Source organism: Ovis canadensis, chromosome 5 (assembly GCF_042477335.2).
Source record: "Ovis canadensis isolate MfBH-ARS-UI-01 breed Bighorn chromosome 5, ARS-UI_OviCan_v2, whole genome shotgun sequence".
Lineage (NCBI taxonomy): Eukaryota > Metazoa > Chordata > Mammalia > Artiodactyla > Bovidae > Ovis > Ovis canadensis.
The window spans coordinates 103,930,502-104,002,590 of NC_091249.1; the positions used below are offsets into that span (position 1 = coordinate 103,930,502).

Genomic DNA, 72,089 nt, shown 5'->3' on the forward strand with positions numbered 1-72,089 from the left:
GGAGTGAGTTGCCATTTCCTTCTCCAGGGGATCTTCCTGACCAGGGATTGAACCTGTGTCTCTTGTATCTCCTACATTGACAGGCATATTCTTTACCCCTAGCATCACCTGGGAATATTAGCCCTTTATCAGTTGTATCATTTGCAAATAGTTTCTTCCATTTAGTAGGTTCTCTTTTCATTTTGGTTGTGGTTTCCTTGGATTAGATTAGTTTGATTAGATTTCATTTATTGATTTTTCCTTTTTTTTTCAAAAGAAGTAAGTACCTTGGGGAACTGACCCAAGAAAATATCATTACAATTTATGTAAAAGAATGTTCTGCTTATGTTGTCTTCTAGCTGGTTTAAGCTTTCATGCCTTTCACTTAGGCCTCTAAACCATTTGGAGTTTATTTTTGTATGCAGTGTGAAGAAATGTTCTAATTTCATTGTTTTACGTGTGGTTGACCACTTTTCCAAGCATCACTTGTTGAAGACACTGTCTTTTCTCCATTGTATATTCTTGACTTCTTTGTCATAGAATGACCATAGGTACATGGATTTATTTCTGTGTTCTCTCATCTGTTCCACTGATCTCTGTGTCTGTTTTTGTGCCAGTGTCACACTGTTTTGATTACTGTAGCTTTTTAGTATGGTCTGATGTCAGGGAGAGTTATAATTTCAGCTTTGTTCTTTTTTCTCAGAATTTCTTTCACATTCCAGGTTCTTTTGTGGTTCCATGTAAATTTTAGGATTATTCTAATACTCTAATTTATTATTGAAATACTCTGTCCTAAGTATTTTGATAGGAATTTGCATTAAATCTGTAGATTGATCTGAGTATATGGATATTTTAATTATACTAATTCTTCAAATTAAAGAGGATAGAATATCTTTCTATTTATTTGAATCATCTTTAATTTTCTTTATTTTGTTTTGAAGTTTTTAGAATATCTTTCACCTTGGTTAAATTCATATCTAGGTATTTTTATTCTTTTTGATGTGATTTAAATGGGATTTTTTTCTACTTCCCTTTCTGATTGTTCATTAGTATATAAAAATGCTACAGATTTCTGTATATTAACCTTGTATCTTGGAATCTTGCTGAGTTCATTTATTATTTCTAATAGTTTTTGGACAGAGACTTTAGTGTTCTCTATATAGAGTGTATTATGTCATATGTAAATAGTAGTGGTTTTACCTCTTGGTTTCCTATTCAGATGTATTTTACTTCTTTTACTTGTATGATCACTGAGACTATGCCTTCTAAAACTATGTTAACTAGAAGCTGTGAGAATGGACCTCCTTTCCTTGTTCCTGAATTTAGCAGAAAGGATTATAGCTATTCACCATAGAATATCATGTTGACTGTGGATTTGTAGTAAATGGCCTTTATTATGTTGAAAGATGTTTCTCTAAAGTATACCTCAATCATCACTTCCTTAGACTTTGCATTATTGTCATTTATTTGTTTCTATCTAGCAATACATTTGGAGAAGGCAATGGTACCCCACTCCAGTACTCTTTCCTGGAAAATCCCATGGACAGTGGAGCCTGGTGGGCTGCAGTCCATGGGGTTGCTAAGAGTTGGACACGACTGAGCAACTTTACTTTCACTTTTCACTTTCATGCATTGGAGAAGGAAATGGCAACCCACTCCAGTGTTCTTGCCTGGAGAATCCCAGGGATGGCGAAGCCTGGTGGGCTGCCATCTATGGGGTCGCACAGAGCCGGACACACCTGAAGTGACTTAGCAGTGGCATCAGCAGCAGCAGCAATACATTATAAATCAGATAATCCATTGTTATTGTTTTTGTTTTAAGCTGTTAATTATCTTCTAAAGTGATTTTTCAGAATAAGAAATCACTCTTTAAGCATGCATGGAATATTTTCCAGGATAGACCATATACTAGGTCACAAAACAAGTCACAACAAATTTAGGAAGTTAGAAATAATATCAGGCTTCCCTGGTGGCTCAGCTGGTAAAGAATCTGCCTGCCATGCAGGAGATCTGGGCTTGATCCCTGGGTTGGGAAGATCCCCTGGAGAAGGGGACGGCTACCCACTCCAGTATTCTGGCCTGGAGAATCCCATGAACTGTATGTAGTCCATGGAGTCACAAAGAGTCAGATAATTGAGCGACTTTCACTTTCCTGTTTCTCTATGTCCACTTTGATGATAGTTTTTTTTTTTTAATCATAAATGGATGTTGAATTTTGTCAAATTTGTTTCCTATTTCTGTCAAGATCATCATGTTATTTTTGTCTTTCTTTTTATTGTTATGGTATAGCACATTGATTGAGTTGAGTGTGTTAAGCCATCCTTGTGACTGTAGAATAAATCCAGTTTCATCATGGTGTATGATCATTTTTATGTATAGTTGGATTTGGTTTGCTAATATTTTGTTGAGGCTTTTTGCATCTATATTCATCAGTGACATTGGCCTGTGATTTTCTTCTTTTTTTTGTAGTGTCTTTTTCTGGTTTTGGTATAAGGATAGTGTTAGCCTTAGAGAATGACTTTGGGAGCGTTCAATCTATTGCAATTTTTTGGAATAGTTTGAGAAGGATGCTATGCTGTGCTGTCCTTAGTTATTCAGTTGTTTCTGACTCTGCAACCCCATGGAATGTAACCTGCCAGGCACTCTGTCCATGGGGATTTTCCAGGCAAGAATAGTAGAGTGGGTTGCCATGCTCTCCTCCAGGGGATCTTCCCAACCCAGGGATCAAACCCAGGTATCCTGCATTGCAGCAGGATTCTTTACCATCTGGGCCACCAGGGAAACCTGATATTGTTTCTATCTTCCTAAATTTATTGTGGCTTGTTTTGTGACCTAGTATGTGGTCTATCGTGGAAAATATTCCTTGCATGCTTAAAGAGTGATTTCTTATTCTGAAAAATCACTTTAGAAGATAATTAACAGCTTAAAGCAAAACCAGTAACAATAAATTATTTATAATGTATTTATAATGATTTATAATGTGTTGCTAGATAGAAACAAATATATGACGATAGTGCAAAAGTTAAGAAGGTGATGACTGAGGTATAGTTTTTTAAGTTTTTTATGCTCTACTTCAGGGTAGATTTGATAATTAAAGATGTATTTCAACAATGGTAATGAAAATCCCAAATTAGAGATATAGCTAATAAGCCAACAAAATTGAATCATAAATATAAATATCAGTTCAGTTTTCAGTTTAGTCGCTCAATCGTGTCTGACTCTTTGCAACCCCATGAATTACAGCACTCCAGGCCTCCCTGTTCATCACCATCTCCCAGAGTTCACTCAGACTCATGTCCATCGAGTCAGCGATGCCATCCAGCCATCTCATCCTCAGTCGTCCCCTTCTCCTCCTGCCCCCAATCCCTCCCAGCATGAGTCTTTTCCAGTGAATCAACTCTTCACGTGAGGTGGCCAAAGTACTGGAGTTTCAGCTTTAGCATCATTCCTTCCAAAGAAATCCCAGGGTTGATCTCCTTCAGAATGGACTGGTTGGATCTCCTTGCAGTCCAAGAGACTCTCAAGAGTCTTCTCCAACACCACAGTTCAAACGCATCAATTCTTCAGCGCTCAGCCTTCTTCACAGTCCAACTCTCACATTCATACATGATCACAGGAAAAACCATAGCCTTGACTAGACGGACCTTAGTTGGCAAAGTAATGTCTCTGCTTTTGAATATGCTATCTAGGTTGATCATAACTTTCCTTCCAAGGAGTAAGCGTCTTTTAACTTCATGGCTGCAGTCACCATCTGCAGTGATTTTGGAGCCCCCCAAAATAAAGTCTGACACTGCATCTACTGTTTCCCCATCTATTTCCCATGAAGTGATGGGACCAGATGCCATGATCTTAGTTTTCTGAATGTTGAGCTTTAAGCCAACTTTTTCACTCTCCTCTTTCACTTTTATCAAGAGGCTTTTTAGCTCCTCTTCACTTTCTGCCATAAGTGTGGTGTCATCTGCATATCTGAGGTTATAGTTAATCTCAAAGGAGGCAGGGCATGAGGGAAAAAGAATGTAAGGAAAAGATGCTATCATGGAATATAATTAGCTATTTGGTAGATTTAAACTAAAAATTATCAATAATACCTTAAATACAACTGGTATAAGCCTCTCAGTCAAAAAAAAAAAAAAAAGAATGTGTGGAAAAAAAGCAAGATCCAAATGTATGCTGCCTAAAAACATGCCAAAACACAAGGTTAAATATAAAAGTATAAAAAGTGATCTCATACTAACTTATTAAAGGCAAACTGGAGTGAATTGAAAATGGATATGTAAATAGATACTTGAATGTGAATGTTCATAGGAGCACTCTTTATACTTTTCACCAGAATTTTAGTAATTAAACATTTACCGACATATTCCTATTCTTAATAGATGTAAAGAGAGCATTTCACCAAATTCAATATTGATCCATGGTTAAAACTCTTAGCAAACTAGGAGTAGAAGTATACTTATCCTAATAAGGGACATCTACACAAAAACTTACAAATAACACTGTGCTGCGTGCATGCTAAGTTATTCCAGTTATGTCTGAGTCTTTCTGATGCTATGAACTGTAGCCTGCCAGAGTCTGCTGTCTAAGGGACTCTCTAAGCAAGAATATTAGAGTAGGTTGCCATGCCTGCCTCCAGGGGATCTTCCTGACCTGGAATCGAACCCATGTCTCTTATGTCTCCTGCACTGGCAGATGGGTTCTTTATCTTTAGAGCCACCTGGGACAACATTGTGCTTAACTGCAAAAGACTTAATCTTTCCACTTAAAATTGACACCAAAGAGGTGAGGTTGCTCTCATCATTCCTGTTCAACATAGTATAGTACATTCTCAGCAGTGCCGTAGGGTTGTTATTGTTCAGATACCCAGTTGTGTCCGATTCTTTGTGATCCCATGGGCTGCAGCACATAAGGCCACCCTGTCCCTCATCAGTGCAATAGGGTTAAATTATGTTAAAAGCCTACAGGTTAGAAAGAAGTATAAAATTGTCTTTATCTACAAACATTGTGTTGTCTACATAGAAAACTTTAAAAAGAACTATTTAACCCTATTGCACTGATGAGGGATAGGGAGGCCTTATATGCTGCAGCCCATGGGATCACAAAGTCAGACTCAACAGGGCATCTGAACAATAACAACCAAACGGCACTGCTGAGAATGTACTATACTATGTTGAATAGGAATGATGAGAGCACCCTCACTGCTTTGGGGTCAATTATAGGGGACTGGAATGCAAAAGTAGGAAGTCAAGAAACACTTGGAGTAACAGGAAAATTTGGCCTTGGAACGCGGAATGAAGCAAGGCAAAGACTAATAGAGTTTTGCCAAGAAAATGCACTGGTCATAGCAAACACCCTCTTCCAACAACACAAGAGAAGACTCTACACATGGACATCCCAGATGGTCAACACCGAAATCAGACTGATTATATTCTTTGCAGCCAAAGATGGAGAAGCTCTATACAGTCAACAAAAACAAGACTGGGAGCTGACTGTGGCTCAGATCATGAACTTCTTATTGCCAAATCCAGACTGAAATTGAAGAAAGTAGGGAAAACCGCTAGACCATTCAGGTATGAGCTAAATCAAATCCCTTATGATTATACAGTGGAAGTGAGAAATAGATTTAAGGGCCTAGATTTGATAGATAGAGTGCCTGATGAACTATGGAATGAGGTTTGTGACATTGTACAGGAGACAGGGATCAAGACCATCCCCATGGAAAAGAAATGCACAAAAGCAAAGTGGCTGTCTGGGGAAGCCTTACAAATAGCTGTGAAAAGAAGACAGGCGAAAAGCAAAGGAGAAAAGGAAAGATATAAGCATCTGAATGCAGAGTTCCAAAGAATAGCAAGAAGAGATAGGAAAGCCTTCTTCAGAGATAAATGCAAAGAAATAGGGGAAAAGAACAGAATGGGAAAGACTAGAGATCTCTTCAAGAAAATTAGAGATACCAAGGGAACATTTCATGCAAAGATGGGCTCAAGAAAGGACAGAAATGGTCTGGACCTAACAGAAGCAGAGGATATTAAGAAGAGATGGCAAGAATACACAGAAGAACTGTACAAAAAAGATCTTCATGGCCCGGATAATCATGATGGTGTGATCACTAATCTAGAGCCAGACATCTTGGAAAGTGAAGTCAAGTGGGCCTTAGAAAGCATCACTACAAACAAAGCTAGTGGAGGTGATGGAATTCCAGTTGAGCTGTTTCACATCCTGAAAGATGATGCTCTGAAAGTGCTGCACTCAATATGCCAGCACATTTGGAAAACTCAGCAGTGGCCACAGGACTGGAAAAGGTCAGTTTTCATTCCAATCCCAAAGAAAGGCAATGCAAAAGAATGCTCAAACTATCGCACAATTGCACTCATCTCACATGCTAGTAAAGTCATGCTCAAAATTCTCCAAGCCAGGCTTCAGCAATACGTGAACCGTGAACTCCCTGATGTTCAAGCTGGTTTTAGAAAAGGCAGAGAAACCAGAGATCAAATTGCCAACATCCGCTGGATCATGGAAGAAGCAAGAGAGTTCAAAAAAACCCACCTATTTCTGCTTTATTGACTATGCCAAAGCCTTTGACTGTGTGGATCACAATAAACTGTGGAAAATTCTGAAAGAGATGGGAATACCAGACCACCTGACCTGCCTCTTGAGAAATCTGTATGCAGGTCAGGAAGCAACAGTTAGAACTGGACATGGAACATCAGACTGGTTCCAAATAGGAAAAGGAGTATGTCAAGGCTGTATATTGTCACCCTGCTTATTTAACTTCTATGCAGAGTACATCATGAGAAACACTGGGCTGGAAGAAACACAAGCTGCAATCAAGATTGTCGGGAGAAATATCAATCACCTCAGATATGCAGATGACACCACCCTTATGGCAGAAATTGCAGAGGAAGCCTCTTGATGAAAATGAAAGAGGAGAGTGAAAAAGTTGGCTTAAAGCTCAACATTTAGAAAACGAAGATTATGGCATTCGGTCCCATCTCTTCATGGGAAATAGATGGGGAAACAGTAGATGCAGTGTCAGACTTTATTTTTGGGGGCTCCAAAATCATTGCAGATGATGACTGCAGCCATGAAATTAAAAGACGCTTACTGCTTGGAAGGAAAGTTATGACCAACCTAGATAGTATATTCAAAAGCAGAGACATTACTTTGCTGACTAAGGTCCATCTAGTCAAGGCTGTGGTTTTTCCTGTGATCATGTATGGATGTGAGAGTTGGACTGTGAAGAAGGCTGAGCACCGAAGAATTGATGCTTTTGAACTGTGATGTTGGTGAATACTCTTGAGAGTCCCTTGGACTGTAAGGAGCTCCAACCAGTCCATTCTCAAGGAGATCAACCCTGGATTTCTTTGGAAGGAATGATGCTAAAGCTGAAACTCTAGTACTTTGGCCACCTCGTGTGAAGAGTTGACTCATTGGAAAAGACTCTGATGCTGGGAGGGATTTGGGGCAGGAAGAGAAGGGGACGACCAAGGATGAGATGGCTGGATGGCATCACGGACTCAATGGACATGAGTCTGAGTGAACTCTGGGAGATGGTGATGAACAGGGAGGCCTGGTGTGCTGCGATTCATGGGGCTGCAGAGAGTGGAACACAACTGAGCAACTGAATTGAACTGAACTGAACTGATAAAAAGTTATTAAAACTAATAAGTGAACTTAACAAGGATTCAAGATAAAAAAGTCAGTTCTGTTTTCATATGCACGTTATATGCAACTTGAAATTTAAATTAAAATCCACTACTTATATTTGCACCAAGAAAAATGTGCTTATATGTAAACATAGTATAATATGTGTAAGATGTTTATACTGAGAACTACAAAACACAGATGAAGGAAATCAATGAATACACAAATAAAAGAAGAAAGTTTAGTTTAAGGATTAGAAGACTCAGTATTGTTTAGATGTCACCTCTCTCCAAAATAACATAAATTCAAAGCAATTTCCCAAAAAATCCAAGTAGGATTTTGCAGACATTGCCAAATTGATTCTAAAATTTGTTCATAAAGACAAAAGAATAGGAAAGCAAAAACAAAATTGAGCTATAGAACTTTCTGTTTCTAATAAGATTTATGATGAAGCTATTGGGTTCACACTCCAGGATGTCCATCTCTAGATGAGTAACCACACCGTTGTGGTTATCTGGGTCATCATGACCTTTTTTATATAGTTCTTCTATATATTCTTGCCACCTCTTCTTAATCTCTTCTGCTTCTCTTAGGTCATTGCTGTTTCTGTCTTTTATTGTGCTCATTCTTGCATGAAATGCTCCCTTGATATCTTTAGTTTTCTTGAAGAGATCTCTAGTCTTTCCCATTCTATTGTTTTCCTTTATTTCTTTGCATTGTTCACTTAAGAAGTCTTTCTTATCTCTCCTTGCTAAACTCTGAATCTCTGTACTTAATTGGGTATATCTTTACTTTTCTTCTTTACCTTTCACTTGCATATATTAAAATGACTACTCAAAAATTCACCAATTTTTATGGTTTTTTAAAGGTATGCTTACATGACAGCTGTTACAATAAAATGTAACAAAATTTTTTCTAATGATGTTAAATACAACTAGGTCCTCCTAGAGCCATCTTACAGGGAAAAAAAGGAGTAAGTTATTTGGCCAACCTCATATAATAATCTTGTCAGGCAGTAGTAATGAAATAATAGACGTGTAGATCAATGGAACAGAATATGGAATCCAGAGATAAGTCTACACATCTAAATCAATTGATTTTTGACAGATATAAAGCCAATTCAATGGAGAAAGGATTGTAGTTTCACCAAATGGTGTTAGAGCAATTAGATCTCTGCAGACCCAAAACCTGAAAGGAAACTTGATACATACCAAAAATTAGCTCAGAATGGTTCATGTACTAAATATATTATACACAACTAGAAGAATTCAAGAAGAAAACAGTAGAATCTTTGTAATCTTGCCTAAAGATTTCTTAAAGAAAATGATTGATTAGAAATTGCTAAGTTAAACTTCATCGAAATTAAATATATAAGTTTTTGAAAGACACCTGTTGAAACAATAAAAAGATGAGTCACATACTATGTGAAAATACTTATTGAAATAAATGTTTGCAAATATTTTTATCTGGTATTGATTTATATCCAGAATAAATCAATATAAAGAACTCTCAACACTCAATAAGAAACAATCATCTCAGTTAAAATATATATAATCAATTTGAATGGACACATTACCAAAAAAATATGTAAAATAAGCACATGAAAAATTCTCAATGTCATTAATCTGCAAAATGCAAATTAAATTCATACCTCATAAAATGGAAAAATAAATAAAAATTAAAAAGTGGTGATACCAAGCACAGGATATGGAGCAAATGGTAATTGCATCCATTGGTGGTAAGATTTAAAATGATAAAACCATTTTACGGATTCATGTTGATGTGAGGCAAAACCAATACAATATTGTAAATTAAAAAAAAAACAACACTTTACAAAAGTGTATTTTAGAAAGTTACCATTCCTTTACACAACCTACCAATCATGTGAAAATTTATGTTTACACATATATCTATTTGTAAATCTTTGTAATATTATATTTCTTATCCATATAAGCATACACACACCTAATCCAACATTATTCTTAACAGTTAAATATAAAAGAATGGATTTCTGTTTTCATCTATGATGGAGTAATAAGTATTGGCCTTAACCTTTCACTGTAAACAACTCAAAACTAGAACAATATGTGAAGCAATTATTTTTCTGACATTGGAAAATGATGGTAAACAGCTGTTATCCCTGAGAAAAGGAAAACAAAGATGGTGAGCCTTAATATCACCCAGGATTTCTGCCTGATGACAGTTTTCAGACTCTTCGCATGGTCAGAAAACCCAGACAGTGTCTGGTGGCCTTGCTGAGTTAAGAAGCTGGAAACTGTAGTTCAGGGAGGCTGAGACAGTTAGAAATGTCATCAAATAGTTCGAAGAGGGAGTTATACAGAAAAAGCTGCATCTGTGTCCTTTAGTATTTGATGGCGATCAGGCTGCACATGAATAAAGCAAAAGTCCACAAGGCTGCACAAAAAATGACTGATAGTCATTTTTAAATGAGCAATGTCACTCTTCAGTATCCATCCACTTCTAGATGTACTCCTTGTCTTACTCTTGGAGTTTAGGACTACATGCACACTGTGTACATACTAAAAAGTATTGTCCTCTCTAGCTGTTTCCTGAATCCCAACCAAATCAAACTTTCTTCTCTCTAAGGGCTCCAATAACACCAACTACTCACACAAAAATGCTGCTAAACAAACTCATTTGAATAAAAAAGAATTGCTCAGTAGGAATTATAGACAGTAATGTAGATGGTGTAATATTGGTGAAGAGACACATAGAAATCAATGGAAAAACGCATAGACGTACATGAATATGGCCATTTGATTATTGTCGAAGGTATAAAGAAATTAAGCAGGTAAAGATTGGTCTTGTTAATAAATACTGTTGGTCATGCTTTTGTAAACATGTCAACTTATTTCTTTACTCAAATATTAATACAAAATATAGATTTAAATGTAAGACATGAATCTTCCAGTTCAGTTCAGTTCAGTAACTCAGTTGGGTCCAACTCTTTGTGACCCCATGGACTGCAGCACACCAGATTTCCCTGTCCATTACCAATTCTCAGAGCTTACTCAAACTCATGTCCATTGAGTTGGTGGTGTCATCCAACCATCTCATCCTCTGTCACCCCCCTTCTCCTCCCACCTTCAATCTTTCCCAGCATCAGGATCTTTTCCAATGAGTCACTTCTTTGCATCAGGTGGCCAAAGTATTGGAGTTTCAGCTTCAACATCAGTCCTTCCAATGAATATTCAGGACTGATTTCCTTTAGAATTAACTGGTTGGATCTCCTTGCAGTCCAAGTGACTCTCCAGAGTCTTCTCCAGCACAACATTTCAAAAGCATCAATTCTTCTGCGCTCAGCTTTCTTTATAGTCCAACTCTCACATCCATACATGACTACTGGAGAAACCATAGCTTTGATTAGACAGACCTTTGTTGACAAAGTAATGTCTCTGCTTTTTAATTGCTGTCTAGGTTGGTCATAGCTTTTCTTCCAAGGAGCAAGCATCTTTTAATTTTATGGCTGCAATCACCATCTGCAGTGATTTTGGAGCCCCCAAAAATAAAGTCTGTCACTGTTTCCCCATCTATTTCCCATTAAATGATGGGACTGGATGCCATTATCTTAGTTTAACTTTAACAAAGAGAAATAGAAGACATTGCCTATTACTTGGGGTTAGGCCAAGAATTTTAGAAATGGCTCTAAAAGCACGACCCATAAAAGAAAAACAACTGAAAAATTGAACTTTATCTAAATTTAAAACTTTTCTTTGCCAAACTGTCAAGAGAATGAAAACTTACAGAGTGGGAAAGAATATTTTTAAGTCGTGTATCTGATGAATAATTTGTATCTGGAAAATATAAAGAATTCCTAGATTTCAATACTAAGAAAACCAAAGCCCAATTGAAAATTAGGCAAAGGCTTGAACCAACACATCACCAAAGAGGATATAAATACAGAAAATAAGCACATAAAATACCTTCTACATTATTATCCAATAAGAAAATTCAAATTAAAACCATAATGGGATTTCTGTGTGTTGATTTTATATCCTGCAACTTTACTATATTCATTGATTAGCTCTAGTAATTTTCTGGTGGAGTCTTTAGGGTTTTCCATGTAGAGGATCATGTCATCTGCAAACAGTGAGAGTTTTACTTCTTCTTTTCCAGTTTGGATTCCTTTTATTTCTTTTTCTGCTCTGATTGCTGTGGCCAAAACTTCCAGAACTATGTTGAATAGTAGCGGTGAAAGTGGACACCCTTGTCTTGTTCCTGACTTTAGGAGAAATGCTTTCAATTTTTCACCATTGAGGATAATGTTTGCTGTGGGTTTGTCATAGATAGCTTTTATTATGTTGAGGTATGTTCCTTCTATTCCTGCTTTCTGGAGAGTTTTTATCATAAATGGATGTTGAATTTTGTCAAAGGCCTTCTCTGCATCTATTGAGATAATCATATGGTTTTTATTTTTCAATTTGTTAATGTGGTGAATTACATTGATTGATTTGCGGATATTGAAGAATCCTTGCATCCCAATCCCTTGCATTCCTATACACGAATAATGAGAAAGTAGAAAAAGAAATTAAGGAAACAATTCCATTCACCATTGCAACGAAAAGAATAAAATACTTAGGAATATATCTACCTAAAGAAACTAAAGACCTATATATAGAAAACTATAAAACACTGATGAAAGAAATCAAAGAGGACACTAATAGATGGAGAAATATACCATGTTCATGGATCAGAAGAATCAATATAGTAAAAATGAGTATACTACCCAAAGCAATTTACAAATTCAATGTAATCCCTATCAAGCTATCAGCCACATTTTTCACAGAACTAGAACAAATAATTTCAAGATTTGTATGGAAATACAAAAAACCTCAAATAGCCAAAGCAATCTTGAGAAAGAAGAATGGAACTGGAGGAATCAACCTGCCTGACTTCAGGCTCTACTACAAAGCCACAGTCATCAAGACAGTATGGTACTGGCACAAAGACAGACATATAGATCAATGGAACAAAATAGAAAGCCCAGAGATAAATCCACACACATATGGACACCTTATCTTTGACAAAGGAGGCAAGAATATACAATGGAGTAAAGACAATCTCTTTAACAAGTGGTGCTGGGAAAACTGGTCAACCACTTGTAAAAGAATGAAACTAGATCACTTCCTAACACCGCACACAAAAATAAACTCAAAATGGATTAAAGATCTAAATGTAAGATCAGAAACTATAAAACTCCTAGAGGAGAACATAGGCAAAACACTCTCAGACATAAATCACAGCAGGATCCTCTATGATCCACCTCCCAGAATTCTGGAAATAAAAGCAAAAATAAACAAATGGGATCTAATTAAAATTAAAAGCTTCTGCACAACAAAGGAAAATATAAGCAAGGTGAAAAGACAGCCTTCTGAATGGGAGAAAATAATAGCAAATGAAGCAACTGACAAACAACTAATCTCAAAAATATACAAGCAACTTCTGCAGCTCAATTCCAGAAAAATAAATGACCCAATCAAAAAATGGGCCAAAGAACTAAATAGACATTTCTCCAAAGAAGACATACGGATGGCTAACAAACACATGAAAAGATGCTCAACATCACTCATGATTAGAGAAATGCAAATCAAAACCACAATGAGGTACCACTTCACACCAGTCAGAATGGCTGCGATCCAAAAATCTGCAAGCAATAAATGCTGGAGAGGGTGTGGAGAAAAGGGAACCCTCCTACACTGTTGGTGGGAATGCAAACTAGTACAGCCACTATGGAGAACAGTGTGGAGATTCCTTAAAAAATTGCAAATAGAACTACTTTATGACCCAGCAATCCCACTTCTGGGCATACACACCGAGGAAACCAGAATTGAAAGAGACACATGTACCCCAATGTTCATCGCAGCACTGTTTATAATAGCCAGGACATGGAAACAACCTAGATGTCCATCAGCAGATGAATGGATAAGCAAGCTGTGGTACATATACACAATGGAGTATTACTCAGCCGTTAAAAAGAATTCATTTGAATCAGTTCTGATGAGATGGATGAAACTGGAGCCGATTATACAGAGTGAAGTAAGCCAGAAAGAAAAACACCAATACAGTATACTAACACATATATATGGAATTTAGGAAGATGGCAATGACGACCCTGTATGCAAGACAGGGAAAGAGACACAGATGTGTATAACGGACTTTTGGACTCAGAGGGAGAGGGAGAGGGTGGGATGATTTGGGAGAATGACATTCTAACATGTATACTATCATGTAAGAATTGAATCACCAGTCTATGTCTGACGCAGGATGCAGCATGCTTGGGGCTGGTGCATGGGGATGACCCAGAGAGATGTTATGGGGAGGGAGGTGGGAGGGGGGTTCATGTTTGGGAACGCATGTAAGAATTAAAGATTTTAAAATTTAAAAAAAAAAAAAACCATAATGGGATCCCACTACTTACCTATTAAGTGGCTAAAATTTAAAAAAGTAATGACAGTATCAAGTGTGGTGATGACAAAGAGAAAATACAACTCTCATACATTGCTGGTGAGAATGCAAAATCATACATCTGCTCTGGAAAACAGATTGGCAGTTTCTAATGACGTTAAACATATACCTACCATATGAGTCAGCAATGCCATGTTTGGATATTTTCCATAGAGGAGTGAAAACTGATATTCACACAAGAAACCTGTATACAAATATTGAGAATAACTTTGTTAGAGTCGGAGACAGCTGAGTGATACAGGACAGAGCATGGCCAAGACTTGCCCCAGAGAGGAGGGGACATCACAGGGAGGTAGTGAGCCAAAGCGTCTCACCCCGATGTGCAAGTTCCATTACACCATTGAACTTCTCTTTCAAAAGACAAATTCAAAGATAAAATCAAGCATTTTTTTTTAAAAAAGAGTTTAATATTACCACTGCAGAACCCAAACATGTGACTCCCTTATGAGTGTGAGGCCTGTGTGTCTACACTGGCCACACACCAATGAAGAGCCAGTCCTTACTCCAAGTCATGTTCCTAGATAGGAATAGACACATAGCCTTCTAAATCCCTTTGTCCTTTTTACTGATGAGGAGATGAGGGAAGCTTGAGCAACCAGTTTAATGGTGAAACAGGGATGCCACAGGTTGAAGATGGTAGAGCTTTCCTATTGCTAGAGGATATATTGTCTATGAATGTTATATGAAAGATAAATAAACTTCTGCATTGTTTCAGTCTCTGTATTCTTGAATATTTTGTGATAGCAACTTCTTCACTAATGCATTTTTTTCTTGGCTTATCTTCATAAGACCCAATCCCATTGACAATATGCAAGGTGTCCTAGAAGGTTTGATGAGAGAAAATAAGGGAGATGTCTCTCATGCTGAAAATACTCCTAAAGACTTGGGGAGAGGAAAAAAAAATGTTACATAAACTATAAAATTGGCAAATTTTTGTGGCAACTCTCTGAAGACAGCACAGTAGGTGCTGAGAAAAGCATTAAGCAGCAGAGATGGCAAAACTGAAGGGATGACAAGGATGATAGAATTAACTGAGCTGACGTTCCCACATTTCAGTGGTATGGGGAAATCTAAGTTATTGACTGAAAAGAATTAATGAAAATGACTTTTGTTTACACACCTGAACTTGTTGCCTTTGTCTTATACCCACTAAAGATATGAAATCTTCCTGTTTTTTATTCTTGAAGATATTACTCACACAAGTCTTGGAGAAATGCATATGACATCTCTGTATGTTTCAGAAAGTTTTGTTATATTTAGTCTTAATGGCACCCCACTGCAGTACCCTTGCCTGGAGAATCCCATGGACAGAGGAGCCTGGTAGGCTGCAGTCCATGGGATCACTGAGGGTCGGACATGACTGAGTGACTTCACTTTCACTTTTCACTTTCATGCACTGGACAAGGAAATGGCAACCCACTCCAGTGTTCTTGCTTGGAGAATCCCAGGGACGGGGGAGCCTGGTGGGCTGCTGTCTCTGGGGTTGCACAGAGTCACAAACGACTGAAGCGACTTAGCAGCAGCAGTCTTATTACCTGGCTCTTTATCTGTTTTATTGTAAGGGCTTACTTGGCTCTGCTCACAACATAATTGAGGAATTATATGGAGAATATAGGGCTTCCCCTGTTGCTCTATGGTAAAGAATCTGCCTGCAAGGCAGGAGATGCAGGAGATGGGTATTCAATTCCTGGGTTGGAAAGATTCCCTGGAGAAGGAGATGGCAATCCACTTAGAGTATTCTTGCCAGGAATATTTTATGGACAGAGGAGCCTTGGTGAGGTCGCAAAGAGCTGGACACAACTCACAAGTGAGCACTCACTCACTCACCCATGCAAAATATACTTTTAATATAAATGATGATACTGTAACATATTGGCATACTATTTTACATGCCTTTTGCTTCTCTGGTGCATTGACTGTTGTATAAAATTGTATGCATATGCATTTAAATGCAACAAACATTTAAAGATTATTAAATATGCACCTACTAGAACTCTAGTTCTTGTCTCTTTAGGAAAAAAACAAAAAACAGAAAGTTGCTTGTTATTGTGCCTGAAGACACATTTATGATTATTTGATAAAATTCCACCATGGATTTTGGGGTGCCCATTAAGTTACCAGGAACTACCTGTTTATCTTCAGTGATATGTGAGAATTTCTGGGAAAAAATGGATGCCTACTCTCAAAGTTAGGTAGATTTATCCCTCACCTTTGACACAGTAGACAGTGATATATTGTTAGATCTTCCAGAAACGTGAGTTGGAATTCTGAGACAGCATTAAATTGGTTTGAAATGTAATTATCTTTGTCAGCAGACACAGTATACTATACTTGGTAGCAGCTCATCGGAAAGTTATCGTAAAATGTGTGGTCCCTCAGGGCTCTGTTCTTGTCCTTTTATTTTTATATTTATATGTGTTTCATGGCAGTGTCATTAATAAATCTTGATTTGATTATTGTATCTTTGCCAGTATTATTCAGATTCACTAACTGGTTCTTGTAGAATCAAGTCCTGTGATTTTCCAACTCATTTTTTGCTTTATTAAGACATGGGATTGAATGATAAGGATAGTTCCTTCAGAAGAATGTTCATAAAGACATATCTAAGTTATTTTATAGATTTTTTTCATACTTTGCACTTTTCTTCAGCTAGATTACATGCCTTCAATTGAAAAATTACAATAAGGATACTAGGCTGCCCCTATTGGCAGTTTATTTATTTATTTTTATTTTGATGTGGCATAGGAATTTCACAAAAAGATTTTTCATTGTATTATTAACAGAAGATTAACATTGACTTTTTTACTCTGAAATTCTATAATTTTTGAACCAAATGCAGAGTTATGTAAATCCAGTGGGACCATCCAATTCTATCACATTATAATAGAATCACTAATAGAAATGTCCCTACAGCAAATTTTATCATTCTCAGGGTTTGACATGATTACAAATGTGTGATGAGGAATTTAATGTGTTTTTAGAAATAATCTCACAGTAAAATCCTGTGGTGGTTCTATCTGGACTATACGGTCAAACTTCAACTCTTGAGAATATTCTTAAGATCCTGAAGCCCCCTTTTCAGCTTTGTTTCTTAATTTTTTTGTTTGTTTTTTTGTTTGTTTGTATAGATGTGTGAGTCTTTTGCATCCATCAAGCGGTTACTATCTCCAAATATACGAGACTGAGGTTCCCTAATTCTGAATTATACATTAACCTTGCTTTTCTTCCCCATAATTTATGTTAAGTGAGTGCTTCTCTTTTAGTTTTATTTGAAGCCTCAAAGGCTGTACCTACAAGAGAGTCAGGTATTCCTTCCTTCTTGAATACGGTGTTTCCTTATCTCTGCAGCACTTGCTAAGAGTCCATAAAATCAGTTCTAGATAATGTGATTCAGGCTAAAAAAAGAGATTCAGGAGCCAAAAGAATTTTTGTCATTGCTAAAGCAGAGGGAGTAAAAAGAATGAAAATACTAGCAAGACAGGCATGGAGTTACTGATGGAGAGCCCTCTAATCCTTGCATCTATTCATATCTCTTTTGGAAACAAGATAACCAACTTTTAGCTGGGTAGGAGGGTGTGGCAACCCACTCCAGTATTCTTGCCTGGAGAATCCCATGGACAGAGGGCTTGGTGGGCTACAGTCCATGGGGTCACAAAAAGCCAGACACGACTGGGTGACTAAGCACAGAACAAACACTTAAAATAAATATTATATTTTCCAGTTTATTTGTAGCTAGGTATGACTTTTTATTAAGTTTAGGGCATTGTGGTGTGAGAAAATGAGTTGTATCACTTATAGAATCTGTCCTCCAAGGTAGAGACTGTTCTTCCATTTCTCTCTTCTCCATTCTGCTTTTTGGAATGTGCTTGGGGTAGTGAACCATCTTGGATTATGAAAGTCAATGTTAAAACCTAACAAAGAGCAAAGCAGCAATGTAGAAAATTGGATCCCTTCATGATAATGGAAGTAGCACTGCCATGAAACTCTAAACTGCCTTCCCCAGGATTGTGCTAGTAAGAAATTAGTTCCTAGATTAAATCACTCTTTTGTTGGATTCTATTACTCACAGTTTAGCCATATCCTCAGTAAAGTAACATATTAAAGATTTTTCACTGTATCTTATGGGCAAGAATTTAATAGTTTTATGAAGTTATGAAGATGAAAGACAAAGACTAAGACTGGAAAATGGATTGGGGAAGAGGCAGAGGAAGGTGAAAGAGGAGAGCTTTTCAGAGGAATGAATCACTTGTGTGGTACAATGAACAATACAGTTTTACAAAAGGAATAAGCAGCGTAGATGCTACTGTAGAAGCTTTCAAGAAGTAGAACTTGAGCAGGAATATAGAAGAAAAGAAGACACTTCTAGAGAAAGGCTCTATTGTTTGTGGTAGAGAAGCAAGACAAAGAAGGAGGGCTTCAGTGTTGAGGAGTAATGGGAACTGAGGGAGGAGGGTAAAATAAAGGCAGATAATGTTAAAACTCTGAATGTCAGAATGAAATGGGTTTGTACAGGAAGTCCATGAGGAATCATCATGTAAATACTTGAGAGGACTGATGTATCTTTAGTAGTTTTATAAATATTGGTTTGATAGGATTATACAGTTATTGACTCCATTGCATGTGTGTGTGGGTCGGGGGGAGCATGCATTGACTACAGAGGAGTACCCAATACAATATGTTGGAATACTAGAGCAAGATATAACTCTTATACCATGTACTTTGTAAAAAAACTCAAACATTTCCTATTTAATGTAAGCAATCTTAGACAAAATATCAGAAGAGTCACAAATTGCATACCGTATATGGAGCATTATCAGGGCAGGGAGAAGGACCGCATCATCTTATAGTCCACACACACTATTGTTCATTTGCTTTCCATGTGTTACTACATGTTGCAGTTGATGGGTATTTCATTTATGATGATCCATGTATGTTTTGGGCTTCCCTTGTGGTTCAGATGGTAAAGAATCTACCTGCAACGTGGGAGACCTGGTTTTGATCCCTGGGTTGGGAAGATCCCCTGTAGGAGGGCACCTTGCTTATTTAACTTATATGCAGAGTACATCATGTGAAGTATTGGACTGGATGAAGCACAAGCTGGAATCAAGATTGCAGGGAGAAATATCAATAACCTCAGATACGCAGATGATACCACCCCAGAGAGTGAAGAGGAACTAAAGAGCCTCTTGATGAAGGTGAAAGAGGAGAATGAAACAGTTGTCCTAGAACTCAACATTCATAAAACTAAGATCATGGCATCCAGTGCCATCATTTCATGGCAAATAGATGGGGAAACAATGGACACAGTGACAGACTATTTTCTTGGGCTCCAAAATTACTGGAGATGGTGACTGCCACCATGAAATTAAAAGACGCCTGCTCCTTGGAAGAAAAGCTACAACCAACCCCGACAGCTTATTAAAAAGCAGAGACATTACTTTGCCAACAAAGGTCCATCTAGTTCAAGCTATGGTTTTTCCAGTAGTCATGTGTAGATATAAAAGTTGGGCCATTAATAAAGCTGAGTGCCAAAGAATTGATGGTTTTTTAACTGTGATTTTGGAGAAGACTCTTGAGAGTCCCTTGGATACCAAGGAGATCCAACCAGTCAATCCTAAAGGAAATCAGTCCTGAATATTCATTGGAAGGACTGATGCTAAAGCTGAAACTCCAATACTTTGGCCACCCGATGTGAAGAACTGGCTCGTTTAAAAAGACCCTAATTCTAGGAAAGGTGGAAGGCAGGAGAAGGGGATGACAGAGGGTGAAGATGATTGGATGGCATCACTGACTTGACAGACGTGAGTCTGAGCAAGCTCTGGCAGTTGGTGATGGATAGGGAAGCCTGGCCGGGGGTTGCAAAGAGTCAGACATGACTTAGAGACTGACCTGAACTGATACATTTTCTGGTTTTATCTAATTTAAATCTCCAAAGATTGCCAGTGAATTTTAAAAAATCCTGTATAGCAAGTTCATATTGAGGGCAGTACTAACCGTACAAGAAGAAGTAAACTATAAGAAAACTGCTGAGTTGGCAGTTCTTTTACACTTAGTTCAGGTTTTTCTCTGCTGTGTTATCAGATGAAAATAATGATTGTCTTGGTATGTTTGGTATGAATCTATCAGTAAATGTTAAATTAAGACATGAAAAATGAGGGTTTTAATCATAAGTCTCACATATTGGTGGTCAATCATGAACACAATGTCTTTGAGGAAGGACACGTGAAAGATGCCTGAGGACTCTTGAGTGGCTATTTTTGTAGCTTCTAGGTTTATTTTTTCTCTAAAATCAAGTTAATTTGTATAAATGGTGATGCAGGAACCTAGATTAAATTGAAGACAGCAAGGATTCTAGGAAAAACTCATAGATCTTAGATGTATTTTGAGTTTTATTCCTTCATGTTTATGTTCAAAACATTTCATCTACCATAACCAGCTGTTTCCTAGACTGTAAACAATATTGTTTTAAACTTTTACCATCCAGTTACTCAATCTCTATTTGAAGCTCTTCTGTGCTTTTAGTCTTGAGCTGTGGACTTTCTCTGGGTCCTTTCTAGGTCTTTTGGTTTGAGCATTTTGACAGAATCTTAAATAAAAAATACAGGAGAGTTTTAGCCCTTACTCTCCATAATAACATCCACGCCCGTGTTTTTGAAGTTTTATGATTTTCCAATTTCACATCTCCTACTTTGTAGATTGATTTTTTTTGTAATTACTTTTTTCAGTTGGTCAAGATATAGTAAGAATTATGTATGTTCAAATACCCTAGTGAAAAGAGGCGGATATGTAGGATGGAGTTTTCTTTACAAAGGTAGGTGTTTTCCAGAGATATACATGATTACATGGTTTAAGTTCTTGGTACTGTCTTAATCTGTTTGAATTGATATAACAAAATACCATCGACTGAATGGTTTATAAACAACAGAAAATTTATTTCTCATGGTACTGGAGGCTGAGAAGTCCAAGATTAAGGCACTGGCAAATTAAGTGTCTGGTGATAACTGCTTTTTGGTTCACAGATGGCTATCTTATTGCAGAAGGGGCAAAAGAACTCTCTAGGGTCATTTTTATTAGGACACTAAAAGGCTCCACCCTCATAACCTATTAATACCTCCCAAAGGCTCACCTTCCAATACCATCACATTGGATGTTAGGCTTTCAATATATTAACTGGGGAAGGGAGGTCTACATTTAATTTATAGCAACTACACTTGGTTTGCTCACTATATTTTTTATGCAAAGAATTAAACTACATTCTATATCCCTTTATAGCCATGATATCTTTTAATTATCTACCTTTTCCTGCCTCATTAGATGATGAAATTATAAGCAGAAAAATGGTTAAATTATGAATCTTTTCATGTGTTTACATTTTGTTGATAATTCTCTGTGAAATCTATTACACAATATTTTGGAGAAATTTGCAATACTAACCTTTATGTCAGTAGTCAAATCAAATGAAAAAATTGGATTCTATGTTTATTTTAAATTAAGTAAAATGTCTAGTGGCTTTTACTTTATAATGTGCAAAAGGTCATGATTTTGAAGTGTATGAACTCTTCTAGGATAGGAGACTGGAGTACCATTCCAAGGTGAAAGTCTATGTTCAACTTCAAATCTGGGAAATTCATTTGCTTCTCATAAATCAGCTTATCTACAACAACAACAAAAAAACTGCATTGCAGGGAACTAAAGGTAGCCTGTACTTGATTTTTAGTGTATTATTAAAGAACATGTTGCGACATCAAATTAAAACAAACTAAATCCCACTGAAAGAGACCACTGGAGAGGCAAATAGCATCTGACCTATGTGATTTAAAAAAGTAGTCACGAAACAAAACAAAAAACAACAAAAAAATAAAAGTAGTCATTATGCTTTCTTTTCTCAGTCTTGATCTCTGACTTAAATTTTTACTTGTCAGTCATTGTTTTGTTTTTACAACTGTATTATGAAGGCCTTTCTTGAAAAGATTACATACACACGTGTGTGTGTGTGTGTGTGTGTGTGACCAAAATAAGCATTTTCCTTCCCTCTGCCTGGGAAGATCATACTCAATCATTAGTATTTACATAGCATTTGCTTCCATCGAATTCTAAGAGCAGAGGGATTCTCTTTTAAAGTCATTGGTAAGACAGTTTGTTTTTTCCATGAACATACTGAAATTATGCACTGGGCAAATTAGTGAATTTTACCAAATATGTCTCAAGGATAAATATAGCAATTTTCACAGTGAATGTTTTCCATCTCTCAGGAAATCTGTTTGTCATAAAATGACAAGATTTTTTGGAGGGTTGGGGGAATGGGGCGATTGCCTTTGCAAACTGATTTTGAATTTCATTAAATAACAAGGCAAACCTGAAAAATATTTTATATTTAATGGAAGTACTTAAGCATGATCTTTTGGTGGAAAGCAAATGGAAAGAATTTTTAGCACATCTACTAAAGAAACAGATTTTCCTTTACTGCTCCAGGGTGATCATTATAAACCATAACTTTGAAATTTTAAATTATGAAAAATATCTCATCTTGGGAATTCATGTGAATTTATACCAATAAACTAGTCTTGTAATGTTGTAAGTGAGAATTAGTGTGCTTTTATAAGATAATAATTTTGCTATTTTTCTGTGCAGTAATGCCAAAGTAATCAGGTTTAAAATATGATGGCTTACAGTGAAAATTGACATAAAATATTTCATATTTGTATCTCTACTGCCATATTTTTGGAAGAATGAAGTGAATGAAATACTAGATGGAGAAATAGCTAACATTTTATGCCCTCTCAAGCATATAAATAATAAAAAATCCAAAGTTTACAGATGACCTAAATTCTGTGTTTCACCAGGTAACTCTCTGAAAGATGCACGTCTTCCATCCAGTTATTAAAGCCATAGTGAAAGTTAACTTTGAGAAAGCTAATAAGCTAATTATAATTATGTCACAATACTACAGGGATGTGAGTGAAGAAATACTCAAATAAAAAAAAAAAACCTGTTACAGATTTTTCACAATTATTTCACTAAGAAATGTTCTTCCTGGTGGCTATTTTAAAAAAGCAACAAAACAGTGTTGAAGTGTCTTACAAATTGTACCTCAAATCGAAAAGTGGCAAAGTTTTCATTTTCTTTCCATCTCTCTTCCCTCTATGAATTCCTTCTATTTTGAGTGATCTCTCCAAGGAGGCTTAAACAGTTCAATGCTGTTGAAGCAACCTGTTAGCTTTTCTTTTTGTCTATTTCTCCTATTTATGTGGCATCTGGCTTCCTGGCACCTTCTAGTGTTGCTGTTTTTATTCATACCAAAGCTATGTGGATTTTAATGTAGTTAGTTATTTAAGTTTTGACATCATAGTCAATTCATGTTTTAAGCCAGTCTCTGGTTAGAATGTCTATTTAAGACACAATTCTCAGTATAGAAAGGAAGGGGCAAGAAAAGACCAAGATTTTTTTTTCTTATGAAATTGCCATGCTGTCAATTAGAAATTGTATTATACATGGCACTCCTATCATAACCACATATAAGGTTTGATTGACCAGAAAGTTTTTTATAAATTGATGTGATTTGTCATTAGTTTTTCACAAAGGTTCTGGCTGACAGCTTAACAAAAGAGATGTAACACCACCTAAAGAGCAGTCATGATAGTAATCATTTTATACATTAAATTATGTATTTTCTTTTACTAATCTATAGCCAATGTTTATTTCCTATTATGCTACCCATATAAATGTAATTGATAATGATCAACAAAATTCCACTATCATTTTAATAATGTATATGCTAATTCCTTATTATTTTCCTAGCAACTGGCAGAATTTTGCTCTTTGCACCTGGAGGATGTTTGAGATTCTGCATAACCCAGGTTTATTTTCTGTGTATTGCAAAATGTGGGATATTCCCTTTAATAACCTGAAATTTTAATAAGGGTCTAAGAAATAGTTGGAAAAAAATCAGTGAACTTGTATTTAAATTAGGTCTTTGAGAGCTTGGAGATTCTATCTTGGTGAACTCTAATTAAATCCCTTAAGGCCACTGGGTCTGCCTCCCTAGTTCTTGATGGTGAAAGTAAGGTCTTCAAAAAGAGTCCCTTGGCAGTATACAAGTGGAGGGGAAAAATCCTACAGCCCTTCACTATAGCATTTTACAAAGCTAGAATTCCAGAAGGAGTACCAGGCAAGGGGAACTACAGAGGCTGAAACCTGAGAACTAGTAAAGCTGGAAAGTAGAGGAAAAAGAATTTGGAAAGAGCAGTAATTCAAGAACATCATTCACGGAGACAGCAGTGTGGATGTGAAGCAAGACAAAGGAGCAAATGAGATACACATGTGCTGGTAACGATGGAGCAAATCTTAGCTGGCACATTTTGCAATTAACATTTCCAGGAAGAAATGCTCAAATACAAAATTGTCATTTTTTTAGTTCTGACATTAGAGTGTTTTTTTTTTTCCTCAGGGCACATTTTCCGTATAAATATCTAAGCTTCCCTGCCGCCCCCCCAACTAGATTCTAGTTGTGTGGGTGAGTTTGTCTATGATTGTGAGAACAAAATAGGTATATTGAGTCTTCTTAAGGCCAAGAGGAAATAAATGATAGGTGATCAAAATATGTGGAACTTACATTTGTCTGTATTCTCAGTAGCTTTGCCTGTTCAGTAATGTAGAGGACATGAATTAAATAAACCGTTGAATGAATGCTTCTTTATTTTGTCGACTTGATAGAGGCTGGAGCTAGGGAGATTTTTGTACTTTCTCTTCTCATTTAAGATATATTCAAAAGTAATATTTATTAATAGTTTTCATAATTTAATCTCCTTAACTCATTGTGCACTAAATATTCCATATTGCCTCTTAAAAAACAGAATTGTCAGCCTTGCAGAGAGCTTTTTATTTTTTCTTTTCTTTTTTACCCTAATCATTCATTTTCTACCAAAATATCCAGTTTGGCTGCCAAAGTGTGTGTCAGTCCTTGCCGTAGATACCTGTATTGTGTTCCTTTTTTACTTTTTGTCATTTACACTCCCTTTTACTAGACTGTATTTTAGTAGATTAAGACAGGACAAGGATCTGCCAGTAGTGTCAAATACCCACAAAGTTTCCTTCCCCAGTGGGTTCCTGCGAAAATGGACACAGAGCTAATTGAAAAGGAGAGGCACGCTGTTGGGTTCTCATTAGTCTATTTCAGTGCCACGGTCACGTGGACTAGTGTGTTCTTTTATATGTGATTGATATGTGATGTTCTGGCAGCCCCTATCCTGACCAGATGCTCTACAAAGTAGGAATAATGTAGGAAAACTTAGAATTTATACTTTTGTAGTTTGCTCTGCTTTTTATTTCAAAAAGGCTTTTAAAGTCCTATGAATGCTATTTAGATCACTTATATGTCGAGATGGAAATACTGATTCTTGATGCTTTGAATAAACCCCTAACCCCAAAGGCATATTGAGCTACTGGGTGCTAGCTTTGTTCTTGAATACAAGTTCCAAAAAGTTTTATTTACTTTTTGAACTCTTTGCTAGGATGAAAGTGCCATAGTGCTTTTGTGGTCTGCCACTTAAGTGGCTTCATCTTTTCTTGAGGGAAAAATGAAAGTAACAAGCAAAATATAGAGGAGGTTTTAGTTTGTTCTCTGATCAAAAGGGTCATTTATTGATCTGGTGCTTGAAAGGAAAAGATCTGTTTGGAGGAAAGTCATTGTACTATCTAGAGTCTGAACTCTTCTTTTCTTATTATCTATTAGAGCACGATAAGTCTACAATTTTCTTTCTGCTAAAGCAAAACTCATAATTAAAATAAGAGCTCCATCACCATTATGACCATATGACTGTTGTAGTAAACTTGCAAAGCTGAAAATAAACATCCATGCTAATTGAAATGCTGATATTTTAATTAGTCTTAAATGTAGATGATTTCTTCCAAGTGATAGTTCACACTGTAATATTTTAGTTGTTTCCTCTCTTACCCAAAAGAGAAAATTGGGAAGAATTGTCCTTTGAAATTAAATATTATCTACTTTATTTTCTCCCTTCTCGCTTTTCAGACTTCACAAATTAGCTTGAATACACTACTGAAGGATTGTCTGGTTACTGGAAGAATACACTTAAAGCAGAAATTGCAGTTTCATTTCAACTGTAGACCTACTACATCAAATTGAACAAGTTAGTAAATCCTTCCCACATTTGTTTTCTTCTTGGAAACTTCTAATATGGACAATAAGGAACTAGAGTTTAATATGGGCTTCCCTAGAGTTTAATATATATTGAGAAATTGAGGTACATAGGGCATTATACAAAGAAGACATTTGACCCCTTCTTAGAATCAAGCCTAAAGATTATTGGATGTATGTAATATTTAGATAGATAGATAGAGATATATATGTGTATGTGTTGTAGGTATAAATCATTGTAGTAAGTGATGGACTTGGATATATTAATATCATGTAAATATTAAATACATGTTGTGCTGATACAACTTTCCCAAACTTTGTCCTTTGGGATACCAGTGTCTTATAATATGTCATATTCTTTGAGGGGAAAAAGGGGCTCCCTGTTGAAATAAATGTAGACTTTTTTTTGGATATTTATAACATAAATTGGAGAACTAGAGACTCTGGGAAAGAATGCAGAACTAGAACTAATGATTCTAAAACCTATTTTGTCTCATTATAATGATTAATGTAAAACTTTTATTAAAAATTTCATCACTGTTTCAAATATACATTTGGAAAAGAAAGCTTTATACCAACAAAAATGTGCATTAAAACCTTGTAACACTTGTATTTGAATACTGGCTCAACTATTTAACTATAATACTAAAGAGAAAATATTTAGCTTTCTTAGATGTCAATTCTTATTTGCAAAGTACTGTGGGAGATACTATTTATCCCATCCTTGTTGTTTTTATAATGTGTGGCTAATGTGATGTATCAACTTACTGCCCATTCCACTTCTGCTCCACTATTTTAGTTGAGATTTCTTTAAAAAAAAACAAAACAACAACAAAAACTTCCTATTTTCCTAAGATTGAAGTCAGTGTCTTTGTTAGATAAATTCCACATATGAGATCATGAATTTGAAGAGTTGTCACTCAATATACAAAACTAAGAATCTGTATCATTTAATAATGCATTTGGCTAGAAGTCTTAGGAAATCTAAGAAGCGCTTAAACAGTTTTTGTTTACTTTTCTTTTTCTTCTTTCCTATATGGCAAGAAGTCCAGATCAACAGTTCTATCTTTCTATTCCATCGTCATCATTTGCATATTGTATCATACAGCTCCTTTGCATGCCAACCACTTTGGGTGCAGACTGTGGTGTGCCAGACCCCAGGTCCAGAGATGAGGGATTTTATTCAAATTTGAAAGTAGAGGGAAAGGCTAAAAACTCCAGGCATGCTTGGTCTGTCTGCCTAGCATGTGGCAGCTGCCAAGAAAGGACACCTCCATACTCACAGAAGATGATGGGCTGAGCTTAGCGGCAGCAGTGTGATCCAGAATGTGTGAGGACTATGAATATGAAAAAGAAACTTTTTTTTTTGGTCCAATTCTTTTGTGTGCTACCCAGCAAATGACAATTTGGTGTTGGTAGTCAGGGGATGGGGCATGGGAGGAGAAGATGGTACCCTCACACAGCCAGCAAGCAACTCTCTGGACACTGACTGGGAGTCCTACAAGTCAAACCAATCTAAACTATCTACCTGGTGGCTCAGATGGTAAAGAATCGGCCCACAAAGCAAGACATCCGGGTTTGATCCCTGGGTTGGGAAGATCGTCTGGAGAAGGGTATGGGGGATAGCTACCCACTCTAGTATTCTTGCCTGGAGAATTCCATGGGCAGAGGAGACTGGCAGGCTACAGTCCATGGGGTCACAAAGAGTGGGACATGAATGAGTGACTAGCACTTTCTACTTTCCACAGGTCGAGGGTTCAGTCCTAGGAGACCACCTCCTACCCCCACCCCCACAACATAGGTTGTTACCTGTACTTCTAACTCCCTGGCTACAAATTGGAGGTTCCAGTAACACCCTCCAGCTCAAGATGTCAACTTACGTTGTTACCGATATTTCTGACCAACCGGCTATAAATGAAAGGTTCCCACGACTTCCATCTTGGGTTTGACTGATTTGCTAGAGAGGCTTACAAGAACTCAGAGAAACATTTTACTTCTTAGATCACTAGTTTATTATAAGGGGCATAGCCCAGGAATGGCCAGATGGAAGAGATGCATAGGGCAAGACAGGGGAGAGGGCGCAGAGTTTCTGTGATCTCTCCAGGAGCCTCACTCTCCCAGCGCCTCCACAGGCTCTCCCACCTGTCCTTTGGGTTTTTATGGGGGCTTCATTACACAGGCATAATTGACTAAATTATTGACCACTGGAGATTAAATTCCAACTTCAGCTCCTCTCCCTTCTCTAGATGTGGGGGTAGGGCCAAAAGTTCTAACTTTCTAATCCCAGGATTGGCTCCACTGGCAACCAGCCCCCATTCTTCACTGATTTCCAAAAGGCATTATTTAACATAATAAAAGATACCCTCCTTGCTCTTTGAAAGAAAGAAAGTGAAGTGAAGTCACTCAGTCCTGTCCAACTCTTTGCAACCCCATGGACTGTAGTCTGCACCAGGCTACTCCATCCATGGGATTCTCCAGGCAAGAGTACTACAGTGGGTTGCCATTTCCTCCTCCAGGGGATCTTTCTGACCCAGGGATCAAACATGGGTCTCCTGAATTGCAGGCAGATGCTTTACCCTCTGAGCCACCAGGGAGGCTTTACCCTTTACCCTTAGGCAATTTCAAGGATTTTGGGAGTGTGATCTGGGAACCAAAGATAAGACCAGATACAGATTTATTACTATAAATGACAATATCACACTGATAGACTGAATTGAAGAGTTGATGACTTTAGATGTTAATTTATCTTTGGAACCTAGGGTAACTCTGGGTCCAAAAGAAAGAAAGAAAGTGTAATCGTTCAGTCGTGTCTGACTCTTTGCGACCCTGTGGACTGTAGCCCACCAGGCTCCTCTGTCCATGGGGTTCTCCAGGCAAGAATACTGGAGTGGGTTGCCATTTCCTTCTCCAGGGAATCTTCCTGACCCAGGGATCGAACCTGGGTCTCCTGCATCACAGGCAGGTGCCTTACCCTCTGAGCCACCAGGGAAGCAGAGAGAACCTTATTTTGGTGGCACTACAATTTTTACCAAAGTTTTAAAACATCTTGATTATAAACTGTAATACTGGTAGACAGCATACCACATTGGTTAAGAACAGGACTTTGGTTTCATACACAGTTGGGACTTGAATCTGACCAGTGCTGTTGCTTATGTTTGTCACCTTGGGAAAGTCATTTTGCCACTCAGCTTTGATTATTTTTTCATCTAAAAAAGTGAAAATGTTAGTGCTCTTTCCCTTTAGGGTCTTTTGGGAGGATAGTATCTAAAAATCTATTTAACAGACTTGGTACAAAATAGGGCTTTCCTGGTGGCCCAGCTGGTAAAGGATCTGCCTGCAATGTGGGCGATCTGGGTTCAATCCCTGGGTTGGGAAGATCCCCTGGGGAAGGGAAACAGCTACCCACTTCAGTATTCTGGCCTGGAGAATTCCATGGACTGTATAGTTCAGGGGGTTGCAAAAAGTCCGACACGACTAAGCGCCTTTCACTTTCAGTTTCTCTTCTGCTCCTCGTGTATAACTTTCTATTCACTTCCTTCTCCCTTGGCCATGTCGAAATTTTCAGGAACCTCTGTTTCTCAGGTGGATTCACACTCGCGCAATCCTAATGGCAAAAATGAAGTGGGAATTTCTGTTTCATCCCATCTGCTAGTCCAGACAGGCCAGAATAGGCCACAGAACTCCCTAACCAATTCTGCTTTCAGAAATGCACACTGCTGAGCACATTTTGCTTTCCTTGGGGAAAAGACTCAGGTAACAGATGAGGATGTTGAAATAACACCACACCCACCACTTTCCAGAGAAGCTAATTTAAAATCACTTGCAATCTGGGAGAATCTGTCTCAATATCTTCTTGCAAGAAACTACAGCTAACTGTTTACTGAAAGGTTTCCTGAGAATAGGATTTTATCCAAGACTTGTGACAGTGGTAACATAGAATGAGGCTACAGAGATCTAATTAAAAAGGTGATTTCCTAACATATGGAGCTGCTCTGTGAAATCCAGAGGATGTGCTGTGCTGGGGGAGATTCTGACCCTGTAAATTCTTATGACATTAGACTTAAATCTTAACTGCTAAACACCTTTCAAATATTTAACTCTCCCCAAGTCAATGCACTCCCTGCAAAGCTCTATTTGTTGACTTTTATCCCAGTTGGATCGACTTTGGGGACTGTCTCACTGAGACCTGTGCATTAAGTGGTACATATGTTGAATAAACAGCCAGACAGCTACCAACTGTCAAGTTGCTTTACCAGAGTATAAAAAAAGGCACATATGCCATGTTGAAAGCAAAGGAAAAACAAAAGTTTATAATAGAACTAGGAAGTGGTTCAGGTAAAATTCAGCCACAGGCTTATGTGCATGATTATTTTTGTAAATAGCATTAGGATTATTTTGGAGAAGAAATCATAATCTGGAAGTGGTTTCAGATATAGCACTAAATATGATACCTCCTCTGCTGGCTCATAATTCATTTCTGTGTTAATAAAACGAGGGAGGGGACAGGCCGTATTAATATAAGCAAAGGCTGGGAATGTGCTCAGTTGAGGAAACACAGGTTTGATTTTCTCACAAGCAACAGATGGAAATAAAGGCACAGGTTGTTCTTTGCAGGTATGGAAGAAACAACAGAACACACCAGCTTTTCTGGCAAAGAGATTGGAAGTATTTATAGATAGTTTTCACTCTTGTTACCACCAGCGTGGCTCTCCTGTGATGCTCTGGTGGAACAACATTGACTATGCATCCAGGTGGCCACCTGCTGAGCAGAAAATCCTGGTCACCAGTGATTGATTTGCATAGGAGGCAGAGTAGCCGTGTTATTTTAAAGCATGTTTTAGTTTACTTTGGTATCTTCCCAACTCAGGGATCGAACCCAGGTCTCCCGCATTGCAGGAGGATTCTTACCATATGAGCCACCAGGGGGTGTTAGGGAAATGGACTCCCAGACTTCCTGTAATCAATGGAGTATCTATTAAGGGGCAGTGGAAGCTGGGACCAAGACTGAGTCACAGGTCCAAAAGGTGTATTGGAGGCAGGATGCACTTAAGCTAAGAGAGAGGGAGGAGGAGAAGGGAAAGACTTCAGACTGTGATGCAGGTCTGATATCTGTGAAATGAAGGAGGTGCGATAGAGAATTCGATGGAAAAAGTCTCACATGGCTGTCCACTCTTCTCAATAGCCAAGACATGAAACAACCGAAATGTCCACTCACAGGTGAATGGATAAAGAAGGCAGGGTTCATATATATATATACATATATATATATATATATATATATATATATATATATATGTATGTATGATGGAATATTATTCAGCCATAAGAAAGAGTGAAATAATTCCATTCGCAGCAACATGGATGGTCCTAGGGATTATCGTACTAAGTGAAGTAACTCAAAGAGAAAGACAAATGCCGTATGACATGACTTATATGTGGAATCTAAAATATGACACAGATGCTTATCTATGAAATAGAAACAGACTCACAGACACAGAGAACAGACTTGCGTTTGCCAGGGGGCTGGGGAGGTATGGACTGAAAGTTTGGGGTTAGCAGTGCTGTGTGCTTAGTCACTCAGTCGTGTCCGACTCTGTGTGACCCCATGGACTGTAGCCCGCCAGGCTCCTCTGTCCATGGGGATTCTCCAGGCAAGAATACTGGAGTGGGTTGCCATGCCCTCTTCCAGGGTATCTTCCCAACCCAGGGATTGAACCCAGGTCTCCCACACTCCAGGAGGATTCTTACTGTCTGAGCCAGCAGGGGGTTTTAGCAGATATACAAACTTTTACATATAAGATGGATGGATATACAACAAGGTCCTACTGTATAGCTTAGGCAACCATATTTGATATCCTGCAACAAACCATAATGGAAAAGAATTTTACAAAGAATGTTTGTATATATATAACTGAATCACTTTGCTGTATAGCATAAATTAACACAATATTATAAATCAACTATACTTCAATAAAGTAAATTTTAGAAGAAGAAAAGAACACAGTACTTTCCAGACAAGGTGGCCGCTGGCCCAGTGATAAACTCTGGAGGAGAAATGCCTAGAAGAAGGGCCTGTGATGGGCAGATATGGCCAGGTCCTGGAACTTGTCACTTCTGCCATCACTGGGTGGAGCTGCCTATGGAAAGTGTGCTCTTACGGTAAAGACCGGGGTGAACTCCCAAAGTGCTTGACTAGCGGTTGTTGGTTGACAGCACTCCTGCTGCAAGTCCTCCTTAAAAGGAGATCTGAGGGCAGCTCTGCAGCTGGCACAGCAAGCTTTCTGAAGATAGCATGGAAGTAGAGTTGTAAGAAGGAATGACTTTTATACATTCATTTGTAGCAAAGGGCAAAGATGACTTGACCTCTGTGGCTTCCTGAGTTTACATTGATACAAATCCTCCAGACTTGCAAAACATTCATGTTGGCTTCTCTTCACTTTCCCATCCTTTCTTTTCTGCATGACTTGGGCATAAAATATATTAGACAGTCAGGGGACGATTTTCCTAGGGTGGAGGAACGCTATCCAAATCTCAGAAAACAAATGCACTTCGCTGGTTCAGATCCCGGTTTTGCCTTCACCAACTTTAACATTTTAAGTAGCTTACCTTCTTTGTATCTTATTTTCCTTATAATAAAAAAAGCAAATCAGTATCAAATATGTTTTATTTGAAGACTGACTTGCTGAAAGATTTTATTTTAGAAATTTTATTTTTGTGAGGTTGGTTCTATTTTTTATAATAATATGTATACCTTTATGATATTTTCACTACAAATGTATGAAAGACTTCAGAATAATCACAGTTCAGAATCAATAAAAATAAATATGCAATTATTTATTGGGCTCTTACTTAGCTCATAACACCGGGGATGGCAAAGGTTGTTAAACAGGAGAGCAAGAATTTGTAGATAGTATTCATTCATTTCAACACTTTGCTTGTTGTTGTTTAGTCACTAAGTCCTTTGAGACTCATTGCAACCTCACGGACTAGCTCACCAGGCTCCTCCATGTATGGGATTTCCCAGGCAAGGATACTGAAGCGAGTTGTCATTTCCTATTCTTCAGGATCTTTCCAACCCAGGGGCTGAACCCACATCGCCTGAATCACAGGTGGATTCTTTACCACTGAGCCACGAGGGAAGCTTCATTTTAGCACTTAGGTATGCTTATCCTTTTCTTTGGTTAAAAGCAACATAGATTTGTTATCTTACAGTTATGTAGATCAGAAGTCTGGCACGTGTCTCTCTGGGCTACACTCCAGTTACTGGACTGGGCTGCTGTTCCTTTTGGAATGCTCTAGGGGGCAGTCCCGCTGGAGAAAGAAATGGCAACTCAGTCCAGTACCCTTGCCTGGAAAAACCCCATGGAGAGGGGAGCCTGGTAGGCTACAGTCCATGGGGTCACAAAGAGTTGGCCACGACTGAGCAACTTCAATTTCACTTTCACTTGGGGCAGTCCATTTACTTGCCTTTCCAGGGCAGAAAAACTGCTCACATTTCTTGGATCTTGGCTCCCTTCCTCTAACTTCACAGCCAAATATATTTCATTTATCTGATCATTTTTTCTATGGTCATATCTCCTTTTGAACATAACTAGGAAAATTTCCTAAAGGAAATCAGTCCTGAATATTCACTGGAAGGACTGATGCTGAAACTGAAACTCCAATACTTTGGCCACCTCATGCGAAGAACTGACTCTTTGGAAAAGACCCTGATTGCTGGGAAAGATTGAAGGCAGGAGAAGGGGACAACAGAGGATGGGATGGTTGGATGGCATCATCAACTCGATGGACATGAATCTGAGTAAACTCTGGGAGTTAATGATGGACAGGGAGGCCTGGCATGCTGCAGTCCATGGTGTCGAAAAGAGTCGGACACGACTGAGCAACTGAACTGAACCGAACTGAGGAAAATTTCACTGATTTTAAGGACCCTTGTGATAAGATTGGACCTGGCTGGCTAATCTGGAATAATATTTTTATATCAAGGTTCCAAACTTACTTCACACCTGTACAGTCCCATTTGCCATGTAGGTAGCCGAGTCCCAGGTTCCAAGGATTACATCATAGGCATCTTCAGTGGGCTAAAGAGCTAGGGCAGCATGTCGAAGCTGAAAATGTAAGGAAAAGTTTTATGCCCTGAGGCCGCCAGAAAGGAAAGCAGCAATAGAAGAGGAACATTCCACCCTACCTACCTGACTTTATTTTTCACTGCACTATGGTACACTTTCCTCATAGATATAGCCCTCCTCTGCTTTACCCCAAGGCGTGAACCTGCTGGTCTGGCTGGCTAGCAGACATCCCATTCAATTAGTCCAGCCTCCTAAGTGTCTGTTGTACTGTTGCACAAACTATTTTATTTCCTGTCTCAGTCTTTTTCTTTATGCTCTTTCCAGCTTTTTAAGAATTTTTTTGTTTTTTTGATGTGGACCATTTTTAAAGTCTTTATTGAATTTGTTACAATATTGCTTCTGCTTTATGTTTTTTTTTTTTTTTTTTTTTTTTTTTTTGTCTGTGAAGCATGTGGGCTCTTAGCTCACATGCTGACCAGGGATCAGCTCACATCCCTGACCAGCGATTGAACCTGTACCCCTTGCTTTGTAAGGTGACATCTTAACCATTGGACTACCAGGGAAGTCCTGGTGCTCTTTCCAGCTTTGAAAACAACCTCAATCATTGGCTCTGCCTTTTCAAATCAGGGTATTCTTCAAGGTTCTATTAAAGACTTAGATCCTTCTTGAAGATTTTTCTACTTACTTCATCCCACCCTGAACGTTTCTAACTGAAAATCCCACTGGTATTGGAATCAGAGAGAGCCAACTTAGCTCAAAGTGTTTCATATTAGCAATTATCTCCACCAACCCAAGCACTGTTAAACTCCTTAAGAACAAGAACAATCTGTTATGTATCTTTGTGTCTCACTCAGCCAATGCTACATAGCTGGTGCCGAGGCAGTGTTAAATGAATACTTTGTTTATTGAGAAATAGTCAACATTTAAAATATAAATATCTCTAGGAGTTATTTCATCCTTGCAGTTATTAACATTTCACTGTAGTTTGTGTGATGATTTAAGCTACAGTCTATATAAATTGAGATACGATCAGTGGGTTCAAGAAGAAGACTATCTAGAAAGAAAGATAAATGCAAACAACTAGGGGCTGTTAGCCTAGAAGGGGAGCACACGTGGGCTTTCCGTGAAGCCATACGGAAGCCTAAGCATAGACAATCAGGGGATGAGGTGGAAGTGACAGTTAGGCAGACTGAGATAAGGAGATGGAAAGAGAAGGGCCCGTTCTACCCGTTCCATAATTTTGGCCTGACCAGACACATATTTAACATTTCCCTGCATTCAAAGAGCCTGTGATGTAAGAAATGAAATATTTAGTATGTTTGAAAGTAGGATAAAATGTATATTTCATCATGGAACAGATGGATTTTAGAAATTTTGTAAAGAAAAAAAATGGTAGAATTTGGCTGTTTGAATGTAGAAGGGAATGTTGCATTTTGGAATTTCCCATTTCTTTTTCCATTTGCAATTACAGTGAATTTATAGTCATACCTGTCTCTCTCTGTGTCTTTAAATACAAATATGTACATACATATATATACACACATCATCATACAATATATGTTATATATATAAAGACACTATCTGTATATTATCTATATATTTGTCATCAGTTTTGTTAGTTGCATTGCTAAAAAGTGTGATGGACTGTTTAAATTTTTTAACTTTGATACTATAAAATGGATAACTGTATAAAAATGAAATTAAATATGCAGTCATAGGCTAATGTTTGTATTTTGAAAGAATATGTGTGCTCAACATTTATTCAACCACCAAATATCTGACAATTCTTCTGATTCTAAATCATTAATTTAGATTGTATAAGACTGAGTTACAAGATGATTTATTAGTAAAATAAAATTTGCATTTCATTATCCCTTTAATAGTTCTGTGGACAAAATTATATTAATATGGCTTTCAATGGATAACTAGAGAGTAATATCTACATTTTTTTTGGTGCAAAATTTCCAAACAAATTAGGGTGTAAGTTGTACTTCCCATTTTCTTATGCATTCTTGAATAAGATTTGTTTTCATTAACTCTCATATTCTTACAACTAAATAACTCAAAAAAATGTATTCCTCGGCATTACCAAAGAGTCTTTTCCATTCTGTATGTTCTTAAATGAAGCACTTTAAAAAAAGAATTTATTTTCCCATGCTTTGTGATTCAGTGTATTATGCTACATTCTGATTATACTGAGATGCATACATAGCACTTACCTTAATGAACCAACCACAGTGTCTGGCTTTTAACGTGTAAGACAAGTGTTATGAGTTTGATATGAAAATGAGTGGGAATTCCTGCAGACTCCAACAGAGAGGTTCATAGTACAGGGGACAGAACTATGCTCCACCCAGAGTTAGTTTTTATAGCCTACACTCTCTTGATACTTGTCAACTAACAGGAACTTATGTGATTTTTTTGTTAACTATGTGTGTGCTTGTCGGCTTGTCATCTATATTTCAAACTGGGAATGAGTTTCATGTCTCTTTGTCACAAAGTCACAAAGTGCTTTGAGCCCACGACTCTTAGGAAACAACTGACTACAGCAGGTGAGTCCATTGTGGGACCACACTCCCACAGCTTGTCTGGACATCTTTACTAAACCAGAGCCTTTGGAAAAACCTGATCCTTCTGTACTTCTTGAGTATGTCAGGAAAAAGAGTCATATACTGTGATTGCCCATTTAATTTCATTTTAGGCAGGTATACTTTGTATAAATACCAAACTTAAGAATTCAAACTGTCCATCATGTTTTAGAAATGTAATTACCCAAAGGAAAAGAATGTTGAGCTGGTTATCTAGTTAACTAAGAGGTCTCTGACTTTCAGAAATAATCCAGGGCAATATGAGTTCATTACATCTGAATTGACCAACATTTGAAATGAATTCTCACTTCTACAGACCTAGTTTTTTATATGTATTTATTTTTCTTCAGATCCGCTTTATAATTCTCCTCTCCTGTGGTGAGTACAGTGTTATACCTGGCATCTATCAGAATTCTTATTACATACAATAATATGTAGTATAATAAATGTTATAAATATTAGTTGAAATAGGACATAAATAAAGTATTGATGTCAATGAATGATCAATCCAAAGTTATACCTATCCCAATGATTAAGGCATTTGCCAGGGCAGTCTTTGAGGATATCCTCTAGTTCTTTCAGGGAAGAGAAAAAGGCCCCAAATATCTGTTATCTCAGAAGTTGCCTGCCACAGGGAGCCACTCATGTGAATTCATTCCGGGCAATATATTCAAGATGTTTGTGTTTGTCATGCCATGATTTACGCCTTGGCCACACAGTCCTTGACTCTCTCCTGACATTCTAGAAGTGTATGACCTCTCTAAAGTGTCTGGACTTTAAAAAGATAGACTAAAAGAAAACCTCCAGTAGAATCTAATGTATTTCTAATAATGGAATTTCAATATAAATATGGGATATTTAAGGCTCTGAATTTCATGGAAATATGTTTCTTTGTCTCCAAAGGCAAGGGATTGTGGCACAAAAATATCAGTGAATTAGTCCCAGTGTCCTTACTGTGAGAGGGCTTCTGCCAGAGTAAAAAGGTTTTGAGGCAATAGTGGCAACTAGAATTACAGCTGGAATTGGGGTGTGTATTTTGGTTTGAAGTAGAAGAATGTGTGCAGGAGATATGGGTTTGATCCCTGGGTCAGGAAGATCCTCTGGAGCAGGAAATAGCTACCCACAGCAGTATGCTTGCCTGGGAAACCCCTTGGACAGATGAGCCTGATGGGCTACAAATTGTGGGGTTGCAAAGAGTTGGGCGTGACTGAGCGACTGGGCACACACAGAAGAATGTGTATGGATTACTCAATGTGTGGTGGTGTTACACTGATTTGTAAAGTTACACCTTAAAGTTAATAATGATGAGAATGTCTGGGCCCTTTTCCGTGACTTCCCTGATTCACAGGGATTTCTCAGGTTTATGCGTGGATGTGTGGAGAGTGAGGGGTGTGAAATATTGCAATGAATAGCATGTCTGTGATGGTGACAGTAATAGGGGCCCTTGAGATCAAGCTGCTGTGTCCTTTCCCTAGGCTATGGCCACAGGCAGAAAGAGGATGAGAGTGTATATAAATATGTGTGTATACACATATACACACATACACACATACACATATATATATTCAGTTATGACATTGCTATGTCTTTGTCCACTGTTTTCAAAATTTCAAGGATTGACTTTAATATTTTTTCATTCTCCGACTTTACTTCCCTGGTGGCTCAGATGGTAAAGCGTCTACCTGCAATGCAGGAGACCCAGGTTCAATCCCTGGGTTGGGAAGATCCCCTGGAGAAGGAAATGGCAACTCACTCCAGTACTCTTGTCTGGAGGATCCCATGGACAGAAGAGCCTGATGGGCTGCAGTCCGTGGGGTCACAAAGAGTCAGACACGACTGAGCATCTTCACTTTCCTTTTCCTTTCCTTTTCTGCTTTACTTGGAAATGGAAATCTTTGAATTTCAATAATTTTTACCTACAAAATATGAGATTTAGGACAAAGAGCTAACTATAGAAATGATCTTGGGCACTTTTACTCCCTGCATTTACTTTTGAAATTAAACAAGTACACCAAAATAACAAGTCTGCACCAGGGAATTAAGCCAGCTTGCTATCCCCCAGGCCAACCTAGTACCCCTTCCGGTTCTTTGAATGACTCTTCCAGGATGTATAATTAAGAGAATGGCCTCATAAAATTCTCCAAAATCATGGTTTGGGCTGTGGCTCTTTTGCCTTGTAGTTTTCTACTGAGCAGTGTGTTTTGCACATCTTGAATCTGTCTAGTTATGCAGTGGTGCTCACTGACCACATTTCCAGGCGTGTGCTGGAGGGAAGATCCAGACTCAGTGCTTTGGTGGTACCGCTGCAGTAGAACATATCTGAGAACACAGGGACCTTTCTGCAGATAGTAAGATTTTTTGAAAATCTTTGTACCATTGCTCAATGGGTACATCTTCTGTGTTTTGCCAAAATCAGGCCGGGATATTTCCATTCCTATTCCCTCTCTTTTAACTACCCCCTGGGTTCCTGTTGCTCCTCAGAAATGTATCAACACTGAACATGATGTCTCAGTATAAGACAGGAATGGTCGACCCATCTGGGAGTCTAAGCTTCCTCCATTCATTTTCAAACGAATAGTTTCAAAAACTGCTATTCCTGTTTGTTCCACACAAGGACTGGGTTTCCTAGTTCTTAGATGGTTTTACAGACCATTTCCTTACATATTGAGCTGTCAGCCATTGTTACTTTTTACAATCCGGAAGAATATGCTAATTGTACTGACATATAATGCAATATGCTTAAGAACATGCCACTCAAAAGTGTAGGTCTCAGGAGACTTCTACCTGCAAGAAACCTCATCTATAAGGAAATATCCCCTTTGAGATAAAGGCAATTCTTTTGTAATAACATTGGGGAAGGCTAAAATGTGATTTGTAGCACACCACAACACACTATAGTGTGATTTGACTGTTGTATAAAAACATATAGATTTAGGTTGAATTTAAATAGATGGTAGAAAGGGAGGGAGAGAGAGAAAATGAAAGAGAGGGAGAGATGAAAATACCAGATGACTTTTAACTATAAAAAGTTCTCTAAGAAATGACAGAATAGTTAATGCATAGATTTCAAAGAAAATTACTGTTTCATAGTGTTGGGTATTAAACCTCTAATTTCTATAGAAATCTCTAATTTTTCCACATATTATGTCAAGGAACTAAAAATGTCTTCTGTGGATATTTTTATAATAATATTTTCTGTTATATAAAAGGCATTGCCAGACATTACCATCTGCCGTGTAGACTGACAGTGTACGAATCTGATGTCTTTCTGTGACTTCCTATCTTATATAATTGGAGGTTTCAGCCCAGAATGATGCTTCATTTCCACCTAAGGACAACCAAGTTTAAATTTGCCTACAATATTTTAATCAGTTCCCTGCTATGCACTGATAAGACCAGCGCTCTGTGTAGTTAAAAGCTATAAATGTATCTATTGAGAAGGTGTTAAACATTCTCTTTGGGCTTCTGGCCATCATCCAGAATTCTGTAATACCTTTTGAAATGAGACAGAAAATATAATACATTACAATTGATAAATGTTTCATTTGTACTTTATTTGAGAAATTTTAAGCATTCAGAATGTCTTGGCTACATCAACATTGGGAAGTGTTTTTTGCTTTTTTGCTGAGGTAAGAAAGATGTCTTTGTGAACTTTCCATGTAAAGATTAGAACATTTAATATATATGTCTACCATGCTTTAAGGAGGATTCAAGGACAGTGCAAGTAGTCTATTGACTCAGATGAGTTGGTGCATGTGTTTGTGTGTGTGTGTATGGGGAGGTTTAAAGGAGTAAATGTCATCATCCAAGTCGATGAGACGAGATGACTGAGAAAACTTTTGTAGTTATTTATTTAAAAAATAACACCCTTTTCAATAAAAGAGAAATCCTTGTAGTTAAAACCTGTTAATTGGAGATAATGTCTGTGTAACTGAACATTGTCAAAGGGTAATGACCTCCTGCTGCTAAGCCCTGCAAATGTTGACTGGAAGCCAGCACATTTGTTTAGAAAGCAGGAGACGTGGGTCCTTTGACATGGTTATTTTAAAATGGCTTCATTTTTGTTACACGCCAAAATAGAAACTCTATCATTCTAGGCCATATTAGAATGTGCCACTTTTTCTGCCTCTAAATATCTTTGCAGGTTGTGTTTTCACTGCTCTTAAGTGTACCAATTGGCACCTCTGTTCTGCTAAGTGGCTTTTCTTAGAACAATACAAGTTAGTTCAGTTCATCCTGGGGTTTGCCAAAAAGTCTTGAAATGAGTTAGTATTCATTAAGGTATGCCACTCAATATAATAAATGCTCAGTGCTCTATAATTTACTGTGGCTGAGAAAATAGGTTGCATAATTAAAATGAGACAGTGGAAAGTGTCCCCGACTCTCTGTCCCCTTATGCACCACTCTGTTTGGCCAGTGTCTGAAATTTCATTTGGCTGAGGTATAAAATTTCACTTAAAATGTTCTGGGTTGACTGAGATTTCTGTCAGTAGGAATGAAAGATCTAAGAACTGGTTTCCTTATGGGACCAGATGCAAATGAAGAAGTGTTACCTGAGATGAGAAGCTCTGAGCATATTAAGGTATAATATCTATAATATGATTGTGCATGTGCGAGCAGTTGTGTCTGACTCTTTGACAGTCCATGAACCGAAGTCAGTCAGGCTCTTCTATCCTTGGGATTTCCTAAGCAAGGATACCGGAGTGGGTTGTCATTTCCTACTTAAAGGGATGTAGTGTGAGGACTCAGTTCAGTTTAGTTCAGTTGCTCAGTCGTGTCCAACTCTTTGTGACCCCATGAATCGCATCACGCCAGGCCTCCCTGTCCATCACGAACTCCTGGAGTTCACCCAAACTCATGTCTATTGAGTCGGTGATGCCATCCAGCCATCTCATCCTCTGTTGTCCCCTTCTCCTGCCCCCAGTCTCTCCCAGCATCAGGGTCCTTTCCAATGAATCAATTCTTCGCATGAGGTGGCCAAAGTATTGGAGTTTCAGCTTCAGCATCAGTCCTTCCAATGAACACCCAGGACTGGTCTCCTTTAAGGTGGACTGGTTGGATCTCCTTGCAGTCCAAGGGACTCTCTCAAGAGTCTTCTCCAACACCACAGTTCAAAAGCATCAATTCTTTGTCGCTCAGCTTTCTTCACAGTCCAACTCTCATATCCATACATGACCGTTGGAAAAACCATAGCCTTGACTAGATGGACCTTTGTTGGCAAAGTAATGTCTCTGCTTTTGAATATGCTGTCTAGGTTGGTCATAACTTTTCTTCCAAGGAGTAAGCATCTTTTAATTTCATGGCTGCAATCACCATCTGCAGTGATTTGGGAGCCCCCCCAAAACAAAGTCTGATACTGTTTCCACTGTTTTCCCATCTGTTTGCCATGAAGTGATGGGACCAGATGCCATGATCTTTGTTTTCTGAATGTTGAGCTTTAAGCCAAGTTTTTTACTCTCCTCTTTCATTTTCATCAAGAGGCTTTTTAGCTCCTCTTCACTTTCTGCCATAAGGGTGGTGTCATCTGCATATCCGAGGTTATTGATATTTCTCCCGGCAATCTTGATTCCAGCTTGTGCTTCTTCCAGTCCAGCATTTCTCATGATGTACTCTGCATATAAGTTAAATAAGCAGCGTGACAATATACAGCCTTGACATACTCCTTTTCCTATTTGGAACCAGTCTGTTGTTCCATGTCCAGTTCTAACTATTGGTTCCTGACCTGCATAGAGGTTTCTCAAGAGGCAGGTCAGGTGAGGACTAGAGATGCCAGCTCCAACTCCACTTCCATCTTCATGCTTTTCAGAGGCATCTTTGCTGATGGTGTTGGAGCCACTTACATCAGAATTGCGTGGAATGGATTAAATTGCAGTGATTCTCTTTTTGACTAAGGAGGGGGAGGTTTTTGTTCATTTTTAAAGTATCTATATTTCTGTCCTGTCTCATCCTCAGTTGTTTGATTCAATTGTTTCAGGATAGGGCCCTGACATCAATATAGAGCTATATTTTAATTTCCACAAGTGCTTCTAATTTGCGGTCGGTGTTCTCCAACGTAAGCATGCCTCAGAATCTCTTGGAGGATTGTTGAAACACGGCACGCTCTCCCTGCCCCGCGGCCTGTGAACAACACAGAGCTTCTGATTCAGTGAGTCTGGGAGGTGCCTGAGAATGTACATTTCCAACAGGTTACTGAGTGATGCTGCTCTAGAAAGTATGTTAAGCCATTTGAATGATGTCAGCTTACTCATTTATTTTTTCTTGATGACACTGAAAAGAAAAGGGACAATGAAGTACAAGAAGAACAGACTAGGGCAAAATTAGGTTGGGTTTTCCCATCATTAACTGCCACTTTGTTATAGCTGAGACACTGTTTTTTGATTTCTTTCAGGTTTCCTATCCCTTTAGTTTGTCTAGAATTGTTTCCATTCTCAAACTCATAAAATTTTTAAAACAAAAATCCTATAGTTGACTCACTGGAGAAGACTTTGATGCTGGGAGGGACTGGGGGCAGGAGGAGAAGGGGACGACAGAGGATGAGATGGCTGGATGGCCTCACTGACTTGATGGATGCAACTCTGAGTGAACTCCGGGAGTTGGTGATGGACAGGGAGGCCTGGCGTGCTGCGATTCATGGGGTCGCAAAGAGTCGGACACAACTGAGCGACTGAACTGAACTGATGACTAGTACTTACTGAACATTAGTAACCACCAGGACTCAGTTTAAATATTTCATACATATTATCTCATTTAATCTTCACCATTAAATGAATATTTTCTTATCATAATCTGTAACTATGTTCTTAAAATCACACAGCTAATAGGTAGCAGGTTTGGAATTGGAAGTCAAGCAAACTATCTCCTGAGCCTGAACTCTTTGTAACTCCTCTAGGCGACTTCAGCATGGTAGAGGCGTTAATCGCTCAGTCATGTCTGACTTTTGCGACTCCATGGACTGTAGCCTGCCAAGCTCCTTCTGTTCATGGGACATCCCAGGCAAGTATATTGGAGTTGCCATTCCCTTCTCCAGGGGATCTTCCTGACTCAGGGATTGAACCCAAGTCTCTTGCATTGCAGGCAGATTCTTTCTTTCTGAGCCACTAGGGAAGCCCCCTAATTCTGCATGCATGCACAGTCACTTCAGTTGTAACAAAAACCTCCCCCTCCTTAGCCAAAACAGAGACTCATTGCAATTAATCCGTTCCACACAATCCTGATGTAAGTGGCTCCAAGGTCATCTTTGCAACCCTATAGACTATAGCCCACCAGGCTTCTCTGTCCATGGAATTCTCCAGGCAAGAATACAGAAGTGGGTTGCCCTGCCCTCCTCCAAGGGGTTTTCCTGACCTGGGGATTGGACTCACATCTGCCTGCATCTCCTGCATTGCAGGTGGATTCTTTACCCACTGAGCCACCTGGGAATCCTCTACTTTGGCAGTCCTAATGGATTTTCAAATATATTATCACAGCTCTGTGAAGGAAATATATCAGTGATTGTTATTGAGTTATTCCCAATGATAAAAATCATGATAAAACAGCTTCCATTTATTGAATGCCTACCTTGGGTCACAGACTATGTTTAGCACTATTAGCAAATCAACTTAAGTGATGAGACAATTAAATGGCAAAATTAGGGTTTAATTTAGGCCTTCTCCTGGGTTTTGGAGTGTCTGCCTCCAAAAGGAGTTGTTCATGTTCCTAAATACATGGTAATTTCTGGTCCAACATTCTGGAGAAATTCAGCTACATTTCCAACAACAACCCTGTATAACTCTGGTAATCTTACCTTTTGCCTAAGCATGTCTGATATAGCCTGTTGTTACAATAGTAGAAAAAAAAAATGACTAAAATGGTGGTCATTCTGATGTGAATAGTGAATGTGAGGTTCCTAGGCTTGGAGAGTTGCAATGACTTAACTGAGATCGCCCAACTTATGAACACCAGAGTCAGGAACCAAGAGTAGCACCCAATGGACTGGTGACATTTTGGCTTGTTTTCTCTCTGCTACGATAATCTATCCCCTGTGTCTGGTTTGGCACCTTTTCTCGGATCACGTGTGGGAGGAAGTATGAGATCACCATGCAGATCGTAAATAGTGAAAGTTTGTTTTCACACAGCATTTCTGAGAGCTGGCTCAATGAGTCTTCTGAGCCGATAAGAGGGAAGGGTTGCTGCTAGTGGGTTTCAGGAGTGGTGGATAGCCCTCTGAGGGCCATCAGCCAGACCTCACAAGGTTGTGGTTGGAAATAAATGAGATAACAGATGCAAAGTGCCTGCCACCTGGGAGGCACGTGGCTCAGCAAACAGTAGCCGTTACTGATATTCTCCGGAAGTGGCAAGAGCAGGGAGAGTGAGTGGGTGGAGACAACAGATCACTGGGCTAATGACTCAGATGACTCCCAGGTTTCCAGGATATCACATGAGTCCTAAGAAACACTTGGTTTGTATGGAGAGGGAAATGAACATTTTCAAAACCCAGTATCAGTCATTTTTACACTCTTCTTTACGAGGTTTATCAAGTCATATCAACAGGTTCAGTTCAATTTGACTTTTATAATCTGAGCATTTATGGAGATCTGGACTCAATGCAGGTTTGTTATTGCATGAGAGGTTTTTTTCTGATCATTTAGTGCCGAGAAACGTTTTAAACTCGTGGAGAGGTGGGGTATGTACAAAATGCTCAGACACTGAAGAGATACATATTTTTCTATTTGCCATTCTGTCTGCCTGCTTACTTTATATATCCTTTCCCCACCACACCCCCAGCTCAATTGACTTTCCAATTTATTTATTGAAAAGCACCCATTTTGCAAAGTTGTGGGCACTACCTTACCAAACTCTAGGTGATATAAATTTAGCATAAGTCTTTGATATTACCCGGTTTTTGCTGCTTGCATCTCAGTATTCTGTTTAGTGTCACTTGCCCTGATAGTGATTTTTTTCTGAGTTTTAAAGGTTAGACCCAACTATATTCTCTAACTTAGATAATTCCTTCACTCATCCCATACGCATCCTACTGGCATCAATGAGTGTATGTGAATCCCACTGGTGAGGGGCAATACTTAACAAAACATTTATTATTGACTTTTATTGTCTGTCCCTGTCAGTTTTGATCATGCTCTTCCTTATCTCAGGATTTAGGATTTTTTTTTCTAACAGCTTTCATTTGTAACTTCTTTTAAAAACATAAATGTAGAGAACCCATCTTAGAGAAAATGTGAAAAATAGGCCGAATGTAAATAGTGCATCTCTGAATCCAACTGCTATTAGAATTTTAATATATTCCACTCAGTTTCTTAGAAAGTATTTACAAGTGTACTCATGATAATTAACTATGATAATAATTATAATAATAAACAATTAAAAAGTGTACTTATAATAATAACCAGGGCCATGTAAGTTTGCTTCAGGCAATGCTTATTTTAAATACTAGCATTTATTCTTGAACAGTCTTTAGTAGTAATATTCTAAAAATAGCCAGATATCTTATCCAGTGGATCTGTGATAATATCCTAAAACATTCTCCTACTGTTAGATGGTAAGTTGCTTCTAATTGTCCTTAGTGTAAAGCTGGGCCTCACTAAATTTAACTTCGCATATGTTTTGGCTGATTTCCTTAGGCTAGATTCCTTGGCCTATGAATAATGAGTGCAACTTTGACAAGGTATTTGCCAAATTGCTTTCTAGAAGAATTGCACTAATTTATATTGTCATCAAGAATGAATGGGATGGTGAATTCATTGCACTTTTACCAGAACTTTAGGCGTTTAGTTACTTATTTTTTCCATTTTACATGTCAAATGGTATTTGTTTTAACTTACACTTTCTGGCCACTAGGAAGTTTAAATATTTTCAAGACTATATTTGATACTGTTTTTATTTTTCATGTTAATTGTTTAACTTATTGCCATTTTACCTGTTATATTCTTAGTGATTTTCTTTGGAAGTTTGACTATTCTGTGTTTTACATGTATAAAAATATAATCAAGTTTTTAAGCCACTGCCACGTTGGTTGAAAAATTTCCAAAAGTTTTTTTTTTTTAATAGTAGCATTTCAAATGTTATGATGACATTTGCTATTTTGCTTGGTGTATTCTTTGTAAATTCAAAGTGTAGAAACTGATTTCTTTGTCATTTGGTTTGATAAGTATTCAATATTATTTTCATTTTCTTTGGCTTGATTTTCAAAACATTAAACTTTTTAATACTACATCTGGAACTTGTTTCAGCATATGGTGTGAGGTGAGCATATTTGACTTTTAAATAATTTACTATGCTATGACCCAGCTGCTTGATTTCCCTTACAAGTTGCCAAATGCCCAGTGAAAGAAGAATGCTCTTATATTTTGTGTTCATTGAGATAGCATCTGTTACTTTATTAAGTATGCCAGAATTTTTTTATTGAGGAAACTATGCCTTAGCTGAGCGTCACGTTCAAAACGCTGAATTAATTCTTTCAGATGGGAAGGATATAACTTATTATTTGGTATTTTTTTAATGGTACTCTATTTATTATAAGAGTACACCTTAGCAAAATAATGTAGATACTCTCTGGTTTTTTCAAAAGTGCTTTAGCCTTTAAAATGTTACTGTATCTTTTAAATCTTATAGATGGACTTAGATATCAAATTTGAGTTTGAACTATAGCTCAATAACTGATTGTTTAAGTGGTTTTATGCAAAGTTTTCAAACTTTTGAGACCGTTTTCTCAGTAGAAAATGTGGATAATAACACCTACCTCACAGGACAATGGTAGCTATTAAAGTGAGGAAACATATGTAAAATGCCTGGTTCAGTTCAGTCGTTCAGTCGTGTCAGACTCTTTGCGACCCTATGGACTGCAGGCACGCCAGACATTTAAAAATAATGCCTGGTAGGTGACCTGATAGAGAAAATACACACTCATGGTTTTCTTTTCTGTATGGTACAAACTATTGACCATTTGAATTGGTAGAAAAGAACAAATACTCCTGGAAAAGCTCACATAGCCACTCTTTGAAATATGTCTCATTTAAATTTAAATATAGTTATTTCTGATCCACACTAAACACCAAAGCAAATCTTGGCCTTGGCTAGAGAGTTTATTTGACAATCCTCTGATGTTATAGAAACATTCAGCCCTCTAGATGCACAGAAGCTGGCCTTTTCAAATAAGACTACTGCTTTTTCTTGCATGCATGCTTCAATAGCTCAGTCTTGTCCAACTCTTTGCCACCTCATGGACTGTAGCCCACCAGACTCCTCTGTCCTCCTCTGGCAAGAATACTGGAGTGGGTTGCCTTTTCCTACTCCAGGGGATCGTCCTGACCCAGGGACTGAACCTATGTCTCCTGCATTGGCAGGAGGATTCTTTACCACTGAGCCACCTGGGAACCCCAGGACTTTTTTTCCTTAGTTGGACTTACAACCCTTTCAAGGCAGTACAGTATAGCAGATTGCATATAGGCTGTGCTTTAGTCTAAGACTTTTCAGTCAATGTGTTGTTTGATTATTTTATCCCCACCTTTTCTACCAGTAAAAAGACAACTTACTGGATTTCACCAAAAGAATTATCATTCTTATCCCATCATCAGTACCTGTAAAGATTAGCTGGAAAATAGTGCTGATTTGATTAATAATTTTCTCTTTACTTTCTCTGTTAACAGAATCCTGATCTGACAGCTGCCTACCAAACAATTGCCAAGTCTGGGATTGAATGATTAATTGAAATATTCACAAGAAAAAGTATTTTTGCCATAAAAGGTATGAAAATAGCAAATATATTTACTGTGAGAATACAAAGACTCGACTTAAAAACTAGTTAGTATTATAGTCCTGGAATGTGAGTCAGCAAACAGTTATCAAGTGGTCTTTTTGAATCAAAATGAAGATCTTTGAATTCAAGGTGGGTTGGTTATAGCATGAATGAAATGGGAAAGAGGAAGCCATAGCTATCACCTCAGAGAGAATCAGCAAGATGGCTACTCGATGCTGTAGATACCATAGTGCTTGGTGCTAGTTCTCAAAAAGAAACTTTGTGGTATTTGCAGAATGTGCTGATGCGTCTCATATTAAAATCTGTCCTAGTGTAGGTACATATTCAGGAGTTCAGTGCATATGCATTGATTTCCAGAAGTCTTGAATTTATCATGCTTATGTCTTTTATCAGTTAGGAAAAATACTTCAAATAATTGCATCTTAATTTCTTCATCTGTAAAATGGAAATATCATTGCATATTTCATAAGCATATTACAGGAAATCAGACAGCATGCATGATAATACACAATATAGATATTTTGCCTTAAAAGTACTGAAATGGCATTTGGGGTTTGATTTTGTTGATTATGATTGAAACTCTAGTTCAGTCGGTTCAGTCGCTCAGTCATGTTTGAGTCTTTGTGACCCCATGCTTCCCTGTCCTTCACAAACTCTTGGAGCTTTCTCAAACTCATGTCCATTGAGTCAGTGATGCCATCCAACCATCTCATCCTCTGTCATCCCCTTCTCCTGCTTTCAATCTTGCCCAGCATCAGGGTCTTTTCCAAGGAGTCAGTTCTTCACATCAGGTGGCCACATTATTGGAGTTTCAGCATTGGTCCTTCCAATGAATGTTCAGGAGTGATTTCCTTCAAATTGGACTGGTTGGATCTCCTTGCAGTTCAAGGGACTCACAAGAGTTTTCTCCAACACCACAGTTCAAAAGCATCAAGTCTTTGGCACTCAGCTTTCTTTAGTCCAACTCTCCAATGGTCCAACTCGCTTGTTAACATTATTTAAAACTTTGCATTTATTATATCTAGCCTTCCCTGAGGGTTAGTTTCAGGGATATTTTATTTATTCTTGACCTTAAAAAAGAATATCATATTCTATTTTTGCTCTTGATAATTATAAACTCAGGCCCTCTTTATGGACATATACCATGTCTTTGAAGATGTTCCTATCTCTGAATGATTTCTTCACTAGCTCTGACCGTGTTTTATAGCCTGATCTCCATTTGATCTTGGCTTCATGTGGCTGCTAAATTCTAAAATTTCTAGTGAAGCTCATTATGAAAATCTTCCAACCCTTTTCTGAATCTGGCAGGGAATTTGAAAATAACTTTCTTCAAGAAAATGAGAGCATAAATAATAATGAAGCTAAAATGAAAATGAAAGGATGTAATCCACTTGTGAGCTAGAGAAGAGCAAGGTTACTACTCATTTGGTTTGTTGGTGGCTCACCTGATTTTGTCAGCCTATAAAGATTGCTTTTTTTTAATCACTTTGCAATTAGTGCTCTAGTTTTTTTTTTTTTCTTGTGAGGGAAAAAAGCAAAAAAAATAACTGTATGCTATGATTTCTTGAGAACTTAAAGCAAAAAAAAATGAGTTCTTATTCCTTCTTTTCTAGGTTCTAATACTTCTCACATTGAGCTAATGACTGAGTTATATTCAGTCCTTTGACCTCCACCTAAACGTGGGATAAGAAGTAAAAAGAGAGGACCATCATGGGAGCTCCAGACTTGGGCTCTGTAATCAGTGTTGTATTTTTCGGAGAAGGCAATAGCACCCCACTCCAGTACTCTTGCCTGGAAAATCCCACGGATGGAGGAGCCTGGTGGGCTGCAGTCCATGGGGTTGGTAAGAGTCGGACACGAATGAGCGACTTCACTTTCACGCATTGGAGAAGGAAATGGCAACCCACCCTAAAAGCTCTGTGTTTCTCAGTTTTCTTACTTATTAAGCAGGGGAAGTAATGGCTTCTTTACATCATGGGGTTATTTTGAGAATCATATAAAGTGATGAATGTCAAAATCTTTTGCAAAACCAAAATGTCATTTTTAGACACATGTAAAATACCCCAAATAAGTGATGCTTCCCCCTTCTCTTTTATACTCAGTCTAACACATTCAATTATAAATATCAGTGTAACTTAATTTCATAGAACTGAATATAAGTAAAAGTCTTATGGAACACACACATGTACATTACTTTTGCTCATTTGCCATCGTCGATGACGCTTGTCGAATTACCTTCTTGGCACAGCATTAACTTAGGGCCCAGGTATGTCATAATTCCTCATTGATGTGGTTGCTCTGGAAATTTACTTAAAGTAATTTGATGAAAAGCTTTGGTAATTCAATTATTGAATTCCATGCTTTATATTTAAAGTCTATAAACAAAAATTACAGAAAAGTACTTAAGTTATTGCATTATTTTAATACTGTGATTGAATAGCTTTTGTATTTGAGATTGGTAGGCCACATATTTAAGTGATATATTCATGAAAGTGAAATATTAAAAACAGCTTATGAAAATCTCCCATCTGGCAGTTAACGATTGATCAGAAATCTACTCTTCAGCATTATTTTGAAAATAGCATGAGTTTTTAATTAAAACTGTTCATTCGATTTATTAATGTAAGTAAAACCTCCCATTTGAACAGGTTTAACTTGAGAAAGTGGTTTTCTAAAGCCCCTTTAGGGATTGAATGATACAATTTTCAATAAAGAATAGTTATAAAAGATGTCAGACGTTTTTTCTCCATCGATCTTTTTTGTGTTCTCTTTAATTTTGAAATTGAACTGTGAACATAATTCTGCTTGTGTAAAGATACTTGATGAATTCATGATCTTAATTCTATTATTTTAAATCTAAGCTAACTAAAAGGATCTACAGAGAAAACTCTTTCATAAACTGTGTGAAGGTATTCTTTATATCAGGTAATTTTAGTAAAGCTGGCATGGACAAGAAATAAGCACATTATTTAGCTTAAAATGTCTCACTTGGAAACAACATGCAAAACATTTTATTTAGATGATATCCAATGCTTATGCAGTGGCTGTGTTCATTACACACATCATCTCATTTAATCTTTTCAATAATGCTGTTCCTCAGCATTTGTACTATCTACATTTTACCTGGAAATAAACTGAAGATTGGGAGCTATGCACCTTGTGAATAAACTTCAGGAGAAGGATTCCAGGTCAGGCAACGGACCCTCAATCCACAGGTACTTTCTCACTGCTCTGAACTGGAGTCCAGCCCCTGCTTGTCCTGTGACAGGTTTATAAAGACAGTGCTACTAACTTCTCTCTGAGAACCCCAGCACCTGAATTACAGGCTGTGGTGTTTCCCAACCATAGTTATTGATCAAAAGTGGATTATCACAAATGTGAACTGAGAAACTGTAAAATGGGAAACCCCCTTTTTGACATGTCTGTTCCCCGGGGAAATGTTTGTTTCCCTCATGTTTTACACTGGTAAACGTCATGCTGATATGTTAGATCACAAATGGGTAATTTCTCTGTGTGTTCATTGCACAGTGTTATTGCTGATGTGTTCATGATAATTCCTCTCCTTTCCAGGTGAAAATTTAACAGACGGAGACAGTATATTTGTAGTTGAGCCCTCTAGGTTCGAGAATAGGAGTGAATGGGTAAAGAGGTGCACGCCTGACTCTCCTGCCCTGGTGATGTCTTTATTTTCATGACACCCCCCATGTGAGAGGTTTCTGCAACCCATTTAGTAGCTAAGTGTAGCATACCCATTCACCAGGAATTGAAAGTCAATGTGCTTAATTATTGGCAGTCTTCTTTACTGTATGTATATATGTATAGACACACACACACACACATACACATATGTCTGTGTGCATATATGTGCATGTGTGTATGCATATATATGTGTGTGTGTATATATATACACACATATAATGAACATGGGCTTCCCTGGTGGCTCAGATGGTAAAGAATCTACCTGCAGTGGAGGAACCACCAGTTCTCCCTGGGTCAGAAAGATCCCCTGGAGAAGAGAATGGCAACCCACTCCACTGTTCTTACTTGGAGAAGCTGATGAACAGAAGAGCCTGGTGGGCTACCGTCCATGGGGTTGCATAGAGTTAGACAGGACAGAGCGCCTAAGCATGCACATAAGATGATGAACATGATTGCTCATGAACTTAGAGTTCAAAGCTGTTGCTGTTGTTATGGGACTCTTCGTCTATTTTGTAAATCTTGGATAAATAGGCTCAGAGGATCTTAAACCTTATGTTATGAATAAGTAGGGCTTCCCTGATAGCTCAGTTGGTAAAGAATCTGCCTGCAGTTCAGGAGACCCCGGCTTAATTCCTGGGTCAGGAAGATCCCCTGGAGAAGGGATAGGCTACCCACTCCAGTATTCTTGGGCTTCTCTTGTGGCTCATCTGGTAAAGAATATGCCTGCAACGTGGGAGACCTGGGTTTGATCGCTGGGTTGGGAAGATCCCCTGGAGAAGGGAATGGCTACCCACGCCAGTATTCTGGTCTGGAGAAATCCATGGACTATATAGTCCATGGGGTTGCAAAGAGTAGGACATGACTGAGTGACTTTCACTTCACTATGAATAAGTATATGGTCATGAGACCACCAGTGTCTGTATCTGCCACTGAAACCATGTATAGATATAGATATGCTTTCTTGTTCAAATTTTCCAGTGTGCTCCTTTAATATATTGCTAATAGTCATGTGCCTCAGCATGGGAGAAAGGGAGACTGGAAACTGGTTCTACCAGCAGCTCAGCCTGTGTCTCTTGTGAACCCAGGAAGCTTAACTGTGCTGTTTTTCAGTCCATGTCTGTAATTCATATTCTGCTTGTAACACCGAATTACAGCTTTATTATTTTATCGACATTACTCAAAAAAGTAATTTCCAAAAGCTTGGAAGTTTGTATTTCTACTGCTATTTCCTACCTTTTCAACAAATAAGTTCCATGAGCTCTGGAATATGTTCCCTTGCAAATAAATTCCAGAGTGTTTAGTTTTTAGTTGTTTATTTACCAGTACTCTGAGTTATAACAATAATTATGCATCAGAACTTATAAATACTCATACAGATTGAAATTAATTTTAAATGTGTGACAAAGCCAAGATTAAGGGAAAATAAACTGGGGGTTAGGTTGGTATATAAAATATTTGCCCTCAAGTTCTAAACATTTTTTAGAGATAGATCACAAATTTGACTCCAAGGTTTCTAGAAACCAATCAGAAAATAGAAATGTGATCTCTGTCTCTAGTGTAAAAGGAAATGAATTGCTTTGAGGAAGCATATTTACTATTCATGGAACCAAGATCAGGTAGCAAAATTTTATATATTTGTATATTGTAAGGAAGAAAAATTGAAAACCTATTTATCACAGAGTAAGGTGTATCATAGGTCTGTTTTGTGTAAAATTCCTAAATATTGGGAGGTATGACCTTGCCAGGACCTTCCCTAGTGGCTCAGATGGTAAAGAACCTGCCTGTAATGTAGGAGACCTGAGTTCAATTCCTGGGTCGGGAAGATCCCCACCCACTCCAGTATTCTTGCCTGGAAAATTCCATGGACAGAGATACCTGGCAGACTACATTTTGCAGAAAGTCAGCTACAGCTGAGCAACTAACACTTTCACTTTGAGCTTCCCTGGTAGCTCAGCTGGTAAAGAATCTGCCTGCAATGCAGGAGATCCTGGTTCAGTTCCTGGGTTGGGAAGATCCCCTGGAGAATGGATAGGCTGCCCATTCCCGTATTCTTTGGCTTTCCTGCTGGCTCAGTTGATACAGAATCTGCCTACATTTCAGGAGACCTGGGTTCGATCCCTGGGTTGGGAGCATCCCCTGGGAGAGGGATGGCAACCCACTCCAGTATTCTTGCCTGGAGAATTCCCATGGACAGAGGAGCCTCGCAGGTTGCAGTCCATGGGTTGCAAAGAGTCAGACACGACTGAGTGATTAAGTACAGCATGTCACCTTGCCATGGTATAATACAATAAAAATCATATTGTATGATCCAGTCATGCCACCCTTTGATGAGCCAGCCGGTACAAAGAGAGATTTTAGAATGTCAGAAGTGAGGCACAATGTCAGGTCTATAAATGGCTCTAAAGCTTCAACTTAAACCGTTTTATAATGAAACATCAGTTCAGTTCACATGCCCCTGATCCTCCTTAGAAACGGATGGCACTTGTTGCTTCTGAGTAAAAGATTCCTAGTTACCACACCAGCTTTAGCAAAGAAGTTCTAGAGCCAGGAGTAATAAAGGCCCAGGTTGGGGTGGAGGCAGGAAGGGGGAGAGACCATTTCTAACTCATCTCCACCACCCCAGGACCTGCTAGTGGAATGCCTGGCACATGAAAGGACCTAGGTACTTGTTGTTTTATGTTGAGGTTATTCCTGACCCAAGCTTAAAAATTAATTCACTATTTTAATGGAGGTACATAACTTTGTTTTTGAAAGGAGAGGATGATACTGATCTCAATGGGATGTTTCTAGGACAAGATAAATTAAGATATAGTAACACACTGACCAATAAAAAATGCTTGGTAAATATTTGCTGATTCAACTACTGAACTCTAAACAGTATATAATGTAAGAGATGAGAAATGAGTGGAATATCTCAGTTCAGTTCAGTTCAGTCACTCAGTCGTGTCCGACTCTTTGCGACCCCATGAATCGCAGCACTCCAGGCCTCCCTGTCTATCATCAACTCCCAGAGGTCAGTCAGATTCATGTCCATCGAGTCAGTGATGCCATCCAGCCATCTCATCCTATCGTCCCCTTCTCCTCCTGCCCCCAATCCCTCCCAGCATCAGTCTTTTCCAGTGAGTCAACTCTTCTCATGAGGTGGCCAAAGTACTGGAGTTTCAGCTTCAGCATCATTCCTTCCAAAGAAATCCCAGGGCTGATCTTCAGAATGGACTGGTTGGATCTCCTTGCAGTCCAAGGGACTCGCAAGAGTCTTCTCCAACACCACAGCTCAAAAGCATCAATTCTTTGGCGCTCAGCCTTCTTCACAGTCCAACTCTCACATCCATACATGACTACTGGAAAAACCATAGCCTTGACCAGACGGACCTTAGTTGGCAAAGTAATGTTTCTGCTTTTGAATATACTGTCTAGGTTGGTTATAACTTTTCTTCCAAGGAGTAAGCATCTTTTAATTTCATGGCTGCAGTCACCATCTGCAGTGATTTTGGAGCCCCCAAAAATAAAGTCTGACACTGCATCTACTGTTTCCCCATCTATTTCCCATGGAGTGATGGGACCAGATGCCATGATCTTCGTTTTCTGAATGTTGAGCTTTAAGCCAACTTTTTCACTCTCCTCTTTCACTTTCATCAAGAGGCCTTTTAGTTTTTCTTCACTTTCTGCCATAAGGGTGTTATCATCTGCATATCTGAGGTTACTGATATTTCTCCCAGCAATCTTGATTCCAGCTTGTGTTTCTTTCAGTCCAGCGTTTCTCATGATGTACTCTGCATATAAGTTAAATAAGCAGGGTGACAATATACAGCCCTGACGTACTCCTTTTCCTATTTGGAACCAGTCTGTTGTTCCATGTCCAGTTCTAACTGTTGCTTCCTGACCTGCATACAGGTTTCTCAAGAGGCAGGTCAGGTGGTCTGGTATTCCCATCTCTTTCAGAATTTTCCACAGTTTGTTGTGATCCACACAGTCAAAGGCTTTGGCATAGTCAATAAAGCAGAAATAGATGATTTTCTGGAACTCTTTTGCTTTTTCAATGATCCAGCGGATGTTGGCAATTTGATCTCTGGTTCCTCTGCCTTTTCTAAAACCAGCTTGAACATCAGGAAGTTCACGGTTCACGTAGTGCTGAAGCCTGGCTTGGAGAATTTTGAGCATGACTTTACTAGCATGTGAGATGAGTGCAATTGTGCGGTAGTTTGAGCATTCTTTGGCATTGCCTTTCTTTGGGATTGGAATGAAAACTGACCTTTTCCAGTCCTGTGGCCACTGCTGAGTTTTCCAAATGTGCTGGCATATTGAGTGCAGCACTTTCACAGCATCATCTTTCAGGATTTGAAAGAGCTCAACTGGAATTCCATCACCTCCACTAGCTTTGTAGTGATGCTTTCTAAGGCCCACTTGACTTCACATTCCAGGATGTCTGGCTCTAAATGAGTGATCTCACCATCGTGATTATCTGGGTCATGAAGATCCTTTTTGTACAGTTCTTCTGTGTATTCTTGCCATCTCTTAATATCTTCTGCTTCTGTTAGGTCCATACCATTTCTGTCCTTTATCGAGCCCATCTTTGCATGAAATGTTCCCTTGGTATCTCTAATTTTCTTGAAGAGATCTCTAGTCTTTCCCATTCTGTTGCTTTCCTCTATTTCTTTGCACTGATTGCTAAAGAAGGCTTTCTTATGTCTTCTTGCTATTCTTTGGAACTCTGCTTTCAGATGCTTATATCTTTCCTTTTCTCCTTTGCTTTTCGCTTCTCTTCTTTTTACAGCTATTTGTAAGGCTTCCCCAGACAGCCATTTTGCTTTTTTGCATTTCTTTTCCATGGGGATGGTCTTGATCCCTGTCTCTTGTACAGTGTCACAAACCTCATTCCATAGTACTGCCACAATAAATATTTTAGTGGCAAAATATCTATGCTAGTATTCTGACTGATGTTACTTTTTTAGTAAATAATCTCAGTTATAAGAATGCATTTTTCCCCATGAGGGTTGATGTAAGTATATTTTATTTTGAATCAGTTCAGTTCAGTCGCTCAGTCGTGTCCGACTCTTTGCGACCCCATGAATTGCAGCACTCCAGGCCTCCCTGTCCACCACCAACTCCTGGAGTTCACTCAGACTCACGGCCATCGAGTCTGTGATGCCATCCAGCCATCTCATCCTCGGTCGTCCCCTTCTCCTCCTGCCCCCAGTCCCTCCCAGCCATCAGCTTCTTTTCCAATGAGTCAACTCTTCGCATGAGGTGGCCAAAGTACTGGAGCTTCAGCTTCAGCATCATTCCCTCCAAAGGAATCCTAGGGCTGATCTCCTTCAGAATGGACTGGTTGGATCTCCTTGCAGTCCAAGGGACTCTCAAGAGTCTTCTCCAACACCACAGTTCAAAAGCATCAATTCTTCGGCGCTCAGCCTTCTTCACAGTCCAACTCTCAAAACTAATTTGTGTTTTATTTTGCTTTTTCCTATTTATGTTAACCTTCTTTCAAGAAAATTGCTAACCATTGATCTAGATTCTAAAATGAGTTGACTGCATAATCTTAATGATCCTCTCTAAATATTTATTTCTCTCTATATTAATATTTTGACTGATATTATGCAGTAGTAAGTTCAGATCATATTACCTAATTTAGTAGAGTCTAAGTTTTGTCAATTAAGTGACAATAAGTTGAATGATGGACAAACCCTTGGTTTCTATATATAGTTAAAATTTCTAGCCTAATCTTGTTAACATATTGTCATATTTATTAGTAAATAATTTGTCCTCCTCCATAGATTATCCTTCAATAAAATAATACATTTTTTTGTCTATTCAAATGATACAGTTTTCTTTAATACTGCCTTGGAAATCCAGTCTCCAATATTTGTTCTTAGATTCTCTTATACTATATATTGTACTGTTAAGGTATAGATTTCCAAACTGGCCAAAGTTTGGTTTGAAATTACATTTTATTTCAACGGCCTGTTTATTGACAACACTTTCTTGAGCATTACAAGGCACAGTCATAGATGTTCTGAAAACTCCCTTTGACTAGGAATTCTTTCTTTACTCCACGTTTTATTTATTTGGACATAAAAGTTGTGTAGAATTGAAGAAACAAAAAACAGTGTCATTTTGAAAATAATTTCAGTTTCATATTTCTGCAGGTATATGTATATGTTTAATCTTATCACATTGTAGATTTGGGTAAACTTTCACCCATGCAGAAGTCCAAGTTTTCTCAGCAATTTTTCTTTTCTTTGATCTACCTCCTGAAGGACTTTTGAAAGTTTTGGTTTTATCCCTGAGAAATGTTTACCTTTTCTTCTAGATCCTTTGTTCTCTTCTTATTCCTGCTAATATAGGGTTTTTTCCAGATATTTAAAATTTTAATTTTATTATCTAAAGTTCTATAATACATTTAAATATGATTTCTAATCTGTTACTTTCCAATCTACTGCTTTAGGCTAACATAATTTAACTCATTATAATAAAGACATTATTTGGTCATTTTGAGCCATCTGTGGAGAAGGCAATGGCACCCCACTCTGGTACTCTTGCCTGGAAAATCCCATGGACAGCAGTCTATGGGGTCGCTAAGAGTTGGACATGACTAAGCTTCTTCACTTTCATTTTTCACTTTCATGGATCGGGGAAGGAAATGGCAATGCACTCCAGTGTTCTTGCCTGGAGAATCCCAGGGACAGGGGAGCCTGGTGGGCTGCCGTCTATGGGGTTGCATGGAGTTGGATATGACTGAAGCGACTTAGCAGCAGCAGCAGCAGCAGCAGCAGCAGTGTCTTTCCTGACTTGATGATTTCAAATTTTATAATTTTACTTAATTATAGCCTTACCTTGTTAAAAGTGATAGTTTAGATATTGACTTCATTAGGCACTGTGGTGGTTATTAATTTGCCAACTGTTTTCAGTTTTCACCTTTTAGACATATGACAGTATATAGCTTTCAGGTCTGTTGTGGTTGTGAGAAAGGGTCCGTAGGACTAGTTCTGTCTACAGAATTCTGAGCAAGAATAATGTACGTCACTTCTGAATCAAACTATTTCCTTAGCTCCAGGCCATGGGATCGCAAAGAGTCAGACACAACTGAGCGGCACACACACTTTGATCGACTGGAATAGGTTGTGTTTGGTTTGACCTTTTCTGGGTGATGCTAATGAAATTTGAAATTGCAGTGCTCCACTCAGAACCCTGCAGATCCTACTAATAATCTACACTCTTTGCCCACCTTCTGTGAGCTTTTACATCTCATAACATGCACTTGAAAGTCTCATCAGTGGCCTGTCCTCAAGTTACTCGTGACAGTTACTCTTGGGAGCCTACAAACCAGTGATTGACTGGCACATGAAATCCCAGCTTCCTTACCTGCAGAGAGGACAAGTTTGAGATAAACATACCCTCCCGAATTCCCTGTCAGGATCAGTGTAAAGCTACCTCTGTGGGAGCTTACCTGAAATCTCACCCTTGCTTACTGCTTCCCCTTTCTATGTCTTGCTTTCTTGGCACCCTTTTAAGTTTCTGCTGGGAATTTTCTCTTGATAAGTCTCTTGTGCCTCATGTTAAAACCTGTCCTATGAAACCCTACCTAAGATTGGGAATGAAATATATAATATGTGGTTTCATAACAGTGCTTAAGGAAATACGCTTGGCAGGACTATAATCACTGCAGATGGTGACTGCAGCCGTGGAATTAAAAGACACTTGTTCCTTGGAAGAAAAGCAATGAGCAACCTAGATAGCATATTAAAAAGCAGAGACATTACTTTGCCAACAAAGGTCCATCTAATTAAAGCTATGGTTTTTCCAGTAGTTATTTATGGATGTGAGAGTTGGACCATAAAGAAACCTGAATGCCAAAGAACTGATGTTTTTGAACTGAGGTATTAGAGGAGACTCTTGAGAGTCCCTTGAAATACGAGGAGATCAAACCAGTCAATCCTAAAGAAATCAGTCCTGACTATTCACTGGAAGGACTGATGCTGAAACTCAGATACTTTGGCAACCTGATGGGAAGAACTGACTCATTGGAAAAGACCCTGCTGCTGGGAAAGATTGAAGGCAGGAGGAGAAGGGGATGACAGAGGATGAGATGGTTGGATGACATCACCGACTTGATGGACATAAGTTTGAACAAGCTCTGGGAGTAGGTGATGGACAGGGAAGCCTGGTGTGCTGCAGTCCATGGGATCTCAAAAAGAGAGAGATATGACTGAGTGCCTGAACTGAACTGAGACTTTAACTTACCATGGTATATTAGAAAATCCCCAAATTTAGAATGTTCCTTTTTAGGTTCAAAGCTTTTAAGCCAGGAATTTTGTCGTGTTTAATGTTCTGTTATTTATCAGATTGAAACAATATTGCTGCTTTAATTTTTTTGTTAAGGCTTGATTTTTATATCATCATTACATCATTTCTTCGCTTTGGGTGGTGGACTTGTAATCATTCTATCTGTTTATAGTCTTTAAACATCTTCAGAGCTCAGGTCACATTATAAGATACATTTGGGTTTGGGGCAAAGCTTGTGATCACATAAAAAAGCAGAGCTTACTGGCCACACACAGGGGAAATTTACCAATAACCTCTCATTATTGTAGTGCTTTCATAAACTGTTGTAACTGGCCATTGATCATGATGGCATATAAAAGTAAATGGGGAAAACCCCACTTCTTTCTTCTGTTGCTGCTTTTATGTGTGGACTGTTAAATGTTATTAACAAGCTTTATCCTTTTTACATGCTATCCAATTTGGTGTACAATTCTGAATGATTTTCTCCTTGCTTTACTTAGTTTCTGAAGTGATATGAATATTTATATGTTGGTTTGAAAAGATACAGTCCTTTAGCAATTTTCAAATGTGGAATTTATTTTGAAGTATCCTTACATATCTTTAGGTCACATAAGGAAAAGCCAAGTGGAAAGCAGATCCTCCAGACCAACCTACTGAAATGGTGAGAATCCTTCACTGCATCACCTGATAGACTAACAGGGCTCATATTGGCGAGCGAACCAAAAGCAGGCCGCCACTGTGTCGCTTGTTCGAATGTGTATCAGACTTTGAAGAAATAAAGCATTTCCCTTCTTGGAAAATGTCTCTTGTGAGGTAAGGGTCTTTGAACTTTATTTTTTGGTCAAGGGTAGAAGTGGCGGATAACTCATAATACATTATGATTAATGTAATTAAACCCCTATTAATTTAATTGCTCTTTATATTTTTATCAGCCATTTCTAGTTTTTCCTTCTTACATCGTTTCTTGAGATGACTTTTATTTACATCTGGTTAATGAGACCAAAAGTTACTAGAAAATCTTTAGGTGCCATGCATTTTATATGGATGCAGGTGACACCCAGCTATCTTTTCTCTGTGCCTCTGAGATAGAGTCAGGGCTAAACAATAAATGATGTATCAGCTCACAGTAAACATTTGGAAAATAATATGCCACATTTTAACATATGCACATATCTTTCAACTTAGCTTATTCATTTTTAGGAATGTAGTATATAAAAACAAAAGTGATAATATATAAAACATATATATATATATATAATTGGGGGTTATTTTACCCTTGCTTATCATTTCAAAGACCTGGAATTACTCTGAATATCTAAAAATAAGTGAATGGTTATATAAGTGAAGGTACAATTTTAATAGAGAATGTTTTGCAGCTATTAATATAAATGAGTTAAACTAATACATCCTAATGTGAATAGATGCTCTTGATTTGTAAAAGGGCAGTTATAGAAAAACAGGTATTATATGAACCAGTTTATCTTAAAAGAAGAAGCTCTCTGTATTGGCATGAGCATAGAGTCCAGCCTCAAAGAATATATACTAAAAATTTAACATTTAACCCAGGGGCAGCATAGCTGGGGAAAGAATCTGAGCTAATAACATTTTAATGCTTCTGTATTATTCAGCATGACATAGCAGCTACACATTTCTTTTGTAATTTTGAAAATTATAAAGTTTACAAAGTTTTCTGAAGAATAATTTAGAGATAAATGTGTCTACCTCTATTACTTAGGAAACACTTTCATTATCGTTAAAATTATTTTCTTCTAGGTAAGCGTATCTGTTTTTCTCTAAGGGTTTCTGCTTTTGGCTTTTGACAGCAGATTTCTTTTGTAGTATATAAGCAGGAAGACTCATTTCAGACCTTATTTATATGTTGTATCTGTAACTGTTGTCTATGTTGTAGAAAGAGAGAAGTAAGCTATGCAAAGATGACCAAATAAATTCGCATTGTATCATGTCACTAGACAGAGATAGCTCTTCTCCTTTATAAATTCACCTTCAAAGAAGCAAAGAGATCAGATATCAAGTGTTGATTTCATAGACATCACTAACACTCACCAAACCTCTGTGTCTTTGCTGCTTCTGGACATACAAAAGACCAGTTTTCCATTCCCTTAAGTTTAGGCATGGGCATGAGACTTCCCCAGCCAATGACATGAGAGCCAAAAAGAGTGCGTCATTTCCAGTGAAAGCAATACACCTTTTGTTGTTGTAATTGTTTACTTCTGCAACATAAGCTATCATGCCCAATTGATAACAGTTACCGAAAAGACTTCAGTTGTCTGTGTAATACTTGGATCTTATGCTCTAAGTGTTGTCAGAATTTTGTATGTAGGAGACACAACCTTTTAGAATTATCTATGAGATAAAAGAGTTTTTTAGTTATATGAAATTTAATCTCTTACCTAGTGGGCTATGTCATCAGACAGATCTAGGTTCTTATCTTGACTCAAACATTTACTTGGTAATATTGTACAAGCTACTTTACTCATCTGGGTGTCAGTTTACAAAAGTGAAACCAAAGTATGCATCCTCATATCAGGTGGTTCTATGAATTAACCACAGTAATGTATGTGACCCAATGTTCTATTTGTAGGGTATGCTCAATAACTGTTAGCCACCTGTTTGGTAGTTCTTGAGAAAATATTCTAAGTGGACTTGAGAAAGTAGAGAGAGAGCATTAAGATAAAAGGAAGAAAACTGTTATTGTTAACAGGATTCCCAGTCTCATCAATTTGGTTAGCTGTATCCTTTGAGATTATGGAGTAATGTTGAAAGAGAATCTGTCAGCCTTTTCAGTGTTTACTTGGGTTTATGATATTTATTCCATCATAGAAGAAAAAGCTAAAGATTTCTCTCATCTACCTCTAATATACATATAGACTAAGTCCTAGTTCATTTTCTGTTTTAAATTTATTGGAATACGTTATAATTGAAATACATTATAACTACATTATAGTTCAGAGTCCCTTTCCCATCCTCTTCTACCTCACAGGTATTAGTCTCTCAGGCAGACAAAATATTGTTCCTCTGTCTCCCAACTCTACTTCTATTCGGAGACAGCAAATACCAGGAGATATATGAGCAAATAGCAGGGGAATTGGAATTGAAAATGCTAGTACTTACACTTTCTGGAAATTGAAGTAGTTCACAGACATCATTTGTTCATATACCAGACAATGGAACAATGGGATATGAGAGCTGCCATCTTGATACGTTAAGCTGTTTATTTAAATATATCCATGCTGGTTCTGGGCTTCCCTGATGGTTCAGAGGTTAAAGCGTCTGCCTGCAATGCAGGAGACCTGGGTTCGATCCCTGGGTCAGGAAGATCACCTGGAGAAGGAAATGGCAACCCACTCCAGTATTCTTGCCTGGAGAATCCCATGGATGGAGGAGCCTGGTGGGCTATAGTCCATGGGGTCACAAAGAGTCGGAAATGACTGAGCGACTTTACTTTCACCTTATGCTGGTTCTGACAGTTGGGATGGAAATGCTTAGTAACTTAACTTCCACTTACAGTTTTGGAAAGTATGACCTATTTAGACAGATTGGGGCAATTCAAACTTACCAGGTTGTGGCATGGTAGTTAAGATGTCTCCCTTACCAAGGATTTGTTTAGGGATGGGCAACTCTGGCCATTGATACATGAGAGAGTCTAGAAGGCAATTCTGGCAAAGGTTCCCTTACTCCCTCAGTAAAGAGAGATTCACAAATACTAATAGTGTCTTTCTTCCTCTAAATATTATCATGTTTGGACTTGATGTCTGGAGTGACTGCAGTTACTTTGTGACCATGAGGGTACCATTTTTGAGGACAGACTTGACACACTGAGATCTTTGATGATGGGGTTAAAACTCTAATTATATCAATCCTGAAATTATGTTGCTAGAGACTTCATGTTGTGTAAGATGATAATATTTTTAAAAGAAGAAATTTGAGTTGGATATTTTTTTTGTGGCCCAAGACTGTTAAATTGATATAGGGTTAAAGATTTGAATTGGGAATATGGTTTGTAATTATTCAAGACTTTGAAAATATTTATTAGGTTTGTGACGAAGACTTTGCAAGAGAGAGCACATGACGAGGAACACAGATGTAATCTCTATCTTCGTATTTTGCAATTTGAATTGGTAATGAGACAATTCTACCTTACAACATACTGTTAATATACAAGTATATCGTGTGACATCATATGATAAGTGCCTAACTAATCACATGAGAAGGGTGCCTAACTCAGTCTTCGGATGTTGGAGAAGGGTTTCCAGAGGGTTTTCTAGTCTGGGATCAAAATGATGATAAGATATACAGCTAGTATATGATAGTCAAGACAGTTGTTTTCCTGGCAGATGGAAGTAATTATTGGTTGCTGTAACCAGGAAGTGCAAGTGGTAATTTCAGTCCCAGCTATATCCAGAGGCTCAAATTGTATCATCATAAACAACCTAGAGTGTGGAGGGATGGAGTTGCCATCAAAAAGGTGAGTTGGGCCTGTAGGTTTCAGAGAGAATTTCAGGAACTCACTTTTGGGCATATTCATTTTGAGATGCCAGTGGTATTGTCAAATGCGTACGTCGGTAGGACAATTTAGTTTAGTCACTCAGTCGAGTCCGACTGTTTGTGACCCCATGGACACCATCACCAACTCCTGGAGATAACTCAAACTCATGTCCATTGAGTTGGTGATGCCATCCAACCATCTCACCCTCTGTCATCCCCTTCTCCTCCTGCCTTCAATCTTTCCCAGCATCAGGATCTTTTCAAATGAGTCACTTCTTCTCATCAGGTGGCCATAGTATTGGAGTTTCAGCATCAGCATCAGTCCTTCCAGTGAATATTCAAGACTGATTTCCTTTAGGATGGACTGGTTGCTGTCCAAAGGACTCTCAAGAGTCTTCTCCAACACCTCAGTTCAAAAGCATCAATTCTTCAGCGCTCAGTTTTCTTTATAGTCCAAGTCTCACATCCATACATGACCACTGGGAAAACCATAGCTTTGAATAGACAGAACTTTGTTGGCAAAGTAGTGTCTCTGCTTTTTAATATGCTGTCTAGGTTGGTTATAACTTTCCTTCCAAGGAGTAAACGCCTTTTAATTTCATGGCTGCAGTCACCATCTGCAGTGATTTTGGAGCCCCCAAAATAAAGTCTGTCACTGTATCCATTGTTTTCCCATCTATTTGCCCTGAAGTGATGGGACCAGATGCCATGATCTTAGTTTTCTGAATGTTGAGTTTTAAGCCAACTTTTTCACTCTCCTCTTTCACTTTCATCAAGAGGTTCTTTAGTTCTTCTCTGCTTTCTGCCTTAATGGTGGTGTCATCAGCATATCTGAGTTAATTGATATTTCTCCTGGAAATGTTGATTCCAGCTTGTGCTTCATCCAGCCCAGAATTTCTCATGATGTACTCTGCATATAAGTTAAATAAACAGGGTGACAATATACAGCCTTGACATATTCCTTTTCCTGTTTGGAACCAGTCTGTTGTTCCTTGTCCAGCTGTAACTGTGGCTCATTGATATGTATACAGATTTCTGAAGAGGCAGGTCAGGTTCTTGCCTGGAGAATCCCCTGGATGGAGGAGCCTGGTAGGCTACAGTCCATAGGGTCGCAGAGTCGGACACGACTGAGCAACTTCACCTTCACCTTCCTTCGGAATTTTCCACAGTTTATTGTGATTCACACAGTCAAAGGCTTTGGCATAGTCAATAAAGCAGAAGTAGATGTTTTTTCTGGAACTCTCTTCCTTTTTCGATGATCCAGCTGATGTTGGCAATTTGATCTCTGTTCCTCTGCCTTTTCTAAATCCAGCTTGAACATCTGGAAGTTCACAGTTCACATACTGTTGAAGCCTGTCTTGAATTTTGAGTGTTACTTTACTAGCATGTGAGATAAGTGCAATTATGTGGTAGTTTGAGCATTCTTTGGCATTGCCTTTCTTTGGGGTTGGAATGAAAACTGACCTTTTCCAGTTCTGTGGCCACTGCTGAGTTTTCAAATTTGGTGGCATATTGAGTCCAGCATTTTCACAGCATCATCTTTCAGGATTTGAAATAACTCAACTGGAATTCTATCACCTCCACTACCCTTGTTCATAGTGATGCTTTCTAAGGCCCACTTGACTTTGCATTCCAGGATGTCTGGCTCTAGGTGAGTGATCACACCATCGTGATTATCTGGGTCATGAAGATCTTTTTAATATAGTTCTGCTGTTTTCTTGCCACCTCTTCTTAGTATCTTCTGCTTCTGTTAGGTCCATACCATTTCTGTCCTTTATTGTGCCCAGCTTTGCATGAAATGTTCCCTTGGTATCTCTAATTTTCTTGAAGAGATCTCTAGTCTTTCCCATTCTATTTTTTCCCTCTATTTCTTTGCATTGATCACTGAGGAAGGCTTTCTTATCTCTCCTTTCTAGTGTTTGGAACTTTGTGTTCAAATATGTATATCTTTCCTTTTCTCCTTTGCCTTTCACTTATTTTCTTTTCACAGCTCTTTGTAAGGCCTCCTCAGAGAGCCATTTTGCTTTTTTGCATTTCTTTTTCTTAGAGGTGGTCTTGATCACTACCTCCTATACAATGTAACTAGTTGATTGAATAAACTAGGAAAATGGCTGTATATACACATTTGTGAGTTGTTGGTGTGTATATAGACAGTATTTAAAGCTGTGAAGTGGGATAAGATTTGAGAATAGATAGAAAAGATCCCAGAGATCATTCCCTGAGATTCCAGCATGTAAGAGTGGGGTAGATAAGAGACAATCAGTAAAGAATACCAAAGTGAGCGTCCATAGATATAGGATAAAAATTAGGAAACTGTGGTCTTGGAAGCAGAGATATATAAATATAAAATGTGGGTAGGATAAAAGAGAAATACATTCACAGGCCCCCTCTAGAAACCTGTGTCTATGCTTTAATAATCAGCCTTCTATTCAGTTTTAGGGATGGAACTCCCATATTCCCAGAAAAGGTCATCCTTCCTTTTTTTGTATTTCCCCATTCTCTCTAATGGACAGAGAACAGTTTGAGCTAACTACAGAGGTATTTAATAGGTAAAAGTCAGGAAGGAAATAAACAATACTACAGAAGAATCAGCAAGTAATTACTGTCTTTATTTTCTTTCTCTAGAATCCTTCAAACCCAAGTTCCAAGGGGTAGCTGGGGAACTAAAATCCCTGTATCAGAGGGATTATGGGTTCCAGACCACTGCAATAAATTGAATATCACAATGAAGTAAGTCACATATATTTTTTGGTTTCCCAATGCATATAAAAGTTATTTACACTATACTGAAGTCTATCAAATGTACAATAGCATTATGTCAAAAAACACCAATGTATACTTTCAGTTAAAAAATATCTGATTCCTAAAAATTCTAACCATCATCTGAGCCTTCAGTAACTTGTAGTGTGCTCAGTTGCTCAGTCATGTCCAACTCTTTGTGACCCCATGGACTGAAATCTACCAGGCTTCTCTGTCCATGGGGGTTCTCCAGGCAAGAATACTGGAGTGGGTTGCCATGCTCTCCTCCAGAAAGTTGTAGTAGGAACATCAAAGCTCACTGATCGCCATAAAAATTTGATAATATTGAAAAAGTTTAAATAATGCAAGAGCTACTAAAATGTGACATACATACAGGCCAGGAAGTAAGCAAATGCTGTTGGAAAAATAGTGCCAATAGACTTGCTCAACACAGGGTTGCCACAAACCTTCAATTTGCAAAACTTCAGTATCGGAGAAGTGCAATAAAACAAGGATTGCCTGTGGTAAGTTGTTCTGCCTCACCTTCCTTGACCACAGGTGTCTGCCACCAAAGTTCTAAAATCTGCTTGTCAATGTTAATATTCCTATAAAGTTCAAGAGTCAGAATGTTTAAATAAAGGTGATTTTTTTTAGTTTAAGGCCTTCACCATAATGGAACTTAGTGGACAAAAAATGTGAGATACAGGCAGTGAACAATGAAACCTCCTATTCAGGAGAACTGAATCTTCTGCTTGGATGAGTCATGAACAAAAGTTCAAATATGAGTAGATAAGCTTTACATCCAGACAGTCTGACTCTAATCCCATACTCCCTACCAGAGCTTTGACTCCATTTTAGACCCTTGTGAAGATAATACATGTGAAAGTGATTGGGCAACTTTAAAAACATTCTGCACATATAGATACTAATATCCTTCCCTCCACCCCCGTATTTCAGAGATCAATCAGGAACATCTGGACACCACTTACTTGTTCAAGATTCCTTTCTAAAGAACCTGTGTGTGTGTGTGTGTGTGTGTGTGTGTGTGCGTGTGTGCGTGCGCGCGCGCCCCCATATATGTGTGTAAAATACTGGTTACTGTAGATGGATTTGTTGAGCCTGTTTAGAGAATGTTTTTCTTTTCTAAGCACCCATTGGCCTTTTGTCACTAGATGGCAGAAACAGATCCTACTTCTGTGGGAAAATGAGAGTTCGTTTTGCATTCGAGGAGGGCACAAAAAAGCTTCCCACAGACAATGTTTACAGGCTTTCTTTATTTTGACATTTCTTCTGAATACATTAATGTTTTGGAAATTCCCTGTTAGGTCCCCTGCAGGGGTATGCCACAAAGTGATCTTGGCTTACACAGAAGAGGGATGGTTTGCATTATGCACTTTGTGTTTCAGTTTATAATTTTAGAATTGAATACTACTTTATTTAAAGTGGGGGGGGGGGCAGAGTGGGAAGGGGTTGGAGTTACAGACTAAGAGAAATCAAGATGCTGTCTTACAATACTAAAGCATCGCTACCAGAATATTTTCTCTGAGCCAGAGATGCCTTCATTATAATTCACTCTCTTTAGAATAAGGGAATTGACAGTCGAGGTGTCAAATATAAATATATTTTAAAATTCTCTATGTGAATTTCTATACAGGTGAGAGAATGATTTTTTTCTTTCCCTTTTCTACAAAGTAGTTATTGCTTCAGAGTGCTGTTAGTTTCTTATAAAATTAAATGATAGAGGCAGTATTTATTTTAAAAGCCAAGCTGATGCTCTAGAGGCTGTACAAACAATGTTTTACTATCCAACCATTGATCTCTAATTGCTCACATACCAATTATGACCTTCCTTAAAATTCCCAAATAGAATTGTCTTAATTCAAAGAAAGCCATTACAGCATCTTGAGGCTGAAATTATGGATTAAAGGTTATGCCCTATACATTTGTTCTCATGTATCTTTGAAAACACTTTACAACATAATGTTATATTAAAAATAGTTTTGTTTCTCTTGGAGAAAAATTTAATTCTCTTAGGATTAAAGGACAGTTTTAGTCCTATATTTACTTGCTTAAAATTCAACTTTAAAATATACGTGTCATTGTAGTTGTGGCTGTGGGAATTCCAAAACCATAGGAAGAAATGCTTGGTGAATTCATTTGCATACCAATACCCAGAATGCTTTTCCAGCTCACTGCTATTTAATCGAAGTCAGCTGGTGTCAGAGCTCTGGGAACAAACTGAACCATTTTGACATGCTTCTCTGTGCATGTACTGAGTTCTTTTTCTGCACCAAGGACACAATGAAAACTCCATATTTGATCACTGCTGTGAATTTTTTTTTTTTTATTCTGTGTCTTTTTTTTTTTTTTTTTAATTTTAAAATCTTTAATTCTTACATGCGTTCCCAAACATGACCCCCCCTCCCACCTCCCTCCCCACAACATCTCTCTGGGTCATCCCCATGTACCAGCCCCAAGCATGCTGCACCCTACGTCAGACATGGACTGGCGATTCACTTCTTACATGATAGTATACATGTTAGAATTCCCATTCTCCCAAATCATCCCACCCTCTCCCTCTCCCTCTGAGACCAAAAGTCCGTTATACCCATCTGTGTCTTTTTTCCTGACTTGCATACAGGGTCGTCATTGCCATCTTCCTAAATTCCATATATATGTGTTAGTATACTGTATTGGTGTTTTTCTTTCTGGCTTACTTCACTCTGTATAATTGGCTCCAGTTTCATCCATCTCATCAGAACTGATTCAAATGGTGACAAGCCGCGGCGACCGCGCTCGCCAAACTCCTGAGCTACTCGGACCTGGGAAGGGCACAAAGCGCAGTTCCAGCCGAATCTGTGCCTCTGAGGGCTGCCTGAGCGCCGAACCTGAGCGGCTTGGACCGGGGAAGTGCACGCAGCCTAGGGCCGGCCCCAGACGGTTCCCAGCTGAGCATCGTAGAACCGGAGCGGTTTGTGCGCCGCGAGAAAGGACAGGTCAAGCGGAGCAGAGATACTGTGTGCACACGACAGTGCTATTTGTTTGCAGCATCCCCCCTCCCCACAGCGCGACTGAACTAGTGATCCTAAAAAACCAGCAAACAGAAGAAGTTAATCAGAGGGAACCACCTTGGAAGTGATCCCACACGGCCCATAATACCAGAAAGGGCAAGATATATATATATATATTTTAATATTTTTAAAAGCACTCCTTTTTTTTTTTTTTTTGCTTTTTTTTCTAACTTTTTTTTTAATTGTTGTCTTCTATTTCTCCTTAAATTTTTATTTCTATAACCTATTATTACTAATTTTTTTTAAAGACCTTTTTTTTTTTTTTTTAAGGCAAACACCATATATAGTCTTTGGATGGTTGTTGATGGTTTTTTTTTTTTTTTTTGATTGTCTGTTTGTTTGTTTTTTAATAATTCTTTTTTTTCTTTCTTCCTTTTTCCTTCTGCTTCTCTTTAATATTGTATCTTTGAAAATCCAAACTCTACTCTAGATTTTTAATCTTTGCTCTTAGGTGTTTATTGCCAATTTTGTACATTTAAAAACCCAAACTTCACTACCCCAGTTTACCTGAGAGCGAGATTACTGGCTTGACCACTCTCTCCTCCTCTGGACTCTCCTTTTTCTCCACCAGGTGGCCTCTGTCTCTTTCCCCCCCCCCCCCATCTCTCCTCTATCCAACTCTGTGAATCTCTGTGTGCTGTGAATTTTTTATAGACTTGACATTTTTTTTTTGATCTGCATTTTCTTTACAACTTTCTTTTAACCCTTCCTATGAAACATGATTATTGCGATAAAATTCTGATAAGTGGGTCCAGGACTAATTCCCTGGAATATAAGTTAACTTGAATAACTTGTGACTTAGAACACAAGTCAGAGACTTGGGAGAACATATTCTTCAATTAAAAAATGTCAACTCGGAGAGAGTGGTGTAAAATTGGGACACTCTACAGGTTTGGTCCTGGAAGTTGGTGAGGTCTCATGCAAGTCATGGATACTGTGGATCTATTTTAAATTATGTTAGATGATACTGATCATGTTAAATCATGTTATTTTAAATCATGTTAAATGGTACTGATCAGAGTTAAGTGCTAGGGAGGTGGAAGGTGTGAGTTTTCTGGAGAGTGTATCAGAAGGAAATCAATTATGGCTCCTTGGTAATATTAAGAATTATGTATTATGGCA

The 72,089-nt window shown here is 38.2% G+C and overlaps 1 non-coding gene across 1 annotated transcript; it reads right to left on the reverse strand.

Moving 5' to 3' along the window:
* Positions 1–29,176: 29,176 nt before the first annotated feature.
* Positions 29,177–29,249, reverse strand: TRNAH-GUG (transfer RNA histidin (anticodon GUG)). Its single transcript has one exon. It is a non-coding gene; the product is annotated as a tRNA-His (tRNA).
* Positions 29,250–72,089: the final 42,840 nt, after the last annotated feature.